Source organism: Arachis ipaensis, chromosome B6 (assembly GCF_059453495.1).
Source record: "Arachis ipaensis isolate K30076 ecotype BB chromosome B6, ASM5945349v1, whole genome shotgun sequence".
NCBI lineage: Eukaryota > Viridiplantae > Streptophyta > Magnoliopsida > Fabales > Fabaceae > Arachis > Arachis ipaensis.
Genome location: NC_142441.1, coordinates 139,556,052 through 139,627,415, shown reverse-complemented (window position 1 = coordinate 139,627,415; position 71,364 = coordinate 139,556,052). Strand labels below are relative to the sequence as shown.

Here is a 71,364-nt window from a genome sequence, read left to right as displayed (position 1 = left end):
GCATCCGAGAATTCGTCGACAAGATGATTTACCATACCCAATCTATCCACCAAATCAACAAACTCCTCTGTTCCTGTCGTTGTTCATAATATTTCTATTATTTTGCAACTTTACAAGCTCCCCAAGATCTTGGGAGCTTTGCCAATTTCAGAACCCCTACCAGTGAGAGGAAGAATTGAAAGGAAAATACTAATTTTAAAATACTTATTGAAAGGAAAATACTTATTGAATAAGGAAGTCGTTTAAAATGGGCACGAGAGCCCTCATACAGTGCTTAACTAATTTGAGGAAGAGCTAGAGCTCCTCTACTCTCTAAAGACTCCTCACTAGATAATAAAAGACACGTTCTTTCTTCCGTGTTCTCTATTTACTCTAATTCACTACTAATTAGTTCTAACTCACTCTCTTAACTAACCTTTCCATTTACTAATGCCACATTCTAGTAAGAATCAAATAAATTGTGATCCAATTCGATGCAATTCATCACAATATCAATACTTATAGCACAATGTATCATGTATTGAAATGGGGTTTGTATAATTTGTGAACCATGCATATTGGAGCTGTATCTTAGATTCATAGGATTCATGCTTCATCTTGCATTTGCACCATACACATTGCATATGGAATTCTGCATCATTCACCAAGTTTGGAGCCAGCGCTACCTTGTATGCAAGCCATTCGGACCTGTGGTAGAGAAGGCAACTACACAACCCTTCGCAGCCAATACACAAGTTGTGTTATTAGCACCACTCTTTTTGTACACCTTTGTGTAGACCTTCCTTTTTTAAGTATAAAGTGAATATGATGAAAAGAATCAAAAGCAATAAATGTGTACCATTTCCGAAAATGGAAAGTATACACTTTATGGTGTACCAAAAGGTTGTGCAAGTATCAATTCTAGAAGGAGAAAAGGAAGCAGGCAAACCATTTGTGGAATCAGTTTTGTGTAACTAATCAAAGTCAAAATGCTGAAAATATAGGAATTTTTTACTTGAATGTTGTTTTATTTGTAGTTTTATCGGACTTCAATTATACTAATATATAGCTGGTTTTTGTATAATCATTTAAATTAAGAATATTACTGTGTTACTTCCTATATTGATCATGATTCTAACAATTCACAATACAATCCAATTCACGGTTCAAACAATAAGCCCACAGATAAACAATTCATATCCAAATTTGATTTTATAACCTTGCTAATGGTAACTAAGTCATAAACTAATGGAATCCTAACATATACACTAGCCTATTGCTATTATTACAAATAACTATAATAACAATAATAACATTATCAGACCAAGCAATATTAGAAATTCAAATTGTTCAAAGAACAAACAGAATATGAAAGAAGTTCAAGTGTATATCATATAATTACTTCTTATCTAAACAAGAAGCTAACCAACTTAAAAGATATTAGAAAAGAGAGAGACAATAGCATACCATTTGGTGAGTAGATGCTAAGATGAATTGGAATGGGAGATATTTGCTTTGTCTTCCCTGTTACTCTATCAGTTTCATCCTGAATTTCCTGGCGGACCAAGGCTTCAAAAGCAAGATAGATGGTTTAAAAGGATTATCAACTTCCTTTACACTTTATGCAACGGGAAAATACAAATGCATACAAAATCCTTCAACCATCAAAACTAAACAAGTAGCTTCCGAATTATATCAATATCATTCTAAATTGCTAGTTAGGAGTCCGCTAAAACTTGACCTATAGCTCAAATAAAATAAAATAATGAACTTGAACATCTTGAAATTGAACCTTCATTACCAGAGACAATACAATTGGATAACTCTAATGTTATCAATTGTTTTCTCTAAAAGATGAAAAAAAGAGAAAGCAGCACCAGGCATGTAATAAGAACTAAAACAGGGGACATCCAAGAATTAGTCAAAGCAAGTTTGCTATTGTGAAGAGTGAGCAAAACCAACCATTCCCACATTTATGCACCAAAGGTGCAAAAGATGGTATCAAGCATTCAAGTTATTTTATGAGCAACCGGAATACAAAATGGCAAGTTGGTTAGAATCATACAAAAATCAGTGAATTTTCTTCTTGGCAGGTGAAGAAACTCAGCATACTCTTGTGAACCACCTTCCAACTTATGGAGTTGCAACACCAATGGCCGCCTTGTCACAATCCCTGCAATTCATTCATGCCACAAAAAAATATGAAACAAATCAGACTTAGTAAATTATCAACATAGACCAATCAATAAATTAACCACTAATCACGACAGAGAAAAGAAAATAAAATAAAAACCTAACACTAACCTGATCCTCTAGGCAGAAAGTCACGACCAACAATGCTCTCCAAAACTGAAGACTTCCCCGAACTCTGCAAAACCGAAAATAACATAAACAAGATAAAAAATTGTGTTTTTTTCTTTTTTTTTTTTTTGGATAATCGGTACCATAAAGGCATAAATATAACGAAAGAATCATTTTTCAGATATTCGAATTTTTCTCCACCACAAATTTCAAGAATTCAGACTTACAACGAGCTAGAAAATACAAAAGAAGAATACATGTATCCAAAATTTTCTCTACAAAACCATATACTTTCTCAAAAAAATTGGAGAGAGCAGAGAACGAACCTGGCCACCGACAACAGCAACAGAAGGAAGAGCTTCCCAGAGAGAAGAGAAGGTGTTGTTGTCATCGCCTCCATAGTCACCAAGAACAGTGCAAGCACGCTGGATTCTGTTAACGAGCCCAATCAAGCTCTCCATGGTGGTCATCTTGTTTTTCGCTTACCCTAAAACGACGACGTATAAGTATAACACGACGCAAGTAATGAAGAGACAGAGGAATATCACTGCGTTTGAGTTTGAGTGTAATTGAAACTTGGAAAGAGTGATAGAGCAGAGCAGTGAATATAGTGGGCAACGAAGCGTGGACCGCTTCTTTCTTTGTCTTTATCCTCATTTTAACGAAAGTGGAGTTTCTTTTCTTTTGAATTTTGAAATTTTCATGTGGGGGCCAATGGTGTCTGTGTTTGTGACTTTGTGTTATTCTGCCAATTGCTCAGTTCCGAACATGAACGTTACATTTTGGTTTTTTGGTCATGTGAACGTTACATTTTATTTTAGATATAAAAACTAGCACGCTCACCCATTTGGGTTTGGGCCAATTTTATATTACCCAGCCCGTTCCTTTTGTTGGGGATAGGGCTGACCCAGAAATAGCGTATTGACGGATTTTTGACTTATTCAACCTAGGTCCAGTTGCGTAAATAACTTAAATAAGTTCTTTTGAAAAAGGAGCTTAAAGTATAAGGACTTTTATTAATAGTAGCTTATAAATAAGTTATTTTGTGTTTGGATTTTTAACTATAGAAATACTTATTTTAAAGTTGTAGTGTTTGGATAAATAACTCAAAAAATACAATTTTTTTAACATAAGAGAATGGATATTAAAATAATGATAATAACAAATACTTTCCATTATTGAAGGTTAATTTTACATAATCAAATCACTAAAATTACAATCGATCAGGCAATTGATTCTTTATTTGTTATCTAATTAGTTCCATTTTTCTAGTACTTTCAGCATTCGATTCTTCCCACGTAATATCATTAGAAACTGGTTCTTCTACTTCACCTTCACCTTCACCCATAAAATCAAAATTTTCATAGAATTCTTCAAATTGTTCATCGCTTGTGCCATTCCGTCGAATAAAATTGTGTAAAGCCATACAAGCACCAATAATTCATTCCAATCAGCTTTAAATTTTCTTTCGGACTTGCCACTTTCATGAATTTGTTGGGGAAGAACATAAAAAAAAAGAAAATTATAAAACTAATTATAAAAATAATAGCAAGTTGTATAAAAATAAAATCACATATAAAAAAATTAAAATTAAATTCACATATAAAAAAATAAAATTAAAACTGAGATTTCATAGCATACAAAATATTCAATACAAATTTAATAATAAAAATAGAATGATAAAATGATAAAAAAAATACCTGGAAGAAATATATGCTGGTTCAGATGGAACAGAAGATGGTGGTGAAGGGTCAATACTTTCAGCAGATGAATCATTACGTGAAAATGGTGGTGGAAGGCCAACACTTCCAGTAGATGGAACATTGCGTGAGCATGATGGTGGAAGGCCAGTGCTTCTAGAAGATGGAACCTTGAGTGAAAATGGTGGTGGATGACCAGTATTTCCAGCAGAAACAGGAAACATTTTTCCACAGAATCAAGAACGAAAGTAAATTTTTTTGTTTTGAAATCAATTTTTTTTCACGGAAGTGATAAAATGACTTATCAAAAAGGAGAAAGTCATCTATTTTTACTTCTTCCAAAAGCTATAAATTAACTTTTCGGGAAGTTAAAAGCTCTTCTTAAAAATAGTGCCAAATACGCTTATCGTAACTTTTCATAATTCAAAAGTAAAAAAAAGTAACTTTTGTGCGTTCCCAAACGGGCTCCTAGTCTCTTCTTATAGTCCGTATTAAAATACACCTCATCCATATTTATGAGTAGTAAAAATTTATACTCTAATTTGCCTATGCATGTACTTGTTCTGCTCTTATTAGTTATTAAAATTTAACAAATGAAATAAAATTTTAAAATTTATATAATTATAATTATATATGATCTTGCCTGTGAAATAGGTCGGCCTCCACTACTTAGTGATGGCCGAGCTATAACCTTAGGGCCTAAGCGTCCAACACTCGATTCCGAGCTTTTCTTCTCGTCACAGCGTGAGCAAATAAGGAAGAGGGGAGGAGTGTACATGCAAAGGCACTCCAAAGTTTAAGTCAGTGTATTGTCTTATTTCAACTTCATCCAAAAGAAATGTTTTACCTCCCTTTATATGATGAATTCTTCATCTGTTACCTTCTCAGCCATAATCGTCGGTTCTCGAATTGATTTGTAACCGACTTTATTATGCCGTTTTGATGTCAGTTATGATAGGAGTATTAATCTGACCGAGTTAGGGCTCATGAAAGGCCGAGCTTATAACGGGCGACAGTTATAGTTCTTAGTGACAACGGCTATAATGCCGAGTTATAGCTCGTATTAAAGGTGGTCATATCATAGTCCCCAAGCTTGACCTGAGGAGGGTTTTTTAATGAAGCAGGTTGAGTTTTTGATGAGTTATAATTCGGTCAGATGGTTTATTAAGTGAGCCCCCAATTCAACGTATTTCATTAAAAAGGAATGGGGTTCGTTTGTATTGTATTTAGGAGAGAGAATTAGTGCGTGGGGTATTAAAGGCTTGTTATTTTTCCAAGGTAACTGCGTCGTTTGGTGTGATTTGAGTTGGCAGTTACTTTGTGATGTGGTTAAGTTCAAAGGTTTGGGTTGGTAACTTATCCATGACCCTTGGTTTTTGCAGCTTGGGAAACAGAATGAGTAAAAGAGGTATGCATGCCATTTCTTTCATTTTTGTTTTATCATCTGTATCTTCTACCTCTTTTCTTTTCTGTTCTGGTTCTTTCATGGGTTTAGAGAAGGAGAAAAAAGGGGAGATTGACTGGTCGTATGACTGGGTAAGTGATGATGTAAAGTGTCGGGTTTCTTTGTTTTGTTATGATGCTGCTGTGAAGCAGATAGATGTGAAGAAAATCGTGAGGGTTGGTTGTGGTGTTGAAGTCGAATTGTTGCCATGTAGTAGTGAGGATAGGGTTTATCATAGGAGGCAGGGGTTTGAGTTTTTTTACATGCATAGTTGTGTGTTAGAGGAGCTGCGAGTGAGACTGCCTTTCACTGTTTTTCAGTGTCAGATTCTGAAGTAACTTAAATGTGCTCCTTCACAGTTGCATCCTAATGGGTGGGAATTTCTTCGAAGTTTTGAGATATTGATGGAGTTTCTGGAGTTGGAGCCTTCTGTGGATTTATTCTTCTCTCTGTTTCAAGCTAAAGGAGTTTGAAAAGAGGGTGGGTTAATTTGAACAGTACTCCTGGGTTTGGAATTTTTAAACTATACAAATCATCCTTCAAGGATTTTAAAGAGATGTATCTTAAAGTGAGGAATGTGGAAAGAGATTTTCCGTTTTATATTGATGAGTTGCTGGCTGAGAGGTTTCCTTTATGGTGGTGTTCGGAACCGCAGAACATCCTCAGTGCCGAAGTTATTACTCCGAGGAATGTTTGTATTATTGAGTTCTTGGTAGAACAAATTGATCGGAAAGAGTTGATTTCGATGTTTGAATTGTTGAAGTGGGATGAGGATAGAAATTCTGTGGTAGAATATATGGGTGAGTTTTGTTTGTGGTCTCTGTTGTTTTTATTGTTTAGTTATTTGCTGATTTGCTTTTGTCTCTTTGGAATTTGCAGGAGGTAAGTACCCTGGCGTTTCGGCTGCGTCGTTGAGGTCTCGTTTTAAGAATAAGAACTTGGAAAAGGAGGTTTTCTCTTCAAATCGTGAGAAGGTGGTAGTGGCCGGAGAAGTTAGTCAGCCCCTTCAGGGTCGTCGGAAGGTGATTGTGAAAAAGAGGAAGTCGGATGTGGTGGATTTATCTGAGGAGTCTAGTGGGAAAGAACATGGTGTGTCTATAGAGGAAATTGAGGCCTTTGTTGTGAATCAAAAAAGGCTTCATGAGATGTTTGAGCAGAGTGGAGGTGTGTCTGTGTGGGGGAAGGAGTACCCCTACATGGCTGTTGCCGACCAATATTGTCAATCTTCCGCCGACATTTCTTTGGCAAATGAGGTTGGTGAGATGGCTATTGGCCAGTGCATGCAGGTAAGGTCTTGTTTTTATATTGGTAGTTTGGTTTTATTTACTTGTATGTTTTATGTATGTAGTTATCATGTTTTCGTAGGTGGTTGGTCTTAGTCTTGCTAGTTTAGGGCGTAGCCAAGAATTGAGGCATAAGAAGCTTGCGGGTGAGAAAGCGGAATGTGTTGTGTACAAAGAAGAGCTAATTAAGAGCAATGGTATTGCTGCTGGGTTACAAAGTCGGTTGACTGAAACTGAGAAGCAGTTGAAGGAAACAAAAGATAATTATGCTAAGGATGTAGAAGATTTGAAGAAAAAGGAAGCTGATCTGGCGAGCATGGAAACTCGGTTGATTGAGGTTACTGCTCGGCTGAAAGAGATGGAGAAAAAGAAAGGTGATAAAATTTTGGACTCTTTTGTTGAAGGTTTTGAGAGGGCATGCTTACAGGTGAAGTTCTTGGTTCCTGATGCTGATCTTTCTGAAATGGATCCTGCGAAGATTGTTCGTGACGGAAAGTTAGTTGAGGATGATGGGGAGGCCGAAGACGAGGCTGAGAATGTTTAGTATTTCTTCTGTTGTTTTGTAAAAACTCTATTTAATAGATCTTGTTTGAATATTTTTGGATATGTTGTTAGAACCTCTTTAAGGTTAAAAACTTGTGACAATTTCTGTTTTGTATGGATGCTGGTGGAATTGCTTTGTTTTGGTTATATATCATGGATTTGAATTGTTTTTTAGAAAAGCTTTTTGCTTGTTTGATTGAAATTTATGTGCAGGATATTCTTTCTATGTGTGTATGTTAGTGGCGCCGAGTTATTTCGGATTGACAACTGTTCGTCGTTGTAGACGAGTTTGTAGTTATGCTTTGAAATTGGAAAGCGAGAAAGTGATAGATGCGTATAGGGCATATATACTTGAAGATGAATTTGATATATGAATTTGGTGAACCTTTGAATACAAAGGTGCAAGTAGGCTAGCCTCGTTAAAACCTCTCCAAGCAAAACCCTCTAGGAACAAAATCTTGGTAGTAGGAAAAAGAGTACAAGCCTGTCCCTGACTTTTTAACTATAAAATTTCTTTAGGGAAGATACATTCCAAGTGTTGGGTAGGATTGTACCATTTATTGATTCTAGTTTATATGCTCCGTTGCCGAGGACTTGTGTAACTCGATATGGGCCCTCCCAGTTTGTGGCGAGCTTGCCATGTGATGGTGGTCGCCGTGCGACTTCTGTCTTTCGAACGACTAAGTCTCCTTTTTCGAATGTTCGGCTTCTGACCGATTTATTGTAGCGCCGAGATAATGTTTGTTGTGGCGCACGTTGTCTGAGCATGGCTATATCTCGAATTTCTTCGATGATGTCTAGCTCGGCTCGCCGAGCTTCTTCTTGGTTGCCGAGCTGTGTTCTAATTGAGCTTTGGGAGATTTCTAGTGGTATCATAGCTTCAGAGCCATATACGAGCCGGAATGGCGTCTCCTTGGTTGATGATTGGGGTGTTGTATTATATCCCCACAGGACTTCAGGTATAAGGTCGGCCCATAGCCCCTTTGCGTCGTCCAACTTTTTCTTAAGTGCGTGCAAGATCACTTTATTTGCTGCTTCTGCTAGCCTGTTTGTCTGAGGATGCTCAACGGAGGCAAAGTGCTGTTTGATCTTGAGGTTCTGCAAAAAAGTTTGAAATTTCTTATCGCTAAACTGGCGACCATTGTCAGTGATGATATGATGAGGAATGCCAAAACGGCAAATAATGTTTTTCCAAACAAAAGAGATCATTTGGTGGGATGTAATCTTAGCCAAAGGTTAGGCCTCGACCCATTTTGAGAAATAATCAATTGCTACTATGAGAAATTTTACCTGGCCCGGCGCCGTAGGGAATGGGCCGAGTATGTCTAATCCCCATGGTTGAAAGGCCATGTAACGTCGCTATGATGCATATCTTCGGCAGGAATATGGATGGTCGGGGCGTGCTTCTGGCAATTTGCACAGGTCCGAACTTTGTTCTGACTGTCCTGTTTTAGTGATGGCCAAAAGAAGCCGGCGCGGAGGATTTTGGAGGCTAAGCTCCGAGCTCCTGTGTGTGTTCCGCAGATCCCTTCATATGCTTCGGACAGTGCTATTTCGGCCTCGTCTTTGCCAAGGCATTTTAGTAATGGGCGAGTGTATCCTCGTCTGTATAGGGCTCCATTCAGTAATGTGAAAAAGGTTGCTTGTCTTCGAAACTTTTTTACATTATCGGTGTTATCTGGTACTCGGTGTGTTTGTAAGTAATCTATGAAATCTGTTCGCCAATCTCTTTCCTGTGTAACACTTAGCACCTGTGTCAGGTTAACACTTGGAGATGTTATAGTAAATTGGTGTAATCTAGAGATCTCTGACTGGGTACTGCCGAGCTTGGATAAAATATCGGCTCTTTGGTTTTGTTCTCTTGGTATGTGTTGTATTTCAAATTTTTTAAAATTGTGAAATTAAATTTTTTACTAACAGTAAATATTTAGATAGAAGAGGATCTCTTACTTGAAACAGGTCGTTTACCTGTTGAACAACCAACAGTGAGTCACAGTATACCTTGATAGTGGATATATGGAGGTCTATACAAAGTCGGAGTCCTGCGACCAGGGCTTCATACTCCGATTGATTATTGCTAGCTTTAAAAGACAAGTGTAAGGAATGTTCAAGGATGGAACCATCATCGGCCTCCAGTCGTATTCCAGCACCACACCCTTCTTTGTTGGATGAGCCATCTATGTACAAGGTCCATTGCTTTGTGTGGTCTTCTTCTGTGGGTATTGTAAGTTCTGCAATAAAGTCGTCCAGGAATTGTGATTTAATTGGCCCTCTTGACTGATATCTGATGTCGAACTCGGATAATTTGATCGACCATTTTATAAGTCTTCCTGCAATGTCGGGCTTGTGTAACACTTGTCGTAGTGGGTGATCTGTATTGACATTAATGACATGACTCTGGAAATAAGGCCGGAGCCTTCATGCTGAGAAGACTAATACTAAGGCCAACTTCTCTATCCTCGGATAATTAAGCTCGGCGTGATGGAGCATTTTGCTGACGAAGTATACTGGATGTTGAATTTTGTTTCTTTCTGTAACAAGAGCAGAGCTTATCGCCCAATCAGTAACTGATAAGTACAAAAATAAATCTTCTCCTTGAAGGGGTTTTTGTAAAATCGGCGGTTGTGAGAGAGTTGCTTTTAGTGTGTTAAAAGCTCTTTCACAATCGTCGGTCCATTGAAATCTATTTTTCCTTTTTATTGTTTGGAAAAAAGGAGTAGACTTTGAAGCTAAACAAGGTACAAATCTTGATAGTGCCGCAAGCCTTCCTGTGAGGTGTTATACTTCTTTTATTGTTTTCGGGCTTGTCATATCCACAACTGCTCGGCATTTGTCAGGGTTTGCCTCAATGCCCCTGTTTGTTAATAAAAACCCCAAGAACTTACCACCCTGCACTGCGAAAGCGCATTTTTCTGGGTTCAGACGCATGTTGTAGTGGCATATTTGGCCGAATATCTCTATTAAGTCGTCAATATGGTTGCTGCCGACCTTTGTCTTGGCGACCATATCATCTACATAAACCTCAATGTTTCTGCCAATTTGTTTGGTGAAAACTTTATCCATAAGACGCTGGTAAGTTGCTCCTGCATTCTTTAATCCAAAAGGCATAACCTTATAACAGTAGTTGCCGAAGTCAATAATAAAAGCTATTTTACATTGATCAGAGGGGTGCATAAGTATTTGGTTGTACCCGGAGTAGGCATCCATGAAACTTAAGGTAGCGTAACCGGAAGCGTTATCTACCAGAGAGTCTATGGATGGTAAAGGATAAGAATCCTTTGGACATCCTTTGTTTAAGTCGGTAAAATCAACGCACATGCGCCACTTACCGTTTTGTTTCCTTACCATGACCATATTGGCTAGCCAAGTGGTAAATCTGATCTCTTTGATGAATTCTGCATTGATAAGCTTTTGTGTTTCTTCCAATGACGCCTTTCTTTTTTCTTCGCCGAGTTTTCTTTTCTTTTGCTGCACAGGTTTTGCAGATGAGTTTATAGCTAATTTATGGATGATGATTTGTGGGTCTATGCCAGGCATATCGGAAGGCGTCCATGCGAATAAGTCGGCTTGCTCTTGTAGGAAGGCAATGATGGCTTGTAGCTCGCCTACACTGACTGACTTACCTACAAAGGTGAATTTGTTAGGGTCATTGTTAAAATATACTTTCTGTAAGTCATCAGATGGAGTAGGTCTTTCTTGGAAGTCGGCTCTTGGATCTAGGTCGGTTAATGCCGAACTATCGTTGTTTAGGTCGACATTGTTGACTTGTTGTTTCCAATTATTCTGGAACTTCATGCCGATGTTGTAACAGTGCCGAGCTTCTTTGTGATCTCCATGGATTGTGACAACATGATCGTCCTGCAAGGGGAACTTAACACACAGGTGAACAGTAGATACAATGGCGTCGAACTTGTTTAAAAAAGGACGGCCAACTATGAAGCACAGACACTTCTCTGAGTTATCGTGTCCGCGTGTCGGACACATTTCGGACACGACACTCATCGATACTTGTCCGACATGCGTGTCTGCTGTGTCCAACCGTGTCTTAATAAAAAAATAAAAAATTCTTCTCCGGACACGTCTGGACACACCTAAAAACCATCACGTGTCTGCGTGTCCAGTCTTATTCTTAACATATATTCTTAAAATAAATTTAGATATAGTATATATTATTATTTATTAAAACAAAAAATATTTTAAATACTTGATATAATTAAAATAAGACATTAAAAATAATTAAAAATTTTAATTTATGTTTTAATATCAATAAAATATCAAAATATTATTATAATTTATCTAAAAAATACTTTATATTTTATATATATGCGTGTCTCCGTGTCATGTAAGATTTTAAAATTCGCGTGTCGGTGTGTCCCGTGTCGTGTCGTGTCCCGTGTCCGTGCATCATAGACGGCCAATGATAAGATTATATGGACTGAAGTAGTCTACTACTAGATACTGAATATCACATATTTTTGAAAGAGGATGCTCACCCAGTGTGGTTTGTAACCACACTGACCCTATTATTGGAACTCGTTTGCCTGAGAGACTGACAAGATCTCCCCCTGTTGATTGGAGAATGTTGTTACTGAGCTTCATTTTTTGAAACGTTGAGTAGAACAGGACGTCGGCGCTGCTTCCAGGATCTAGAAGTACTTTCTTGACCAGTAGGTCGCCCAACTGAAGAGTAATAACCACGGGATCATCCAGGTTCTGTATGGTAGAATTGAAATCTGCTTGTGTAAATGTGACTTGTGGGAGTTGTGTTAGTGCTTCGGCTTCGCTTTGCGGACCTTCTAACAAACATATTACTCGGAATGATCTTTTTTCTCGCCGAGCTTGAGGAGCCTCCATTGGCGTATCCTCCTAAAATATAATTAATTACTCCTCAAGGCTTTTCATAATTGCTCGATGTTACCTTTTCTTTTCCCCGGTGTTGTTGTTCGGGTAATTCATTGGTTGTAGACGTCGTTGTACGTTTTTGGATGTGACCTCCAATATACTTGTCAAGGTGGCTTTGCCGAGCTAGTCTTTCCAGAAGGTCTTTGGCCACCACACAGTCATCAGTAGTGTGGCCGTGCTTTTGGTGGAATGCGCAATATTTAGATTTATTTGCGTTTTTAGTATCTTGGTAGGTACCAGCCTTTCTCAGTGGCTTGATCAATTTTGAATTCAGGATTTCCTTTATTATGTCCTCTCGCTTAGTGTTGAACTGCGTATAAGAATCAAACCGAGGGGTTAGTTTAAAACTTTGCTTACTGCTCGGCGACTTATGTTCATCTCTGTAGTTCGTTTTGTTTGACTTCCGAGCTTGTCTGAGTTTCTCGATATCGATTTGGCCTTTGGCTTTTTCGTGGAACTCAGCAAGAGTCTTTGGCTTGGCTACCGCAATGGTTTCTTGGAATTTTCCTGGTCGGAGTCCACTTTTGATTGCGTGGAGATGGACCTCGGGGTGAAGGTCTGGTATGCTTATGGCGATCTTCATAAAACGAGTCATGTAATCCTTCAGGCTCTCATTTTGTCCTTGCTTGATTGTATTAAGATAATCCGAGTCATGCAAATAAATTGTGGATCCGGCGAAATGCTCTTCAAATAGTTTGGCCAGTTGCTAAAGTCGTGAAATGGAACCTGCAGGCAAAGCACACAACCAATCAAGTGCAGGACCATCTAAATAATTCGGAAAACAACGGCACAAAACAGTATCTAATGCACCGTTAACGATCATTATTGATCGGAATTTTTCGAGAAACTTCTTCGGGTCTCCGATCCCATCATAGGGCATGAGGGTCAGCGGGAGAGTGAATCTTTTTGGTAGCTCGAAGTTCATCACTTCTGGCGTGAAGGGTCCTACGAGTCGTCAGACTCTTCATTTTCTTCTTCAGGCTGAGCTCCCTCAGCTCGGAGGGTCTTCGAGATGTGAGTGTGTTCGGAATGATGCTCATTATCCTCTAATTACCGGTGATGAGTGTCATTATTTTCTATCCGAGCATGGTTCAGTTCAGCGATTTGAGCAGCCATTATGTGATTTTCATCGGCCATTCGTTGGTTGGCTTGTTGTAGCTCGGTTACCATCCGCATAAGCTCGGAAATGGAAGGGGGTAGTACGTCAGCCATAGGTGTAAGTGAGGGTGATGGGACCAAAAGAAAGAATGGATTTCCTCGAGCCCCACAGTGGACGCCAATTGATCTTGTCTGTGAAATAGGTCGGCCTCCACAACTTGGTGATGGCAAAGCTATAACCTTAGGGCCTGAGCGTCCAACACTCGATTCCGAGCTTTTCTTCTCGTCACAGCGTGAGCAAATAAGGAAGAGGGGAGGAGTGTACCTGCAAAAGCACTCCAAAGTTTAAGTCAGTGTATTGTCTTATTTCAACTTCATCCAAAAAAATGTTTTACCTCCCTTTATATGATGAATTCTTCATCCGTTACCTTCTCGACCATAATCGTCGGTTCTCGAATTGATTTGTAACCGACTTTATTATGTCGTTTTGATGTCAGTTATGATAGGAGTATTAATCTGACCGAGTTATGCCTCATGAAAGGCCGAGCTTATAACGGGCGACAGTTATAGTTCTTAGTGACAACGGCTATAATGCCGAGTTATAACTCGTATTAAAGGTGGCCATATCAATATATATAATATAAATTAAACTAAAAATTTAAAAATAATATTATTAATAAATAAAAAGTTTAACATATACTCAAAATATGGTATCTAACCATAAATATTATACTTTTTAGATTATTATTAACTTGAGAACCGAAGTTTTTTATGTAAGTACCCACACTACAAGAAAACCAGCAGATAGCGGCGGTTATTTAGCAGCAGTTTTATAAAATCGCTGCTAAATAGATTTTGCCAGCGGTTCTTGTAGCGGTTTTAGGGGACGCTACCAAATGAGCTTATTTTGCAGCGATTTTACGGTAACCGCTGCAAGATGTACCCGTTTTGCAGCGGTTTTTGTGGCGGTTTTAGGGGACGCTGCTAAATAATCTCATTTTGCAGCGATTTTTCTGTAACCCCTGCTAAATGTCCAGTTGTTGAAAACATTGATACTCGTTTTGCAGCGATTTTTCCCAACCGCTGCAATATTTTTTAATACTTGAATTTTTTTTGTATAAACATTATTGCCTTCTTATAACTGTTCTAATCCTCATTATTTTTTTTAATGAAAAGATAAGGTTCAAATACTGCAACTTAATTAATGCATTAAATAGATTTTCAATCTTGTGTTACATAAAAAAGAATTCATTAGTTAAAAAAAAATTATACATGAATAACTAAAGTCGAATTTACGAATCATGTTTTCTCTTGTAGTATCAGCCATTTTGAGTTTGTATTTAACCATAACTGGTAACATAAAAATCAAGTAAACGTCCGAATTCACTAAGTCAAGACAAAGTTCAATGGAAAAAAAATCAGAATTACTAATGTAGACAAACAAGTTTTGAGTCAAAATTTATCATCAACATCGTATTGACCTGGCCAGAAATACTCTGTCAAAAAAGCACTGCAGTGACGTGATAACGGATCTGATAAGTCATCTCCAAACCATGGCATCTTGTTCAGATCGAAACCCCTTTTTGTAGCATGTACTGCATCTTCTCTGTGTTGGGTGTTTAAAGTTTCATTGTCTTCTTCTGGAACCCTATTAAGCTCAACATCCCTGGAGATGTCATATCCACCGGAGGAGATAGCATCTAAATCATCTTCTGAATTAGTGCCTGCTCCATCTAGAGTGTCAGCAACTATTTCGCCTGAATATTCCGCTGACACTGAATATATGAACATGCAACCAACAACATATAGCACTAGTTAAAAGATAATGATAACTTCCAAGTCATTCTAGTTATTAAGGAAAGAAATTTTCGGAAATATGGGAAGAGGACTTTCAAAATTAACAAATGCAAAATTAAATATTACCGTCTCCTTCTTCAGTAGTTTGGACAGATTTCTTGGAAAGAAGCTCTCTAATAGCACGTTCTATATACTTGAATTCCTCTTTTGAAGCAATCTCCAACTCAACACCATGCGAGTTATTAAAGCGCATCTGCACCATAATAAAATGTATAGTTGATGGTCTATTTTGTAAAACATATCGTGTTTCTGTAATTCACTTACTGTGCTAGAAATTTATTACCAACCTTTAATTCAGCAAGTATGTCTTCAGATGTCCTACCAGCTACAAATGTCACAAAAACATAGCCAAATTTCTCCTCGTACCTTGATCCACATTCATGAAGTTCCTACAAATTTTAGCATTAATGGAACAACTATCACTGGTTAAATGTCATAAGTATATAGCAACTTAAAATTCTTATTTTTCAAATAATGTTGAACGCAAGTGTTTAAGAGTACGGCTAATGAACATACCTGCACAGTTGCTTCGTTCGCCGTTTCCAAGTATTCATTAGAACAAGATCGACCTGATAAAGCCTCCAACCAAGACCTAACATTCAACTTACGGGACCATATGTCTCTGGCAACCGTAATTGCATGTTCCAATGAAGAGAATGGAGAGGCCATAGCCATTTTGTTAGCGAACGTTGTGCCTGCACAGCATGATGAGAAATCCTCCGTTTTCATTTCTCTTGTTACAACACCTTTTTATATTAACTATACTTGTCAATGATAACAATATTGTAATTCAAGATAATTTACTCGATGTCATAATTTTCTTTATTGGATGTTAAGAACAATAACAATGATGATGAGGAACTGATGGCATTCATGAAAATCAACTTGAAATGAAAACTTAATTCAAATACGAAAACACAGATAGTAATGTAACCAGCAAACTGCGCACATCATAAACACTGTTAAACTTATCTAACACACACATATACTATGAAAATGATGCACATGTTTTGCCTTATTTTCACTATGGCACATAATCTATGTTATCAGAACCATCTGCTACTGGGTCTTCTATATCATCATCTCTTGTCAACTGTAAATCACTGATGTCACCTGATGCTGACATGTTCAACCCGGGCTGAGGAGAAAAAGCAGCTTCAACATCCTCATTCTCTCCTCCCATGTCATACAAGTCTCGTGGTTTTACATGAACCACTACACTCCATTCTTGATCTACTTCATCACGTACATAGTACACGAGCTGAGCTTCTGATGCCAATATGTACAGTTCATCCTCTTCTCGATCACCGGTGTGAATTGGACGAGCGAAATTAATGCTGATAAGGCTCAGATGGTCTTCTTTGATTCCTCTGCTCGTAGTTGTATCAGCCCAAATACATTTGAACAAAACCACTGTGAAATGGCAGCTGTAGTTCAGTTCGATGATGTCCACAATTTTTCCATAATATGGAACACTACCAACAGCCACTCTGTTGTCACACATGCTGGCATAACTTCTTGTATTGGATGAGACATAAACTCCACTATTTTGTGTTTTCAGCCCATCTTCCTTTGTGATAGTCCTAAACTTGTACCCATTGACGTTGTATGACCCAAACCGTCTTGCCTGAAGCATGGCACCACATGCCAGCAACTTCATTTCTTTCGAATGTACGGTACTATCTATTGGAACCTAGCACCATAAATTAGAGTTTGTTCGTATTAAAAATTGAAATTTACAAGAAATAATTCTAGGACAGAAATAAGTTGGTCAGCTTAAATTTCAGCGAACCTCACGCTTGAACCGACTTGAAAATTCTGCATGCACAACACGGTCTATCTTAAAGTGCGACCTTGTTTGATCCCGTAACTTTCGCTTGGTTTCTGACCTAAATTTACTTCATGACATAACAAGAAATTATTCCAACGACTGAGTATTTGAAATTGGTTATAATCGTGCTTAATGATTACATGTGCATACTTACTCAATAAATGGAGCGACGGCCTCGCAATTGACTAGCACATGACGATGTGCCTGATCTCTTTCCATTGGGGTTAGTGCAAAATGTGATACAGCCCCCGAAGCTTTTCCAATTTCAGGGAACATAGTACATCCTGCATTGTTTGTTATCTCAACAGGTCGATCGTCAACTCACGCTGGACGGTTGATTCTAGTCTCAGTATTATCCAAATATCTGGAGCAGAATGTCAAAATCTCCTCGGATAAATAGCCCTCCACAATTGAGCCTTCAGCTTGTGCCCTGTTACGCACGTATTGCTTCAATCGTCCCAAGTACCTTTTACATGAATCCGACATAACGTTTAGTATACACGTAAGAAAATTGGAAAAAGGATTCTTAAATGAGTTTATTAGCACGCTAACCTTTCTATTGGATACATCCACCGATAATGTACCGGGCCACCAAGTTTTAGTTCATCAACGAGGTGCACCGTAAGGTGAACCATGACAGTGAAGAAGGATGGAGGAAATATCATTTCCATCTGACACAGAGTTTGCACAACATGATTCTGAAGGGAACCAAGCTGCATAGGATTTATAGCTTTTCCACAGAGTTCTTGGAAAAATGAGGACAGATTTGCAATCACATTCGATACCGGACTTGGCAATGCATTCTTCACCAATATTGGAAGTAATTGTTCCATTAGAATGTGGCAGTCGTGATTCTTCAACCCATACAACTTGCGCTGCCGGATGTCAACACAACGAGCAATATTACTCGAGTAACCATCTGGAAAGACCACGTTCTGTAGAGTCTTCAGAAATACATCCTTCTGTGGATTCGACATTGTGAAGATTGCTGAATGATATTTACCACCTTCGTCCGGCCACAATTCAGGCCTTATGCCCATGCTTTGTAAATCTTTGCGAGCTTTAAGATTATCTTTTGATTTGACGCTATCGTTTAAAATAGTGAAGACCACATTGTCACAAATGTTTTTCTCTATGTGCATCACGTCAAGGTTATGACGCAACATGTGATCCTTCCAGTACGGAAGATCAAAGAACACACTCCTCTTTTTCCAATACGAGTCATCTTGATCTGTATCTTCACTAATGCGTCTTCTTTTAGCTGTCAGAGTTGAGTTCTTCCCAAACGTTACATGCATGTTACACTGCTGTCTTAAGACATCTGTTCCAGAATACTTCTTCGGTGGATCCCTGCTTTCAGCTTGTCCGTCAAATCGACTACGGTCTAGTCTATACTTATGGCTCCGAAGCAAGAAGCGGCGATATCCCATGTAACACCATTTTCGACTGAATGTTAGTCGCTGAGGCTTAGCGTCCACATTACAGTTCGGACATGCTAACCCACTGTACGTGTTCCATCCAGATAAATTTTCCAACCCCGGAAAATCGCTAATAGTCCGCATTAGCGCCGCACGCATCTTGAAAGTGGTCCTCTTATTAGCATCATAAGTTTCAACACCATCCCACAATTGCTTCAACTCATCCACCAAGGGCTCCAAATATACATCTATGTCATTACCCGGCATTTTAGGACCGGGAATAATCATAGATAAGATAAAAGAAGTTTGTTTCATGCAAAGCCATGGAGGAAGATTGTACAGAATAAGAATCACTGGCCAAATGGAATACTTCGTACTCATATTGCTAAAAGGATTAAATCCGTCACTAGCTAAAGCTAAACGAACATTGCGCAGATCGTTGGAAAAATATGGATACTTTGCATCAAATTCTTTCCATGCTTCAGCGTCCCTTGGATGCCTCAAGTACCCATCATTATTGTCAGACTCTTTATGCCATACCATGTCAGTTGAAGTCTTGCTACACATGAATAACCGTTGCAGTCGTGGTATAAGAGGAAAGTAACGGAGAGTTTTTGCTGGGAGAGGCTTTCCGTTCTTCCTGACCGGTATTTTGATTTTCGTAACGGAACCCTTTCGCGTTTTTTGCTTCCATCGTGAAGTCCCACACTGTTTGCATTTGGTCGCGTCTTCATCATCACCCTAATACAACATGCAATCATTTGGGCATGCATCAACCTTTTTATATTCAACCCCAACTTTCGTATAGTTTTCTTCGCTTCATAGAAAGTGGATGGGAGTTTGGCTTGCTCGAATGCATCCCGCAATAAGTCCAAGATCATCGACATGGTCTTGTCACTCACCCCGCACATACACTTAATGTGATAAAGTTTCACCAAAAAAGACAACTTTGAGTATTTCGAGCAGCCGAGATATAATTCCTCTGCTCCATCCGCAAGAAGATCGTGAAAATTCTGTGCCTCGTGACTTCGACCATCGTACAAGTACGGCAACTCCAGATCATCGTCTTCTACAGGATCCCCTGTTGTGGTCTCCTCACCTCCAGGAGGCATTGTGAAGTTAAATGCCTCTTGCACCATTTGAAGATATGGATTTTCATCGGTTGTAACTTTCTCAAGTATCGGTGTGCAAGTAGATCTCTCATCAGCTGGTTTTTCACCATGACGCAACCACAAAGTATATCCAGGAGGAAAAGGCTTTATCAACAGGTGGTCGTATGCATCCTCTCTTGTTTGCATAAATTGAAACCCACATTGAGGGCATGGACATTTTATCATGTTATCCGACGATGCATTCACAAATGCAAAGTCTAGGAACTTATTAAGTCCTCGTTTATATTCTATGCTATCTCGTGGCTTAAGAATCCAGGTTTTGTCCATATCTATTGTACACCAAAAAACGTACATAATTACATGTATACAACGACGATGAAATGTACGCCAATTTAGATATATTTTGTAGTACATTTTGAACTTATTCAAAATATAAGAATGATATAATTTTAAACGATTTGGATAATATTGATTTGGTTTAAACTTTTTCACGTAATTTAATTTTATGCAAATGCTTGATTTGTAACGTGCTATTTTAAATTTAGTTTTCAAATTGTTTTGATCTAATAAAATATAATTTGAATTAAATAGAATTTATATTCTAGTTAAACTTTAATCTTTTACTTTAAAGTTGTCATTCGAATATTTGGCTCATATATTTAAATAATATTTTAAATTGCTAATACGTATATGTATATATATATTTATTTAAATTAGTCTCTCAAATTTTTATTAATAATAACATATTTTACTCAAGTTATGTAACATATAAATAGTTATTATTTAAATGTTTAAATTTTAAATAAATTTAATTTAAATTTTTACAATTTTAAACCTAATTATTTGGATAATATATAATTTCATATATTTGTTAATAATTTCATTTTGGTGACTTATGATGGATAAATATGTTTTAAAAGAAAAAAAATAAGCCTCATGAGAAATTGTAAGCCGACAACATCATTAGGGACAACTATTCGAAGGTCTGTCCATATCTACAACCAATTAAGGTACTCAACTTTAATTTTAACTAAGTTCAAAAGTACTCCCTAGTTTGTAGTATTATTTTAGCATCTTTTTAATATTTTAAGCATAAAACAAATAAAAGAATAAATTACTGAAATAAAAATGACACACTATTACCACACCACTCTGTGTTGACATACATAGTATAATTCGGTGCGTGCATAACTCGATGGTCTCTTTTAAAAATTTGATTAATAGAACTATTTTTGTTAAATACATTTTTAGAATATTTTAATAAAAGCTGATTACTAGTTTGTTCTTGGAAAAAAGTTTCTATAAATTTTTTCAATGATATCGTATGTAATTTTTTCTCCTTTATGTATTATATTAATTAGTTATATTAATCTTTTATTACAATACATTTTTTATTTACTTTACACAGTATTTATTTTACCTTATTTGACTTATCTTAAATCTTCTCATTATTTTATTTTTTACTTGACAATTTATTTTTATTTTTCATATATAACTTTTTTATAATTCGTGACATGCATGTTCCCCTTTAATTTAAGTAACTATTATAGTTTATATTTTACCGTAGATTTTTTGTAGTGTTGTGTATTTATTTTTAATGTTTTAGTTATATTTAAATATAATTATAAAAATATTATTTCATTTTTTTCAATCCTACCGCATTTAGTAGATAAATTACGAAATATTCATATATTGTTACTTTGAATGTGTTTGAAGATTTTTATAATATTAAATATAATAATAATTTGTGTTTAAACTCTTTTAATAAATTTTTAATTATTTTTTATTAATTATCCTGTACATTGTACATGAACATGAACATACCATAGTTTGGTACTAATATTAGGGTGATAGAAATTGATGTAAACAAACCATTAATTTTTTTTTGAGATAAATAATTAGAACACACATCGAAAATAGTATTATGACAAAAAAAAAAGGGAAGTAATAACTCTAAAATACTCCAAATAATACAAATAGAACACATAAATAATTACGCACCTTATGTTTATAGGTCAATGATACCAAAAAAATAGTCTGAAATGTATATCAAAAAGATGAAAAATAGTTAGTAAATATAAAATAATTTCCAAAAAATTTATGAAATTCATCAAAATTTTTTCAAACAATTTTATCACAAAAATAAATTTAAAATGATTATATTATACAATAATAATATAAGATAATTAGGTGAACCGACTGAACCGGTCAGGTTTATCAAAAAACCGGTTCTCAAAAAAATAGAAAACCCCACCCCTAATACACCGGACCCTCTCTTCCGTATGTCTCATCACTCTCACATAGTAAACTAAATCCCTAGTTTGCTTAACCTAGGGGAGAACAGCCACCGCCAACATTAGCCCTGAGGCAACGCCCTACTAGCCACTGTCAGCTCCCCCAGCCGCCGCCATTCTTCTCTTCCTCACTGTATCTGATCGTCGCGGGCCAGTCACCGTCGCGGGCACGCACCGTCGCGGGCATTCACCGTCGCTGCTCACTCACCGTCGCTGCCGGGTAAGTTCTGGGTTTATACTTTCTAGCATTGTTTTCAACTATTCACTTTTGGTTCTGGCCTTGTGTTCTGCAGACTTCGTTTCTTATGTTCTTCTTGTTTTTTTTAATTTTTTAATTTTTTAATTTTGTTTTTTTATATGATTAATCAAATGTGAATATGTTTGTTTTAGCTTGAATTTGAGAAGGAATTTCATGTATTTTGAATTTGAGAATTCTGCTTTCTTCATTTTTTTAGTAAAAGTGTAACAGATAATTTGGGATAGAGAAAAGGAATCATATAACTCGTGCTTTTTGAATGTGTGATAATTACAAAAACAGCGTCCACAAGTACATACAGAGAGGGATATAGATGAGGTGCTAGAATAGTGTGAGAGAATAGACAATTGTGAAAAGATCTGAGGATGGGGTACTATATAGGGTGAATTATTATTGTTGTTTGGCTATTTGGATTATGGCATCAGATTCATGAATGTGAATGGTGTTTCTAGTTTAGGTTTCTGTTCACATGGGAAGTGGCCTAATCAGGTGGAATTGAAGTAAAACTAACACAAGGGTATTTTTGGTTTGTTGTGATTCTATTTTTAGTTTTTTTTTTTTACTTTTAAAATTATACAGCTTAATCCCCAATTAATCTGATCCTTCGTGTATAGCAATGTAACTAATAATTGTAGTAATAATAATAACAACAATAATGAAGAAACTTATTAATCTCATGAGAATGTTAAAGCTGCTCCTATTGCTATTAATTAGAGAGTGACTAGCTATTATTTATGATTTTCGGTTAGATGAAAATGCCTTTCAAAATTAAAATTGGAACACATCCGCACAAGTTGATTATGTTACCGTTCTAACTTTGAAATTTTGAACGATTATGTGGTTTTAATTTTTTCTTGAGAGATTATTTCATTGTTTTCTTTCTATGGGGATGCTGTTTTTTTATGCAGCAACTCTCCGTTAGTAGGTGGATACATAATTGGTTTTCTATTTTATTTGTTTTAGTCTGGTAAAATAGAGAAGGATAGTGCATGTTGGGTTTCTTGTAGTTGAATTCTGTGAGTTTTGTTGTAGAGAATTGTTGATGTCATAAAGTATGTATTTTGATAATACATGTCTTTTTGAGGTGGTTAATTATTATATGTTGTCTTTTGATTTGAACTACTTGTAGCGAGCCTTCCACTATGAGGACGATAAAAGAGGGTGGATAAAGCGGGAAATTTTACAAAGAATAGGAAACTGCTGGAGGAATTCAAGAAATCATTTGTTCCATAAGGTTTATGACGAAGAACTAACTTTTGAGGAAAATATCAAGCGTAAGCCAGTAGGAATAGAGGCAAATCACTGGAAAAAGTTTCTTCAATATCGATTGGACGATGACACGCAGGTAACAAATATGTAGTTGAAATTTCAATGTATGCGATTTTAAATATGCTGAATTTATTGTGATAGTGAAAAAACTACTACCCAAAAGGTCATCACTTTATCATTTTTTTTTGTTTCCTGAAGTTGTACGCTCAAGGCTGATTTATAGAATCATTAACAGTGTCGTAATTTATTCCGATAACATTTATTTTTTTTCGTTTTGTGTGCAGGAGAAGTGTAGAAAAAATACCGTTAATCGTTCAAAGCAACAATACACACATACCGGAGGTTCTAAAATGATGGCAAGAAAGAGACACGAAGAAGTAATTAATTTAACTTCAGTTCAACAATATTGACGTGTTTCTGGTAATACAGTATTGTGTTTAATACAAATGTGTGTTGATGATTGTTATAGGAGCAACGACTGGAAATGCCTATTGGGAGAGGAGAGGGATGGACCATGAGTCATAAAAAAAAGAATGGAAAGTATATGAATGAAGAAGCGCGTTTGGTTGGGGTAAATCATGTTCATTACTTTTTCAAATTTCCTTTTGCAATTACTATCATTGAATTTAGATTAGTGTAAATCCGGACCTCACATGTTTGCAGGAAGCAATTGAATTTGTTGAGAGCCAAGACCCCTCTAGCAAGGAATTTTCACAGAATGATTCCCTTGCACAAGTGCTTGGAAAGGAGCACCCAAGAAGAGTTCGTGGACTCGGTATTGGTACATGTCCGAATCGGTGTTTTCGTAACATTCCAGAGCAGTCGGACTACGGTGTACAGATTGAGGAGTATCAAATGGAGATTGTGAAACTCAAGGCAGAAGCAGCAGAACTCAAGGCAGAGGCAGCAGAACTCAAGGCAGCAGTAGCAGAGAAAAAGGCAAAGAGACAAAGAATGGAGGCAGAGGCAGCAGAGGAAAAGGCAAAGAGACAGATAATAGAGACAGAGGCAGCTGAAGGGAAGGCAAAAATATAGACAATGGGAGATTTGTTGACATACATAATCCAGCAACAAGGAGGTAATTTGCCACCTGAAATAGCTGCGGGTTTGGATTCTTTGAGAAGTGCACCAACCTCATCCCATGCAAGATGATGTGTGGACACTAATGATTTGACTTATCAGTGTTGGAATCTTTATACTCTTTTATTATTTACTTTCGTAATGACTTTTGAGATATTTATTTGTAATTTTTTATTTTGTTGACTTTATTTGTAGTTTACAGTAATGGATGCAAATTATCGTTATAATGATTCACCTTTGCATTTATTAATTATGTTTTGTTTCGTGTGTTGTTTTTGGATTGGTTGTTGGTTATTTTAATAAATTAATGCAGTTGAGTGGATGAACATATAAAAAACAAAAGAGTTGTCATTTTCTATTATAAATTCTGGTATTTTTTTTAAAAAAAGTGTTACTCGACATTTGGCAGCGGTTTTAATTCCGCTGCTATATTCATAACAGGATTAGTAAACGTATGGGATTTTGCAGCGGTTGACAACCGCTTCAATCTCCCTTAAATCATATTTTGACGATTTAGCAGCGGATGAAACCGCTGTAAAATAATTCCGCTGCAAAATACCATTTAATAGCGGTTGTTCCAGCGGTTACTAATAACCGCTGCTAAGGGTTTAGCCGCATACTATCTTTCAGCGAATTTATCAACCGCTGCTATTCGTTTGGCAGCAGTAAAAAACCGCTGCTAATCCTATACATAACCGCTGCTATCTGCCGGATGTGGTGTAGTGCCACCACAAATCCATTGCCGATTGTAAGACCGTCCTCCTTCTCCCACGAGCTAACTTGGCTAGTCTAGCATGGATCCGGGTTAGTTCTTCCTCAATAAGAATAAAATTTTTCAAATATGAATAATATATATATCATCTTCTGTTGTGTATATATATAATTATATATCGCTCTTCCTAGTTCTGTCATGGACTCATGATTAAGCAGATATGTCATGGCGTATATGTTTCAATTAGTTCCGTTTTTCTTATCCATATTTTTGTTTCTTTTCCTCTATATAGCTCTTACTAGATAAAGGGAAATAGAGAAGTAGCTCCCTTCATTATATTTATACCTAACTATATATACCTAGCTAAGTTTTTGGTTAATTCTAACGCCTGATTAGTCTGAAACCTGTTCACGCGATTGGCGTTGCTTTCGATATCTTAGTGGATGGTTGTGTTGAGGTGACATAAATACACGTAGCTGGTACTGGCAGTGGTTGTTAATTATGAAATTAGGTTTCATTAAGTGAAGTTCAATATAATAATAGTCCAATTATCTCTATAATGTTTCCAATTTTCAAATGCCGGTTGGTGTGGCCCTCTACTGCGATTTGGCTCATTCTCTTGGGAATGTTTTCCACTGATTTGCGGTGTTCACCTAAAATCGACCTAACAATTGCATGCTTTTTTTGTTTGTTTGTCTGTTTTGAAGAAACTGATTTTCATTTCTTTCTTCTTTTTCGTTCACCTAGTGAATTACAGATTTTGTCCTTAAGCCAAAAATTTGCGCTGAAATAAACGTCTTCTATGGTATGAAAAATGCTTTTGCACGCTACTTAGAACACACAATAAGTAATTATAAACGAAAAGGATCTTATTATTATTAAATATTCATTTGGTATGTGTATTTTTGTTATGGTATATTGTATTAAACCTTACTAATTAAGCAAAATTTCAAGAGAGAAATGTATTTTCGATATTAAGAATGCTATATATGCATATTAAAAATAATCATCCAGCAAGCAGTTATTATATAATTATATATAAATATATGTATAATTTAATTTATTTTTAAGGTATATTTTATATTTTAATGTCTAATTTTAACATAAACATGACACGGTCTATTTGACATTTAATTAGATTTTTTAAGTATTTAGTCTGAGATAGTATTTTGATTAGCAGCACAAAAAGCTAAGCAAAAATTACAACCGTGTGAAGTTTGATAAATGAAAAACTAACGTGTTCATCCAAATTATCGTTTAAGAATATAAATTATAAAGTTTGTTTATTGATGTTAATCATGTTATCTTGAATTCGAGAGCCATCTATATCCCTTAAGCTTTAGGGAAAATTAATTAATACCAAAGACCTAAGAGATATAAATCAAGAAAAAGAACCATTAATTTTTAAATTATTAAAAAGGACTAAACTCAAATTTAATTATGAAAAATGAATGTGTGAAATAATAATATATATAAACACACTATTAGACAAATTATTTTTAGCAGTTCTTTATTTATTTATTTTTTAATGAAAAAAAATAATCACTAATATATTTACTGACAATTAGACATTAATTATTTTATACTTTGTTTTTAAAAATATCTAGTAGCAATTATACAATTGCAATAAAAATATTTTTACTTGATGCAAAAAATATATAATTATCATTATAACATATAGTAATAAGATTTAGCTAATATTTGTTCTTCAGAGGCGGGTTGTTCTCAACTGCTGGTATGTGAAATTAGAGTAACAACGACGGCGATTCTAATTGACTGCTCTCCTAAAATAGCTGCTAAAATTAGATTTTGCTGTAGTGTCAATAGTAAACAATTTTAAATATTTTTATTTAATAAATACAAAATAAATGCATTAAAAATTTAATTTTTTTTATATTTTTAATAAAAAGTTTTTTATTTTGTAGTCTTAACATATATCCTTAAAGCATATGATAGATAAACTCTAATAATAATAGCAAATAAATAATTACCATAAAAATATAAATTAAATAAAATATATAATGACTATTAGATTAATGCCACTAAAAATTTGTGATTAAAAATATTTTTTGTTGTAGTGACCAATACAAATATACCGACGACTGATTTTTATTTTCATCAACATCAAGTATTTTCAATATTCATAACATACACCTTAATTTTATTCAACTATATACATTTACCATACTTATTCCTATATTCCATGATGGTGGTTGTTGATGAATTAGGAAACTTGTCAAGCATCGATTCATTGAAACACTTATCTCCAATAATTTTTGTTGAGTTGTAATGTATATTATTAATACGGCGTTTTTTTTGAATGCATGCATGCTTTCTCTCTCTAATATAAATGCTATATGCTGAATATCGTATCCAATAATCCCCAACTAACTACTGCCTAATATTCTTCAATAATCTTTCCATATATAAACGGAGATTTGGCAAATAAAACATTAAAAGATATAGAAAAAACTAGAATATCAAATTATTTGTACTATATCTGTTAGAAATATATATATATTCAAATTTTGTTGTAAAAAAGATTTATATAGACTATAAGAACTTAAACAATATTTGAAAAACAAAAATCTTTAAATTAAGATGAATAAATTAAATAACTAAGTTCGAATTAATGGGCCTAACAGTGGAGTGTAGAGTGGTTTAGTTGGCGGGGAAAGAAAACCTAATGCATCAAATTGGTTGAATTAGGAAGAAACTGAGTCGTGTAATTTCAAATATAGCTTCTACATCAACTTGAATAAATCAAAGATAGTGACACGCACATTAAGGACAGAAAGGGACAACCATATATACACACAAATACATGTGATAAATCCAAAAAGTAGATGATTCTTTTTCAATTTTGCGAATTTTCCTCTGCTGGTCTTATTAATGTTGTTTTACGTTCTTCACGGAACACCTGCTACTTTATTGGTTCACATTAACGTTAAAGTTCTAGGAACAAGTTGAATTTCTCAAGAGAAGAAAAAAAAAAGACAATTTGAATTTCTCAAGCGAAGAGGAAAAAAAGGAAAAGAAAAGAAAAGAAAAGGAGGAAGTGTGTTAAGTAAAGTATCCTCGATTCACATTGAAGGTATCTATGTAGATATGGAAAATGTGAGACATATATGACATAGCTAGGTAGGTAAATAAAAGAAAAGAAAAGAAGTAAGTATACTATTATTTTCTTATCTAAAAAATTTAAAACGATAGTTTATCCAAAAATAAAAAATATGTACCTCTGAAATATATTTAATGTGTATATAAGAATAATTATAACTATTTATTTTTATTTATATATTAAATTAGATACAATATTAAAAATAGATAATTATAATTATTTTTAAAAATATTATGTACATACTAAAAATTAATTATTATATATTTATATATAAATATATGTATTATTTAATTAATTTTTAATGTGTACTTTGTAATTTAATATATATTTTATACGAATAATTAATTTTTTTATGTATAAAATAGTATGATTAATTATTTTTAAAATATATACTGAAATAAATCATGTTTGATAAAAAAATTTGTCACTAATCAGTAATTATATGTATTATATAGAGATTTATATTTAGTATTCATACAAAAGTTTGAATATGTTGCAGTTATCCATTACTCAAGATGATTATAACTCGATTTTTATTTTACATAAATAATTATAATTCAATATTAATTATTCTTTGTTTTGAATTTGTAACCAATGAGTTTAATAATCATTTTTACCGACTTCACAATTCAAATATTCTTCACATATAAGTCATTTTTTTATACAAGTCTATATAAAGGTCTGTTTGGAAAATTTCAAAAGTTACTTTTTTTTTTTTACTTATAAAAAGTTACATTAATAGTGTTTGGTACAATTTTTTAGATAAACTTTTAACTTTTTAAAAAGTTATTTAAGAACTTTTGAAGAAGTTAAAAAATGTGACTTCTTCTATTTTTAAAAGTTATTTTATCACTCATATTTAATGCACAACTTTAAAACAAAGACTTCTATAATAATTTTTCAAACACAAAATAACTTATTTAAAAGTTATTATTAATAAAAGTTCTTATATTTTAAACTCCTTTTTCAAAAGAACTTATTTAAAAAATTTAGCCAAACTCACCCTAAGTCTCTTTAATCTAATTCACCTCACGCATCACTATATAACTAACTTTTCAATCAACGCACAAATATATAACTGTTTTTTTCGAAAGGATTTCGTTTTTGTTTTCGAATTTTATCAACGTTTTTTATCTACGTTCTCTTCTATTTCTGTGATCTCTGTGTTTCTCTTCATTCGTTCTCTGCGTTATCTTTTTTCGTTTTTTGCAATTTCCTTCATTCTCTACGTTTTTAAAATCAAGCTCTGAAATCAGTTTTAAACAGTTATCCCGTTGTTGAAGATAATGAATTATTCAAGTTTAAATTGTCAATTGAACTAGACGAAGTGGATTATTGTTTTGAATCCAATCAAGTGGTTGAGGTGTGGTTCGATTCTAGTTAATATTTTCGTTATTAGTTTATGATTTTGTAGGTGAATAATGTTGTTTCTGTTTGTGAAAATTGATGTTCATTGTTAATAGTTTGAATTAAATGTAATATAGGAGTTCTGTATTAAAGAAAATAATTTTGTGTATTTACAGCAAATTTTGGTGTAAAACTAAGATATTTATATGTATTGTTTAAGAATTTTCGGTGTATGTATACTGATAAGTTCTGCATAATTCAAAATTCTTCTTCTCCCTCCTCTTCATCTTCTGCTACTTCTTTTTTATCATCATCATCATCTTTTTTTTCTTATTCCTTTTTTTTTTAATTTTACTTTCTCAAGTTTCTTCTTGTTTTACTCTCTTAACAAGAATAAAAACAAAAAAGAAGAAGAAACACATAATGTTACAAAATTACTTGAAAGAGAATGAACCTACATTCATTTAACTAAAAGAAAGAAAGAAATAAGAAAAAAAAATGCAGCATTAAAAAATATATTTTTGTATATATGCAGTAAATTTTGGTGTAAAACTAAGATATTTATATGTATTGTTTAAGAATTTTCGGTGTTTTTGTATTGATAAGTTCTGAATAATTCAAAACTCTTCCTCTTCATCCTCCTCATCTTCTGCTACTTCTTCTTCTTCTTTTTCATCATCATCACCATCTTTTTCTTCTTTTTTTCTTATATATTCATCTTTTCCTTTTTGTTTTACCTTCTCAAGTTTCTTCTTGTTTTACTCTCTTAACAAGAATAAAAACAAAAAAAAAATTAAACAAAAAAGAAGAAGAAACACATAATGCTGCAAAATTACTTGGAAGAGGATGAACTTACATTCATTCAACTAAAAGAAAGAAAGAAATAAGGAAAAACAAAGAAGAAGAAAAAAATGCAGCATTAAAGAAAATATTTGTGTGTATTTGTAGTAAATTTCGGTGTAAAACATGGTTCTGAAAATCGAACCGGACTGGCTGGTTCAACCGAAATAACCAGAAACCGGTTCGGATAAGCCTAAAAATTGCCTAGCAAAAAACCGGTCGAATCGGCGATTAACCGGTAAATCGGTAGAACCGTCCAGTTTTTTAGAGGATTTTCGGTTCAGAAATGCGTCCTCTAAACGTCGCCGTTTTGTATAAAAATTAAAAAAAAAGAAAAAGGGCAAGTGCTGAAGTGAAATCCTAAATCCCAATTCTCAATTGAAGCGACAGCCACTCATCTCTCCTCTCTTCTCTGAGAAATGAGAAGCTGAGAACCATTGCAGCCACCAGCCCACCACCACCAGTCGAGCAGCCCACCGCCACCGCGTCCCGCAGCCATAGCAGCGATGGGTTTGACCATCGCAGCCTCCACCGCGTCCCGCAACCGCCGTTCGTGTGCGTCGTCCATTGGTGGTTGGTCGCTCCTCCTTCTCCTTCGTCGCAGGTATCCCTCTTCTCTGCCGTGCTCGCCGCAATTTCTCCAGCCCCCTCTACTCTGCCGTGGTCGCCTCCCTCTACTCTTCCGTGCTCACTGAAGATTCTGGTAGGTGAGTCATCTCCTCTTTGCTATGTTCTTGCTGTGTTGTGTATTGAAAAGTCGTTCTTGCTGTGTTATGGTATGGAATGGTGTGCTGTTGCAATTCTCTTTGCTGTGTTTTTGGCTGTTACTGTGTTCTTGTTATGGTGTTAATAATTATTCTTTTTACTGTGTTATTGATTAATTGTTAATAATTTATATTACACAATAATCTGTATTTTTTTGTTAATAATCTTGCTGTGTTGTTCTTGGTGTTGTATTTAAACTGCTGCTGGTGTTGTCGTTATTAACAATTTAGACATAAGTGTCATGTTATTTACATGGTTTTGATTTTTATGCTTGTGCTTGTGCATTTTTAGTCTTGTTTCAAAGACTAATGTATGGAAGAATACATAATGAGTCATACGATATTAATGGAGGAGTTGGTGTTGTAATTAGGAATGAGATGGGAATCATAATGGAGGCATCAGCAACCCAAGCAATACCTTATCCCCTTGAAGCACATGAAGCAGAAGCATATGCAGCATTTTGGGGGTTGAATTTTGTAAAAGACTGTTATTTTTCAAAGGTGATTCTTGAAAGTGACAATATAGAAGTAATGGGTGCCCTCAAATAGAGGTGTTTTAATTCTTGTTTTGGAACTTTTATTACTGATGCCATTTCACGAATTTTTTATTTTTAATATTGGAGTGGTAGTGGTGTTTTTTTAAAATGTGGATTGTTGGGGTGTTATACTCAAGTGTGGGATCGTTTAATTAGAGAAGCAGAAATCGGACCGTCCGATTTATTAGAGGTGCAGAAATCGGACCGTCTGATTTGTAGAGGTGCAGAAATCGGACCGTCCGATTTGTGGGAGGTGCAGAAATCGGACCGTCCGATTTGTAGGGGTGCAGAAATCGGACCGTCCGATTTGTGGGAGGTACACAAATCGGACCGTCCGATTTGTGGTAAAAAAAAATTTTAAGGTACAGAAATCGGACCCTCCGATTTCTGTACTTCCACAGTTTTGAAAAACACCAAAAATTACAATGTTAAGGTATATCACCACTTCTACTTCCATAACAAAAAAAATTAGCCCCATTTCACTTATTAGAAATTTTAGATTTGTGGAATTTAGTCATGTTAAGAGGGAAGGGAATAGAGTAGCTCATGAATTAGCAACCTTAGCTCTTACCACTCCAAATTGCATGTGGATTGGAAGATGCCCCAAGCCATGTTCAGAACTTGGCTATGTTAGATGTCTTTCCTTTATCCTGAATGAAATTTTCTCTGTTTCAAAAAATATATGGAAGAATACTATATGTATATGCTACATATTTATGCTTAGGTGCTGACTCTCCATAGCTTTCTTCTTGAAGTTTTGCTCTTTATTATGTGAAATTTTAAATTTTATTAAGTTAGAAATTATTAAATTTATATATTTATAATAATTTATTATTTAAAATTATTTTTAGATTTTTTAATAATTTTATTTAATATTTAATTAAACCGGTTGAACTCCGGTCGAACCATTGAACCAGTGACCTCACCGGTTCTTTGACCGGTCCGATTATCGCAACCTTGGTGTAAAACAAAGATATTTATGTGTATTATTTAAGAATTTCGGTATTTTTGTACTGACATAATTCAAAACTCTTCATCTTCCTCCTCCCCATCTTCTACTATTTCTTCTTCTTCTTTTTTACCGTCATCATCATGTTCTTCTTTTTTTTTTATTCATCTTTTTCTTCTTGTTTTATTTTCTCAAATTTATTCTTATTTTACTCTCTTAACAAAAAAAAAAAAAACAAACAAACAAAGAAAAAGAAGAAACGCATAATGCTGCAAAATTACTTGAAAAATGATGAACTTACATTCATTCAACTAAAAAAAAGAAAGAAAGAAGAAAAAAAAGAAGAAAAAATACAGCATTAAAGAAAACATTTTTGTGTATTTGCAGCAAATTTTGGTGTAAAACGAAGATATTTATGTGTATTGTTTAAGAATTTTTGGTATTTTTGTATTGATAAGTTTTGCATAATTCAAAATTCTTCCTTTTCCTCCTCCTCATCAACCTCTGCTTCTTCTTTGTATTCTTATTTCATTTTCTCATAATTCTTTTCGAATTCAGCTTCGAAACTTCTATCATTTTTTGCGACGATTTTAAGAGATTTTTGAGAGATTTTGATCCTTATTTAAATTTTGAGTGTTACAGTTTTGATTGAGGGAGAAGAATCGTTTGTTATAATGATTTTTACGTTATTCAAGAATTGAAAAAGTGTGTATTTATACGCAATCTAAATTGAGGGTTGTTTTGTTGAGTTTGAGCCAACTTATATAAACTTATATATAAAAGAAGTTTGTATGTGTAGTAGGCCTCCTTAACTATTATAATATTAATGGCACCTAATCAAATAAAGATATTAAAAATATCTTCTTATGAAGATCCTTGTGTTAAAAGTGTGTTTTATTTATTTAGCCACATTTTAAAATAAATAACATTTTTACAATATATCAAAATCAAACCTTACAATTTATTATGTAATGGCAAAAAAAAGCATCTTCGTACGAATACAAAAATAAAATCTTCATAATAGTATCAACTAATATTAATACCATTCATAATCACATGCTTATGAAAAGCACCTTTTATATTTCAATAAAAAAAGTGACATGATAAATTTGATAAGTTTCAATTAATGTCTAACATTTTTCTGTCTTATAAACTTTTATAAACTATTTTCGACTAAACTAAAACTCATACGCTTTTTATTTTTATTATGGAGAAGGGATTGTGGGAGGATGAGGGTATGAAAATCGTGTGAGCTTTACAAACTTGTGGGATCAGTTAAGAACAAATCGGACGGTCCAAAATTCTCATACCAAATCGGACTCTATGAGTTGTTTAAACTCGTTCAAAAAAATTTATAATAATCAATTCGGACTTTTCAAATTACTTTTTTTATTACTAAAAAAAAAAACAACACGGACGGTCCGATTTGCACCTTCTAAAATTTAAATTTTTTCTCCTTGCAAATCGGACCGTCCGATTTGCCATTTACATTTTGCCGTCCGATTTGCCATTTACATTTTGCTTCACAAACAATTCGCACAGTCCGAATTGTTCACAATAAAAATCACAAAAAACTGCCCTACATTAAGGTGTAGCACCCTCATATCCCATAACAAAGCACTACACACTCATATGTTCTATAATAAAAAAAATCAGTCAAAACTCATACATTACGCAAAGAGCTAAATTAATGTTAAATTTAAAGACTCGTGTGTAAAAATATTTGTAATTTGTATGTAATTTAATATCATTATTCAAAAAAAAAAAAAAAACAACAACAACAATGTCAAAATCTTGTAAAGTTGGTATTTTTTTAAATATTGACTTGTATATGTTTTTTAGTATCTTTATCTAATAGATTTTTTTTTACTTTATCATATAATATCAATTATTGAAAAATAGGTTCTTATTTATTTATTGGTGCGGATGTTTCTTATAAACAAATTATACGGATTTTGAGAGATAAATTATTTGTTTGCTGATATTTTTAAATAGATAGTGTTCTATAGTATAAAAAATATATTGAAATGTATAATACAAACAAAATATGATAGTATAAAATTATAAATAAAATTTATTAATTATAATATATTGAAATATATACCTAATAAACAGATTTTGTGTATATATTTTAAAATATTTTGAAAAATAGAGATTATGAAATAGAATAATAATAGCAAGAAAGAGTTATTAAAAATATTTAAGTAGACTAAATAAAAAAAAATATTTTGACACCAAAAAAGTGGTAAAAAAATTGATTATTCTACTAATAAATTTATTATTTTCCACGAAACATATTTAATAGAAAATTATTTTATTAAAAATATATGAAATAGCATATATGAATGTATACAAATACACCGAAATTGTTAATAACGATTTAATTTAAAATAATATTTATAATTTTATTAAATCAAAATAACATTCCATAATTTAATATTACACACTCAAATCATAATTTATCTGTGTATTATAACATTTTCGCCATCATATTAAAAAAAAATCACACAAACATAATATATTGGTATATTTAAACATATTTCTAGTAGGTAGGCTCGAACTTCCAACTTCTGGATAGCTGCATTCATTTCAACGGGGATAAGCTAAACGCGTTGAAAAATATTCCCAACCACCACGATGAGAAAACAACAACGCCGTCATAATCAATATACCAAAAAGGGCCTCTTTTGTTATATATCTTTCAACTCCATAGCTCCCTCCAAAAAACCATAGCCATGCAGCTCAATCACCTCTGCATTGTTCTTCCACCAAATTCCGGTGAAATGGATCAACCTGATCAGAAGCCTTTTCAACTACCAAAGAAACAAGTCAAGGCTCCTCATCATCATAGAGGTTGTGGGAGGCAAGTAGTTTCTTTGCTCCAAGATTCTTTGAGAAAGTTATACGGCTTAAAAGGGTGGACAATTTGCAAGCATGGAGTGAAGAAAGAGAAGTGTTCCGGCGGCGGCGCGTTTCACGACATGGACGGGGTGCAAGTTTCAGCCAAGATAGGGAGGGACAACCCCAGGATTTTCAGCTATGCAGAGCTCTTCATAGGGTCCAAAGGTTTCAGCGAAGAGCAAGTTCTTGGAAGTGGAGGGTTCGGAAAAGTTTTCAAGGCGGTTTTGCCGAGTGACGGAACTATTGTAGCCGTTAAATGCTGCTTGGCGGGGAAAGGGAAGCAATTTGAGAAGAGTTTTGAAGCAGAGTTAACGGCGGTTGCGGATCTTCGCCACAAGAATCTTGTGAGGCTTAGAGGATGGTGTGTTCATGAAGATCAGTTGCATCTTGTATATGACTACATGCCTAACAGCAGCCTTGACCGTATACTCTTCCGGAAGCTGGAGAATTCGAAGACTGAGCTTCTTGATTGGGAACACAGAGTGAAAATTGTGAAAGGTTTGGCGGCGGCATTGCATTATCTCCATGAACAATTGGAAACTCAAATCATTCATAGGGATGTGAAGACCAGCAACGTGATGCTTGATTCGCATTTCAATGCCAAACTAGGTGACTTTGGCATGGCAAGGTGGCTAGAACATGAGCTTGAGTTCAAGCCGAGAAAAATATCAACAAGAATTGACAATTTCCGTTTGGGAGACACGTCGAGAATCGGAGGAACGATTGGGTATCTTCCCCCTGAAAGCTTGCAGAAAGCAGGCAATGCTACTTCGAAATCCGATGTCTTCAGCTTCGGAATAGTTCTTCTAGAAGTGGTTTCTGGAAGGAGAGCCATAGACCTCGCTTATCCAGATGATGAAATTATTTTGCTTGATTGGATCAGAAGACTCTCCGATGTAGGGAAGCTTCTGGAAGCAGGGGATACACGGCTTCCAGATGGTTCCTACAAGCTTTCAGAGATGCAGCATCTCATTCACATTGCTCTTCTCTGCACTCTCCAAGAACCGCAGCTGCGTCCCAGCATGAAATGGACTGTGGAAGCACTTTCCGACGTGTCATGCAAGTTGCCAGCCCTCCCTTCGTTTCAATCTCACCCTCTATACATCTCTTTGTCATCCGCATCGGAGACTAGTCATAGCAGCGCAAGCGGCAACAGCTTTGCTACCGAGAATAACTATCACACAGCTGCAGGGGAAACCGTATACATAACCGCTGAAAACAGAAACAGTGAGATCATGTCTTCAAGGAGCACCAATCAACAGCGGCGATTTCCTGTGCTGGAGACGCCAAGGGAAATATCATTCAAGGAAATCGTTTCAGCTACAGACAATTTTTCAGATTCAAGGAGGGTGGCAGAGCTAGACTTTGGAACTGCTTATCATGGAATCCTACATGACAATTGCCATGTTTTGGTGAAACGCCTCGGGATGAAAACTTGCCCTGCGTTGCGTGACAGATTCTCCAACGAACTCCGGAATCTAGCAAGGCTGCGCCATAGGAATTTGGTGCAGCTTCGAGGATGGTGCACCGAGCAAGGCGAGATGCTTGTTGTGTATGACTACTCAGCTAGAAGAATTCTGAGTCAAATGCTTCTCCGTCATAACAATCATAGATCCGGAGATTCTTCTGTCCTTCAGTGGCATCACAGGTATTACATATCGAAAACGCTTGCTTGTGCAGTTCTGTATCTACATGAGGAATGGGATGAGCAAGTCATTCATAGAAACATTACCTCTTCAGCTATCATTCTTGAGCAAGATATGAATCCCAGACTTGGTTGTTTTGCTCTTGCTGAGTTTTTGACAAGGAATGAACACGGCCACCATGTAATCACAGACACTAGCAAATCGGCTCGCGGCATTTTTGGCTACATGTCACCAGAATACGTGGAATCCGGCGAAGCAACGCCCGCAGCTGATGTTTACAGTTTTGGAGTTGTGGTTCTTGAAGTTGTAAGTGGACAGATGGCAGTAGATTTTAGGCAGCCGGAGGTTCTGTTGGTGAAGAAAGTTCATGAATTCGAGATGCGAAAAAGGCCATTGAAGGAATTAGCAGACAAAAGACTCAATGGAGAGTACAATGAGAAAGAACTGCTGAGATTGATAAGACTGGGAATCGCATGCACCCGCTGTGACCCACAATTAAGGCCAAGCATGAGGCAAATTGTAAGCATCCTTGATGGCAAGGACAGCTTACTCGTCGAACTGAACAAAGAGAGCAGGGAAGATTGGAGAGAAAGAAATGCAATTTCTTTGTCACTCATTAGGAGAATCCAAGCTCTAGGAATACAGTAAGAAGTTACAGAACATAATGGAGTAACCAACATGGAAACTAAATTTTGTAAAACTACACTTTCTTCTTTGTCTCTCCATCTTTTATCTATTCTGTAAGTTTATTGTCTATGAAGGTTGTATATATAACAGAAAGTTTGATGTATCAGTGTTACTCTGTAATGAAGCAGGACTCAGACTATATATATCTATCTATACACATCCTTTTTCTTTTTCTTTTTCTTTTTTTTTCTTGATTCATTGCCACAATCAAATTCTGTATCTATCCAACACACTTTTAAGAAAATGAAAAACTTTACACTCAAACATTCAGCATGATAGAAATTAAAGCAATCCTCTTAGAAGTATATCTGTTCTTACACAATACATCATGCATCTATTCATCTGCATCAATTCCAACCCATTTGATGAAACCGAAGAGGAACTCCCTGATAGTGACTTGTCCATTATTGTCCCAGTCCATTTCTTCTGCAAGGATGAGAAGACAACCAAAAAGGGATGTCAAAGCAGGTAATAACAATAACAATAACAATGGCAAAAAGAACACGAAACGACGAAGAAGGAGCATAGAAGGAAACATTACTGAATCGTTTTTCGGTGATGTGTGATGGAGATTTCTCCAAAGGGTAAGTGTCATTTAGTGTCTTCACCATATCCTTCTTGTTAATCTTCCCATCGGCATTCTTATCGAAAAACAGAAAGACTTCAATCATAGTATTAAATACTTCTCCAAGGTTTGCTAACTCTGCCTTTGATGACTGAGACAGAAACAATGAAATCGTCATACATCAGTTTCAAGATCAAGAAAACATAGTAAGTTTCTGACAATTACACTATCAAAGGATGGTTGTTCTTGTAGGAGATGGATGAGGCAAACAAGAACAATAAATTCGTTAAATTGTATGCCTTTGCTTCCATCAATATCACAATAACGGAAAAGGGTCTCAAACTCCTCCTCTTGAAGATGAAATTGCTGATGTTCTAAGAACCTTTTGAGTTCATTGGGGTCTATATATCCATTTGAGTCCTCATCTGTGAACCAACATAAACTATGTTAGTTTTGTATTGCGTTGCTGACAGGTGCGACTTATAAAGAAAAGAGAGTTAGAAAGTTGTTGGAATTTACCATACTGTTCAAACATTCCTCTTAATGTTTTCAGTTTCTCCCTAAACATAGGGAACAGCATAACTACGCTATCAATAGATTTCAATTTGGATTTTCCAAATTTGTTTTTCCTCATTTCAATTATTTTCCTTTCAAGCTTTCTATCCAGGCTGTTCCCCTTGCTTGGCTTTCTTCCACAACAGCATATGGCTCCCATTTTTCTTTGGGTGAAAACTTTTAAGAAAAAGGAAGGGGAAAAAACACATTAGACTGACACTTTTTGGAGTAAGGAACAAAGAAGTTTAAGTGAATTCAGCAAAAGATTATAGGCCGGATCATGTTTCTGAATCAAGATTAATCATCAACATCACTAATACACACAATAAATTGTTCCACTTTTAAGATTTAACAAAAATTTTAGCAAAGGATCAAACTAAGTAATTTCAACCATTGGAAAGTTGGAATGAATGAGTGATAACTTAGTGATGAAACATTAAACTCTTGAGTCATGAGGAAAGAGCTAGTTATGCTCCCTTCTTCAATGACATTCTTGTGCAATCAAATTCCCTTTAGTAAAAGATATCATCATCATTTATTTTCCTTCTTTTACTTAAGAAGTTTCTATAATAGAACAAATACATGAAAAAATATCTATAAAATAATCAGTGATTCATGTTTTTCATTCTTGCAAGTTTCTTTTTTTTGTGTGATTTTGGTCCAAAGATTCCTCAAAGCCAAACTAAGTGAAAGTAGTCCCCACTATCATTCCAATTCCCAAGTAAAAAACAACTTCACAAATATGGTTCAAAGCATCAGTAGTTATCTCCAAATTTAAAAATGGTATGACAGTAGGGACCAATTTACTAAGTTACTTCTTAAAATTCTTTTTGCACCAAAACCACGAGAAACATTTTCCACGGACCAAAATCATGAACCTAACTTTACAAATATAAAAAATTTATCTAACCCTGAAAGAACTAATAAGCACCCTATCATTGATTTTCTCTTATAATTGACCAACGCTAGGAAAAGCTGAAAAAAAAAATACTAATAAGAAAAAGAATCAAGTAAACTGTAACTTAACATGCAGAAGTCACATAAAATACATTTACTTTTTGTGAGTTGTACTGAATTCCAAATCCAACATGGGATGTAAATAACAATGAAGAGAACGAATTTAACAAGCAACACAAAATATAAAATAATAAAAAAAAAAAAAAAAAAACTTCTTACAGATTTGGTGGTGGTTTCCTGAAAAGAACAAGTTTTGGAAGAGGCAAAGGAGTCCTAAGTAGGCTATGCTATTCTGTGTTGCGTAGTGTATGCATTTCGTGGGAAAAGTAAGGAGCTGAAGAATTATATAAAGAAAAGGGAAAGCTTAGTGGATTCCAAAAGAGAGATGCCATCATTACTTTGAGTGTGAGTTCTTTGAATCCCTCTCCCTTCAAGTTTCTAGAGGCGTAATTAACGAATATGTCCTTTACAGTTTAAACTCAAATTTTGTATTCACGTTCCTTTTAAAGAATTATTAGAACACCAGTGTGGTTACTAGTAGCGGATTGTTTCCTTTAATAAAATATATATTAACCATAAGTATATTAATTGATTCATTTGTTAGTTTCTATCTAGCCAACTAACTACATTGTGCAACGACAAATTTTATTATTCTAGACGGATTCATAAGTCCTATTTTTAAAAATTATTAGGGGTTTAATAGTTTCTATTTTTAAAAATCATTTCTTCATGATCCTCACACTTGTGACTTGAGTACTTGACACATTATTCGGTTACTATCTCGTAACCGGTTAGAAGAGATAATTTGACCAATAACTTTGATGAATGAAGACTAATGTAGTATTTTAGAATGATTGGTAAAGGCATTTTAGTAAATTCTTCCCTCGCAGAAATTTCATGGGTGCCTCTACTCCCATCCTTGTCTCTACTCACAGTCACAGGGACTCTCTAACTCTCTCGATCACCTTGGACCTTTGCCTTTGCACTTCGTCGCTACCACTCTGCCATCATCAATCCATAGCGACTGTCGACTCCGCTTCTAGCACTCTTAGCTTCTTTCTCTATCTCTCTCCCCTTTTTTCTTTCTCTTCTTTTTTTTTCTTCTAATGATTACGTAAATGTCAGATACAAGATTTATGAATTTATGATTTTGGAAGAATGATAGTAGAAGAAAAACGTTATGTAGCTTGGTGCTGGTGCTGTTTGAGAAAGTAAAGACAAACTGACTTTTAAAGTTTCCCTGTTTTTGTATCTTAACTTTTACCAAACAAGATGAAGACAATTTCTTGTGTGTCTCTCTAATTTTCTATCTTTGTACTTCGGTCTTGGTGTTTTATCCCGAAATCAGAGCCTAAGACACCATGTCCAAGCTGTCCCACCTAAGACAAGGCATGAATATAATAATAAAATATAGGTAGTCTCTGCCTATTTGGTATGTTTAAGGAGCTTCATGTAATATGATGCAGATGAATGTGTCGTTATATTTTCATGGACACTCGAATGATACGTGTATTGAGAAAGTAAACCCACTTGGCAGACACTATAACCAACAGCCTAAAATTTCTGCTGCTTGATTGAACCTGTTATATAATTGCATTGATGTCACAAATAATATTTGACAGAAATACCATATGCAAAATTCTCTTCACCAACCCTGATGGAGAAAACGTTTTCAGCAAATTTGAGCATCCTATAAACACTAGGCATAAATAATTTTTCCCTCTATTCCAACAGGATATTATGAGCATCTCTATCCTCTAAATAAAGTTCTCTAACTTCCTTGATTTCAAAGGTTCCGGCGGCCGGAAAGTCTCCAACCGCAAATTTGAGCTTGTCCGGATCTCACTTAAAACTGTATCGCCTTTCTCCATTTGTATGGCCTCCAAGGTGCTTCCAAGAACATCAGCTGCGAGTCCCGCTTCTAAGAGACTGCCAGGTTCCTCTCCACCGGCATGTATTAACTGCCCAATCTCATTCAAAGAGACTACATGCTCTGTTATAGCTTTGGCAAACATGCGGCCAAGAAACTCCGGTGCTTTTGGAGCATCGTTAACCGCATCTTCCAAAGTACTAAGAACAGATTCAAACCTAGACAACATTAAAAAGGATTAATAAGTAAAATTCTTTCCAAGCCAACGGATTTTCTCTACCATTAGTCACACATCAAATAAAACTAACCCTTTGATGAGCTGGGCTGGACTCAAGGTACCATCCTGAGACTTCACAAGGTTGACTAGTAGCTGAGCCAGAAGATCTCTCTCTGTGTTCTTTCTCTCGAAAGAGTCTGTGACCCAAATCGAGACCATGGAAGGATGGAAGCTTGGATTGTTCAAATCTTTAACACACAAAACAACTTCCTTCTCATCCCTAGCACTGAATTGAACAAAAAACTGTTAGATATTTGTGTGACAAAATGACTGAACAATTCTCACAGGAAACACAACTTTAGCCAAAAAAGTTTGTGTGACATATAGTGCAGGTAGTTTTGCCACCCGTAATAATTATTACATGCATAAAATGAATCTACACCATAAACATCTATCCATCAGTTATAGGAACTAGCATCACTATATCTATATATGTTATAATAAAGCAAGAAAATTAAAAATTATTCTAGCAGCAGCCTCTTCATAGCAGAAAAAATATGGTTGTGCTCATTCACATAGAGGCCTGTGTTTTAAAAATAGGTTTTCAACCCTTTGTTTTATATATACATAGCAATGATTAGCCTGAGGCTTTCGGTTCAATTTTTCACTAAATATCAAGATTAAGCAAACCAGACTAGACTTCAAGCCGGTTAAGGTATTGGTTTAGAGGTTTAATGATTCAACCAGTTTAATTGGGATTCAATCTCAATTCACACACTTACTCGCTTTATGATTTGATCAAATTTAACCCAGCTCTCCTATCTCTAAAACCATGCATTGATCTTCCCTAAGATTTAGGTAATGATACACCCAATACTCTTGTATTTTATAAATATAACACTTAACACTCTTGTCAGCATAACACTAACCTCATCAAAAGGAAGGCTTAGAAGATGACAATATCACCAAGACATTCACGATGGATTTCATGAATCGGTATAATTTCTCCTAAACTATATATTTATGCATCTATATACACTCATACAAAGATTCATTTTATACTATAGGATAAATTAAAATTATTGAAGAATTTAAGTCATTAAAAAATTTGAATTGATTATATAAGCAACAACATTTTTTGGACATGAAATCTTATAACATTAGCATAATCACTTAAAAAAAGTGAGAGGAACGCAATGACCCAAATATAACAGAAGAAACAGGAACCCAGAAAGCCTAGCTAATTAACATGATATAAATTACTAAAAGAATGGTAACAATTTTGACAGCCAAAACACTCCTTAATGCATGCTGAGGAGGAATCTTATCCAATACTACTCACCAACTTTTACATTTATTAAGTATAAATAAAAATGTTAAAAATACAAATGACATACTTTGTCCACATTTACTAACATTAGAACCTAAAGTTCAATTTCTGCACTAGCTTTATTCAAGAATCAACAATTTTCATTCTGTGCAAATAATATCATGTTCTTTAACCCCCCCCCCCCTCCCCCCCAAAAAAAAAATCCCAAAAAAACCACAAAAATAAATCTAAAAAAAATCAGGTTGTAACACATTCAGAATGAGATCACAATGAAATGACACGAACAATTTAATACAAATCATCAATTTTCTTTTAATAATCTAAATCATTAAATGGGAAATGGGATATATACTTTGTCTAACTAGTATGAAGTAGAATCTTTACGTGAGAACCAAAAAAAATCCCAAGAAACTAGACATGTCAGCATACTGATGTTCATATTTCTTAGAAGTATTGTAACTTGTAAAATATTAAGCATGCTATTCAGAGTAAAAATAAAAAATAAAAATACAATTGCCTGCAAGCTGAAAAGTGAAAAGGAAGTGGAATGAAAAACCAGAAAGAGAAAGCAGTACCTATAATATTCTCTTATTGCAGCCATTGACATGTCTCGTAATCGTTCTTCTGGCCAAATCCTTTCTGAAGAAGGATTCTGGGAGACCACTGTCCCTTGCAATTGAGAGGAAGGTGAAGTTAGAACAGGTCTGTCAAAATTCCTATCTGCATTTCTCATGTCACTGTTACCATAAGTCATATTTCTCTCTTTAGCACTGGGTTGATCATAAGCGGTCGGAGCACCAAATCTATCTGGAATATATCTTGGAGCATGGTCCTCCCTAGAACTGTATGCTGAGCCCTCTGGCAAATTACTATAACCATTAAGACTTCCTGAACTTGAAACTGCAGTTGAGCCTCTTATGGACATTCCTCTAGCAAGACCCCCTTGGGGTCCCAAGGTAATTGAATCATCACCAAGTCTTTGACTCAGTGGAACTGATAGGATTCTTGCCTCATGCCTATCATCCATACGAACATCCTGTGGACCATATCCGCGAATTTGAGTAGGCAACCCTCGTACTCCACCCATTTGGGCAACAGGTGAAGGTAACATAGATGCCCCTCTTGGACCAAAATCCATGGGGTTTCTTCTTACTGGATTATTGCCCAGACCACGACCCAGCCTACCAGCTTGGGCCTGCCGCTCTTGGGTAGCATCCCTATGTACCTCCTCAATCTTCTTTGGACCTTCAACTTTCCTCCGTTGTTGCCATTTGTTCTTTCTTAAATCAATGGAATCTTTCAACATGAACCTCACCCTTGAAGATAAATTCATGTTGTTTGATAATGATTTCATCCGATCAAAATACACATCTATATGCTCCTTGGCTTTGGGATGGTCAATCATCTCCCCAATTGTACTCATGAGCTTGCACAAAGCTTCAATATCTTCTTCATCCGGATCCTGATGCTGACCCAATAACTTCCTGATGCACTCATGCATAATCCTCTCTGTCAACATTCTCTTCTTATACAGTTCTCCTATCAATCTGATATTACCCAGCATGCGTCTTCTTGCTTTGGTTCTTTTCTCCTCCCTTTCTTCATTAGACAGCTTGATCTCACCTTCATCAGCCTTGTCAGCCTCTTCCTGTTCTCTTTCACCCCTCTCAAATTCTTCCTGGCACTTGTTTAATAATAACCTCTTAAAAGTTATCTTCTCATTGTCTTCACTAAAATCAGGCAAATCAGCTGCCAGATGTGAACAGAAATTGGCATACATTTCACAGAAGGTAGGTTCCATCAAAGCCTTCTCAAATATTTGTGAGATGACACCAGTGAGAGTTACTGCATTGTCAATGTTAACTGCTTTTACCTGCTCAAAAAGCTTCTCAAAATTCTGAGGAGTTAACTTATTCAATATAGCTTTCAATTGCCTCTGCTTGGCCTCTTCCACATCTGTCACTTTACCGACCTCATACTTCTTATCAGCTTTGTGCATCATCTGCAAAGGACTTTGAGGAGAAGGAATCAAACCCCTTTGCTGGAAGCTAGAAGCACGCTGCCACCTGTCACTGTCAGAGCTGTTTCTTGGCATTCCTCCCAGATTTCCCATGGATTGCATTGGCCCAGAAAGAATCCCTCCAGCTCCAGCATATGGCAGAGGTGAGCGAGGATTCCTTAAGACACCAAAATTGCCTCCTTGAACTGGACGAAATCCTGCATTACCTCCAATACCATCCAAACGCATACCTGAATGAAAAGCATTGGAAACTTTGCTCCACTTGTCTTCCTCAGTAATAGCACCTCCACGCCGATCTATCCTAGACATCCCACCAGTCCTATCTATAATCCTTCCAGGAGAAGGATGTGGATCACGTGAACTACTAACATTGGCACCCATCAAAGACTCAGCTATGTCAGCTGTGATTTCAAATCCTTCAGGAAGATTTGTGCACTGCTCTGCAAACTTCAAAAGGAAATCTCGAGAGTACCTTTTCACTGTAACTATACAACTGTCAGTAACCTGTTCAGTTTGATCTGAAACTTCAAGTTTTGGTGTAGACATGTCAGCAGCATCCTCCCAATCATCAAGCTCAGCTTTATGCTCACTCGTTATACAATCTCGCTGAGCAGCACCAGTAGAAAACTGCTCTAAACTTTCAGAAGTAGAAACACTGTCCTCTTTCTCTGCACTTACAACAGCATCCTTCTTTTCCTCAGGTCCCTTGTACGCATTATAAAGATCAGAGGTTGATCCAGCAGCATCGGCCTTTTGAAGAATCTCTCTTCTTTTCTTTTTCCCCTTAGTAGTTTTAACCTTATTTTGCTCCAAAATTGGTCTATCCTTAGTACCTGGCGCTGGAAGAGAAACCAAACTTTCAGCAATCTCTAAACTATCTTTCAAATGTTTTGAAGTTGTTTCGGGAACATCAGCAGAGTGCTGGTCTAATGTGCCAGAACTTGCGGAAACAGCTCCACTACTGACTGCAATATCATCTCTACTCAATGAGACATCTTTAGGAGAACCCAATGCACTACAGGTAGACATGACTAAACTATCACTTGTCCTTTCACATTCTGGAACACTAGATTCATCATGTTCTTGTTTGGAACCTTGAATAGATGATATTTCAGTTTTTTCACCCATTTCTGAAACTTTATCCTTTGACAGTTTATCCTCTTGCAAAAATTCATCTAGCTCATCATTGTTATTCAAACTATAGCCAGTTTGAGCGACAGGCCCTTCAGCTGAAACACAAACAGAAAGTTCTGTAGTGCCATTGCTTTTCACTTCAGCATGAGACATACTAACAGAGGGAGTTAATAGCGTGTCTTCATCCGCAGCTGTTGCTGCTGCTATATCTTCACTGGTCACTGCGGCAGAATGGTTTGTTTTAGTTCCTACAGTTTCAGATATGACCGAAGATCTCTCAACAGCTTGGGAAGGGACATCAGCTACAGTAGGAGATTGTACGGCAACCTAGGGGGAAAAAAATCAATACTAGAAAGCAAACTAATACAGAAATAGCTAATGATGACTTGAGAACAAAATTCTTCACTTACCTGATGTTGTAATTGGCCTTTCTTCTGTACCTTCTGATTATCTTTCAAAGAATTTGACCTACTGAGAAATTCCTTCCCCTTTTCTTCATCATTAGACACAACTGAAACAGACTCAGCACTCACAGCAGAGGAAGACTTCAAAGGAGCAGTTGTAACCTCGGTAGATGCAGAAGATTGTTTTGGCAGTGAGTTCAAAACTGAAGAATCACTGGATAACTTAGACTGTTCCAAAGAAACTTCAGAGCAAATTTCAGAACCTTTCTGTGGCAAAGAGGAGTTAGCATCACCAGATGCTACTGAAGATCTAGCAGAGTGACTCCTTCGGGCACCAGAAATATTGGAATTGGCAACTGAGGAGTCCACAAGACCAGTCCCACTACTATCTTTAATAGACATAGATGTTGCTCCTGATGATGGTGAGATAACATTAAGCACATTGTGGGAAAATTCCGGAGCAGGTGGTTCAGTAATGGCAGGGATATGAGTGCCAACTTTATTAACAGGTATCGAATTATGAGATGATGAATTCATGAAACCAACATTTTGCTGACCATGGCTCACTGCATAACTAAACCTTGGTGGTTGAGAATTTGGAGTTATCTGACTACTTGTTAATGGAAGAGAACTAGGAGGTGGATAAAAGCCAGAACTTGCACTGTAGGAATTGGGTTGATAGTAAGTAATAGGATGAGAAACTGTAAATGGCTGGGCAGGTTGAGACTGAGAAGGCACACTAGAATGAGATTTAGCACCAGATGACCCACCATCTGAATATGTGTCTGCCCTTTTATCAAGCCTAAGCTCCTCATGGGTCTCAGGATGAGTTATCTTGACAGGAGTAGTTTTACGAGGAGCGAATTTTCCTCCTTGCTGTGGGGAATATTGTGGGCCAATGCTTATACCCATGCTACCTAACTGATGGGGCAATTGAGGGCTCAGTTGAGGAGTAAAACTCATGTTTTGGCTCTGATGCATGAGTCCTTGATGCATCTGGTGTGGTTGAAGGCCTGGAACAAAGACCTGTTGCTGCACTTGTGGAGCATTTCCAATTGGCAAAGGCATTGGTAACGGCATCTGTAGAGGTGCTGTTGGCATACCCTGAGATTGAATCTGAGGATTGGGACTGCCAAACTGTACAGATGCCTGTGGCTGATGATATGGCATTGCCATTGAAATTCCACTTAAAGGAACAACTGAAGGTTTCTGCATCTGGCTTCCTGGAGGCAATGATGACAACTGCATATCTTTTTTTGCCCTAGTCCCAGCATTAGATTGATCATTATTAACTATATCCTTCCTCACTGAGTGCTGCTTTGGAACAGGAGGTGCCGGTGCTGGTGCTGGTGCCGGTGCTGGTGCTGGTGCTGGTGCTGGAGGTTTAAAAGAATCATGGCGAGCCTGTAAGTTACAGAATTAGACCCGCCACAGTAAAAATAATACTTGAATTATCATGAGAAAAGTAATGCCCATAATCTCAACCTCAACTAGATGGAGTATAAAATTACAGATGCACACCTTTTACTGATTTCATTTCTGAAAATAACAATTTCTAACCAAGGAAGTCAACAATTAGGTTCTCTTACCTTATGAAGGATTAGCAGCGGTCGTAAATTATATTGTAGTACAGATAACAGGGAAATGAAGAGAAGATAATAATAAGTTGCATACCTGATCACGCTTCTGCTCATCTAAATTGGGTGGAGCTGAGCTTGTGCGAGCAGGAATCTGCATATTAAAATAGAATATCATCAACTCAGCCTGAAATTCCAGGCTTTACGAAATACACATAAAGTTTGGATTACATTAAGAAATTAGCAAATAAGAAACTTACTGCCATTCCGTTAATAAAACCAGGACTAATAGATCCAAATTGGAAAGGGAAAGCCTTGGATGCATCTCCTGAGATGGAAAACAATATTCAAAATCGCTCTCAGAAGTCAAAAATAACATTTCACAACATGTTATATTTCTATCAGCCCAAACTACAATTCTGAAATATTAAGACATTCTATATATGAAGTATGAAACAACAAGGATAATAGCATACCCTTAGCAGGGGTTGTCGGAGGAGCTGAATCAGAACTCAAGGTGGGAGGTTGAGAAGTAGGAGCTTTTGGAATAGCTCTGGTGCTTCTCTGAGCATTTGACTCGGGTGACTTGACAGTTGCATTGGTAACTGGTGCATCAGATCCTCCTTTTATTCAACATGGATGAATGATGTCCATAAAGACAATCACATTTACTAAACACTCAGTCATGTAACATAACTAGGAGGCTATTATAAAATGTAATGCAAACAAATTCTACTGTATAACATAAGAGCATAATATCTACAGAAAATTTATTTTGTAAAATATGGAGAATATTGCTAAAACTTACCATGAAATTGAGGCTGTAGATGGCTACCATTTGGTATGGTCCGGTTTGCATTAATACTATTAGACTCGGTTGAACTTGCTACGGTAGGGTTTACCCTAGATTGCCCACCTTGTGCATTATTAGACTTCTTGTTAAAACTAACACAAGTAGCAGTCATAAAAAATTATCAGCATATCATTATTTAAGAAAAAAATTAAAAAGAAAGAAAAAGGAAAATAACATCTCTTGTAATTCTTTTTTATCAAAAGAAGAATTTTTTGAAGATGAAAGAAGACATAATCCTAATGAAAACAAAAAACAGATGGAAAAGCAAAACTTTCACATCACACGGAGAATTCCCTCTAGAATGATTATTTGTTCTGCAAAAAGTAGAAATCAAGCTCCCAACTTTATCCACAAATCTGCATGACACTCCAATTAAGTACAGCAACCAATTAACAATGTCATGTACTACAGCCTGCCACTAAGATTTGTCTACCTTATATTTCTTAAAAACCAGCAATGTAATGATCTGGAAGTTTATCCGAGATTCTAGGGCACTCCCAAAGATACCAAACAAAGCTTTTCTTATTGAAAAATCATCCACCAACAGAGCAAAAACGCATGTTTAACTGATTTTAAGCTCACACCACACATAACAAACCTAGTTTCCCAACCTACATCAATTCGTCAATAAATAGCAAAGAATAAAATTGATAAAAAAAATCTCTCTGCTCACTATCATCATAACCCAAAACCCCAAAAAACACAAATTTACGAACCCTAACTCACCTGCGGCTCGAGGATAGTGACGGAGAAGGTGCGGCACCGCCACCGCTGCCGCCCCTGCCGTATGCACCGCCGGAGGAGCCTCGCTGCTGATTGAAGCTGGCGGATCGCCCGGATTTTCGGTACACAGCGTCACTCTTGTCGGATTTTGATTGATTGAAGGACATATATCCCAACCCTTAATTCCTCCAAAAAATAGTTAAAAAAAAAAAGAAAAACAAAATAAAAAAAAATAAAAAAGAGGAAAAGAAAGGGGGGATTTTCCTTCCTCAACTTTTCCTGCAACCAAAGAAGCAGATCCACATCATCATCATCATCACCGAAAACAATCGCACATGAAACTCAACCTAGTTAATCACCATCATCAACCCATATGCCGAATTCCAAGAAACGATAATGGATTGGAAGAGAACAAAAAAAAAGAATTAGTTGGAATAAGAGAGTGAAGAACCTGAAGAGTGTGTTCAGTGCGTGTAAACTAGGGCTTTTTTATGGGGTGGTTATTGTGCAATTTGAAATAGTGAGATGAACGCAAGGGGTGGAAAGAAGGGGAAATCACTGGGGAAAGAGAGAGAAATCGAAGCCCAATGGGATGTGGGATGAAGCTCGTGAGATGGTAGGAGAGAGAAAACGTGTAGGAAGAGGAAGCATGGTAAAAAATAAATAAGCAAGTAAATAACTCTTTTAAAGGAAGCTCAACTTAAGACTGAGTTTTTATTCATTTTAAAATATTAAAATTTTTATAAAAAAAAATAGAGTCTATAAAACAGCAGAAATTTAGACCACAAAAGTAATCGGCTATATTTATAAGTGTTTTGTTTTTTAAACAAATTAATCCATCGTTCAAATAATCAAATTTTAAACATTTTTTATTAGAGTCAAAATTTTTTATTATAAAATAATCAATTTTATTATAAATATAAAAAATTTATTATTATTAAATATTAATATAATATTAATTGTATAAAATATTTTATATAATTATTCAATTATATTTTTTTATATGATTAAAAAATAAATATATTATTCGTGAGTTTTTTACCCATGCATGCAACAAAAAAAAGAAACGGTACATAAGTAGCACATGTAGTGTATAAACATTAATCAAGTTCTAAAATTGATATGCCGTGATTGTGCCTCATAAGCTATGGTTTCATTTTACGCGAAAGACAAAGTTCAAGAAAAGAACAATTGTTTTCAAAATTGATCTTGAGAAAATTTATAATAGAGTTGATTGGTGTTTTTTAGAATATTTGTTGAAGAATTTTAAATTTCTAACTACAACTGTCAGATTTATTATGCGTTGTGTATATTCTTTTTTTTTTGTCCATTTTATGAAATGAAGAAAAGATTCAAAATTTTAAGTTTTTAAAAAGTCTGAAATAAGAAAATTTAACGTTGCTATACCTTTTTGTTATTTGTATGGAAATACTTGCTTGCATTATTTTTCACCTTGTCTCTAGTGGTTATTGGATTTCAGCGGCGGTTTCTAAAAGAGAGCCTAGAGTTTGTCATCTTATGTGTTGTTGACGATTTGTTTCTCTTTTGTAAGGCCATCAAGAGTCAAGTTGAAATAGTCATGGAAGCTTTGGACATCTTTACAAAAGTGTATGTGCTTAAGGTGAATTTATCCAAGTCGAAAGCTCAATGTTCTAAAAATATTTCTCAGAGAATGAAGGATATTTTATTTGGTGTTTCCAGCATTTACTTCACTCAACACTTGAGAAGATATTTGGGGTGAATATTGATCATGATAGAGCTGCGCGAAAGACAGTTCAAAAAATGATTGAAAAAATTCGTGCTAGATTGGCTAGTTGAAAATGGCATATGCTAAACAAGGTCAGGATATTGTGTTTGGTAAAATCGGTTCTATCTTCAATTCCAGTCTATTAAATGCAAACTTCCCTTTTTCCCTTCTTATGCTCATGACAAGATTGATTCTATGATGCATCAATTCTTGTGAAAAAGTAATGCGAATGGTAGAAGTCTTCCTTTAGTAAAGTGGGAGAAAGTTATGGCTCCCAAGAATCTAGGAAAGCTTGGAGTTAGAGATTCGCAGTATGTTAATGTAGCGCTTATTGGTAAATTAATTTGGCAAATGTTGAAGGATAAGGAGCGGTTGTGAATGCAACTTCTTTCTCATAGATATTTGAAGCAAAACAAAGATCAAGGATCGGCTAAATATGGTTCTTTTGTGTGAAAAAGCATCTCCAAAGTTTATATGACCATCAAAGAGGGTCCTGGGTGGCATATAGAAAATTCACTTTAGTCCTTGTGGTATGATCCCTGGAGTCCTTTAGATATTCTTGCATATTATCTCCCATTTGTTCATGTTTCTGATTTATTGCTCAAGCTGGATGATGTTTACTATAATGGGACTTGAAATTTTGGAAATTTGTCCACCCCAATTTTTGAGGATATTAAATTGTTTTTGCGGGCTATTCCTCCTACTAAAAGGAGCGTGAATAAATCGAGTTGGATTTGGAAATCGGCTGCTTTGAAGAGATATACTATCAAAAGCAGGTACAATTGGCTTGTGCATATAAAATTTCAATGTAGAGATGATGGGAATTAGAAGTGGCTTTAGAAGCTTTTTATTCCGGAAAAGGTCAAATTTCTCTTTTGGCTTGCACTTCATGATGTCATTCCCACTAATGCCTTCCGCCATAAAAGGGGTTTAATGGTGAGTGACCTTTGTAATAAATGTGGTAATAATCCTGAATCCGTGTTACATTGTCTTTGGAATTGTTCCACTGCTCGTGATGTATGTTATTCTTTAGATCCTTCTATTGTTGATCGTGCTAATGCTTATGATATCCGATCCTGAATTACTAGCGTTATTAATGGTAAAGAGGAAGTAGTGGCTGCTGGAATTTGGTGGATTTGGTGGAACAGATATAATGATTTCTTCAACCCAAATGAGCCATGACCTAGGAGAAAAATTTCTTGCTTTGCGAGAGCGTTGACGAATGAGTTGAAAATGGCGAAGAAGGATAGAATTTTTTAGGATTATGCAGTTCAAAATTTTTGGTGGCATCCACCTCCCCAAAATCTTCTTAAGGTCAACTATGATGCTAGTGTTCTCTTGGACTCTCTTGTAGTAGAATTTGGGTGCGTTATCCGTGATCATTATGGCACATGGATGCTAGTAGTTTGGGACGTCTGCCATTTGATTCAGTTTTCAGGAATAAGCTATTGGCAATCTAAAATGGTCTTATGATTGCGTGGGAAGTTAGTTGTGATTCTCTGATTTGTGAAAATTATTCTATGGAGGTGTATCTTGTGTTGAACAATATTATTAACTATGTTGCAGGTGATAATATGGATACTAAATGCACGGGCTTACATTTAAATTTGACATGGTAAATCAAAAATAATATTTTATAATCATAAATTTCTCGAGTTTAGTATAACACTATCATCATCATTATATAATAAACGTAGTGAATATGCTGTTTTATCTTTATTCAAAGTAAAATGCAAATGGAACAGTTTGAACTTTGAAGTCTATAATATTATTGAACCATAAGAAATGAGACATGAAAAAATAAGAACATATATAACTGTAATAGTAGCATGTCAATTTTACACTAAATTTTATATCAAAAGGCTAATAAAAATTTATCGATAACCTAGTATCTTACTAATCTCATTGGAAAAACAATTGTCATATGATGTTGTGCTCTCTGTTGCATATTTCATCTCAAGTCTGAAAGTAGAATTATAGATAAATTAGTTATATCTACATTAAATATTTGTACAAAAGTGTAAATCATAATATGTTATTAAAATGAAAATAATATTTTTCTTACCTAAATATTATTAAAAACTTCTTTGAATATGATATTTGTTGTTGATGACTTTAGATTGCTATCTTCGTCCAGAATTAGAATGTAACACCCTAATATTCAAATCCTTATGCTCGAGTCATAAGTCAATGATATTACGGTGGTACGACTCTCAGGTGGATTTTTAATAAATAAATATAGGTAATTTCGAAAGGAGCATTAATCGAGAAGCCTGAAAAGAGTAGAAATAAAATCGCGAAGACGTATCTCTCACGTTTCGACAACAAAAGATAAACCGTGAATCCGAAAACGATATACAGACAAGGCGTAAAGGAGATTAAGAGATAGATAACAGATAGATATATATAACATAAGTAAATAGCTACTAGTCGCGACCCGCGAAGTTTAGGTCAGCTAGAGTACATTATGAAATTAGTTGACAACAGTATATCCTAATCTCTCCCGAAGGAAACATGAGAGCCTCTATAGGCAAATTCAAAGAGTTCAATATATAATATAAACTTTCCAAAACAAAGGTGGAGAGATTCTAATCAAAACACAAAGTAGAGGAAATAAAGATCTTCGCCGTCTCTCAGACGACCCACAACTCACTTCTGAGCACCTGGACCTGTATCTGAAAAACAAGAGATATATACGGAATGAGAACCCCGGGCCCATGGGTTCCCAGTACGGTAAAAGTGCCAAATAAATTCAATGTACTGCAACAAAAACTCACTAAGCATCCTAAACTTCTTCACCAATTATTCATCCTAGGTTCTCGCTAATCCATGAATAGGCAACTGTCATAAGGGAGTGCTAAATTTAATTCATGTTTCACATGTTTTCCAACTCGCTGACTCTTCCACGAATCAGACTCAGAATCATAAGCAAAACCATCACCAGTTGTTCTGCCTCAGTAGTTCTATATCAATACATCATCATGCAATTGCATCATCAATTCATCCCATTAAGAACAGCCCTCACACCCACCGACACCAGCATGAAGGGCCTCTCAGTTGTACAAACACAAGCAATACAGGCAAGTAATACACAAACATGATACAAGTAGAACAAGTAGCATATAGTCAGGTAACATGGCATATATGATGTAGAAATCCAAGACAAATGGCAAACCCAAACAATTCAAACATATGCAAATGATGAATGCCTGCCCTATGGCTGATGATATCATCTGTCGGTTATATAGCCAACCCGACATGTCCTGGTAGCTAACCATTGGACAGAAACACCCCTTGCGGAGCAAGTAGGTTTGAGCTACAACCCCCTTGCTACTGCCCGCTCAACCCAGAGCCAGTGAAATAATCACTACTGCGGCTACTACCCAGGCGGGTGTCTAAAAGCTCAACCTGGAGCGAGTGGATTCACCACTACTGCCGCTACTACCCAGGCGTCGCAATCTCTGACCTGGAGCAAGTGGGACGAACCGCAACCCTTGCTACTACCCAGGTATCTCAAGCATTGGCCCGGAGCAAGTGGGACGAACCACAACCCTTGCTACTGCCCAGGCATCTCAAACATATATTCATTCAATCTCAATTCATATTATCAACATTCATTGTTACCAAATCTCAAACATTAACTTGGAGCAAGTGGGACGAACCACAACCCTTGCTACTACCCAAGTATCACAAATAAACATTTATTCATAATCACCCTTCATTATTATCAATCCTCAGACAATGACCCGGAGCAAGCGAGACGAACCACGACCCTTGCTACTACCCAGGTATCACAAATACACATTTATTCAAAACCCCACGATTAAACTCGTTTATCATAATCCTCCTTTCCCGTCTCATACCCGGAGCAAGTGGACAACGCCACTGCCTACTACCCGGGGTCGCACATCACATTTCAATATTTTTTTCATTATTATCCATTTAACATATTCATTCATTAATCATATATGCATTTATACTCAGCCATAAACAATAATGGCTTTGCCGTAACCCGGCAATAACTCAGCCATCCGGCTCATGGTCCAATCAAGAACGGGTCATTTATCAATAAATATAGCCCTCCGGCTCATGGCATATACGGTACTTCCACCGTCATCCTCCATATCTCATATAATCATCTTTGATCATCATTGATCATAACTTTTCCCCTTGCTTCACTCGCAAGTTACCACATCCCCTAGCTCATTGCTAGGCATATCAGAATGATTTAATACATGAGAGGTGAGATCGGAGGCTTAGAAGTATGAGATTTGGCTTTTAAAACTCAAAAATCAACTTTGGCATGAAAACAGGGCCACGCGTACGCGCACTAGACGCGCACGCGTGGATGGCCACAAAACTCATCGACGCGCAAGCATCATACGCGCGGACGCGCGGGTTGAAAAATAGCCAAACGACGCGCAAGCGTCAGCCACGCGTACGCGTGGGTGCTCTTGCGTCCCAGGCACAAAACTGGCACAACTCTGGCACAACTCTCGGGAAAATAGCTGGGCATTTGGTGCAGCGCATCGACGCGCCCGCGCACACCACGCGCACGCGTGGATAGTGCCTTCTTGAAGAACGACGCGTACGCACCAAGTGCGCCTACGCGTGGAGGGTCATTCTGCTAAAAATTTTCTAAGTTAAAAGCTGCAGAATTTACAGATTCAACCCTCAATCTTCCGACGGACATAACTTTCTCATTTTAAATCATTTTTCACCCGTTCTTCAAACGGCATGGACATCCCGGATCCAATTTCATTTCTAAATAGATTTGGCACAAAACAGAGATCCGTAGTCCAAGTTATGTCCCGTCAAAGTATGCCCAAAAACCATATTTTCATACAAAACCACTAGGTGCCATTTTCAAAACAAGCCATTTTCAACTCTTTTCAAAATCAACCAAAACATGCCAATTTCAACCTTTTTTGAAATCAATCAAAATGTACCAAAATCCACATCAAGCCATCCTCAACTCACACATTGACACTTTACCAAAAATTCCCAAAACCACATCTAACCATTTTAACACTTCTCAATCAAATGGCTAAAGGACAAACACAATATCATGTCATACATCCTTCCTCATCCCAATTTCCAATAATACCATTTCCAATCAACCATCATTATACGTAATCAATATCATACTCACTATCACGTGATTTCACCCACAAATCAACCTTAATCATTCCCCAAGCATATATCACAACATACATATCTCTAATGCATCATCATACCATCAAGGCATCAATAATCATAATCACATATATGATCACATAATATATCTCAACCGAACCAAACATACCTCGTCTACATAATTTCACCCAAAATTACCAAATTCCACACTTCAACTTCTCAAACCTTATTATTCAATAACCAACCTAATCATTCATATATTCATTATCTGAAATTCATCCAATCACTTGTGCCATCATACAATGCACACATCGACTTACCTTTCTTACCTCTTTCCGGCCTCTGGCCCAAAATTCACGGCCTTCGGCCCAATTTTCACAATTTAAATGCATAAACCACAAATCAATACTCATTACCCAGTACATCAAATTCTCAATACACCAAGCATACAAGGTCACACAATTCTCAACCCAATCATTAATTCACATTACATATCAACTATGCATATTAGCACCAACCATTTACACAATCCAAACTTAATCCTAGGGGCATCTAGCCTAGGAATTCTCATCACAACACACGGTACTTAAATGAAACTTAAACCGTACCTCTTGTAGCCAAATCAATTGAGCCTCTTCTTTGGAATTCTTCACCAACCTTAGCTCCAAGCCTTACCAAAGCTCCTCAAGCAATACCAATCTCCCAATTGTGCACCAACATCACCAAATACACTAACATAACCAATGTCACATACATACATCAACCTAGGGCTCATAAAAATGATAAATCACAAGGGTTTGAGCACTTCTTACCTCAGCCCATATGAAGTAGGGATAGAACCCACTTAGAATCCATATTGGAGTATCCCTAAACACCCAAAATCACAAGATTTCAACACTAACTACCCAAAAACGTGTAACAGTGGGGAATTTCGAAAACTGGACAGAGATAAATGAAATACTTACCACCAAACTTAGATAGAATTGTAGAGGATGAGAAGAGCAATGTGTGGCCGCAAACGGCTCGTCAATCGGAGCTCCGTAGCTCAAGTTATGGTGGTTTGAAGATCAAAGAGAGTTAGGTTTTCTCTCTTCTCTTCTCTCTTCTCAAATCAGCGCCCCAACCCTTCTTTTTAGGGTAAAATGAGCTGAAATACTCACAACTAATGTTTATATATGTTGGGTCTTGGGCCCACTTAGGCCCGGTTCACTTATTTTTGCCCATTGGCCCAATTTTGGGCCAAAACCTTTAAGATTAGCACTCTAAATCGCACTTTAAATATTTCTACCTTCCCTAATTATAATTCCTCATTTCTTAATCTTATTTACCCATAATCAATTTCCTCAGTTGTAGTACCAGACAGATCTCAGCAGGTACTGCCGGTCAAAATTCCACTGCGCACTTTTACGCAGAAAACTATATTTTCCGACTCGGAAAAATTCACTGAATCCAAATATCATATTTAAATTATCAAATTCCAATTGCCAAATCTTCCAACCATATTCGCTCCTATTTAACTTATTATTTACTAAATTTCAGTTAGACCGGGTATTACATAGAACCTTGAGGTTACTGCGACTCTTAACTCTTGACAAAGCAACATAAAGTTGTCCATGAGTGAACACTGATTTTGGCAAGTAAAGCCCTACATGTGATAATGATTGACCTTGACTCTTGTTAATGGTCATTGCAAAGCATACTGTTAATAGAAATTGTCTCCGTTGGAACTTAAATGGCAATCCTGAATCTGAAGGAATCAAGTTCATTCTTGGAATGTACACTTTGTCTCCAATATTTCTACCGGTCACTACCGTCTGCCAAGTTCGTTAACTATTAACCTTGTCCTGTTGCATAAACCTGAAGTCTGATCTATGTTTTGTAGTAGCATTATAGCGACTCCTGGCTTCAAAGTCAACTTGTGATTGGGTAGTCCTGAACATTTGATGTCATTTAGGAACTCTGGTGTGAACCACTCTTGTTGTACATCTTCATTCTCATCAGCTTGACATGTTGTGTCAGAACTTAGATACTCCTTTTCCATCCCTGGAAAGATTGTCAAGACGAAATTGTTTACCTTCTCGACATTCTCAAGCGTGGGTGCAAGAATTGCTCTACTCTGAAAATACATGTAATCTGACATATTTTGCAACAAATTTGGATATATAAAGTCTACCAAATGAGAGAGGGGGTCATCAGTAGTTGTAATCAACAGACCATTTGGAATTTTAACTTCTAACTCATCACCAACAACAGAACCAATATTTCTGTTTCCAAAATCAAGTATCCAATTAGCAAATCTCTTTATTTCACATTCATGTTGATCTGAAGAAGACATTAGAAGCCTCATGTTCGTATGCAGTTTCAGAATCTTACAAAACGACCACAGATGGGATGAGTTAATAGCTAATGACAATATATCATGTCTACTCCCTTTCGGAATCACTGGAAGTATCTGTCTGAAATCACCTCATAGAACAACAACTTTACCACCAAATAGTTGATGTGTCTTATGTTGATCGGTAACTGACATAAGATCCCTGAGTGTCCAATCAAGTGCTTCAAAGCACATTTTATTGAGCATTGGAGCTTCATCCTAAATTATTAAGTTACTTTGGATGAGCAGCTCAGCCTACAAACTACCATGCTTGATGTTGCAATTAGATTCATCAGTAATTGTAATGGGTATTGAAAACCTAGAATGAGTCATTCTGCCAATAGGTAGGAGTAAAGACGCAATTCCACTGGATGCGACATTTAAAACAATCTTCCTCTAAATCGAATAGCAGAAGAAAGTCCATTACAAATAAATGTCTTATCACACCCACCATGCCCATAAACGAAGTAAAAACTATCAGAGTCTGTAATAACAGCATTGAGTGTCTCATCAAATAATGACTTTAGCTCATGAGTTATCTTTTGTTCCGTATATAAGTTTGTATGAGTCAACTCATTTGTGTCATATGCTAACTCCTCCTCTATTAGCTTATTCTGAAAAATGCGAACATCAGACATCTCAGGATATGACATTGATTGATAGTCTCCTAAACATCTCGCGTTGCTGTTGAGTATCTTCTCAATCTCAATAAGGCAGAGGTTTTCCAATTCGTCATCAGTCATATTTAGTCCTAGCAAAAGCACATGATGGTTTTATGAAATATTTAATAAGTAATTCCAAAATAAAACCATTAATATTATTAATAAAAATAAAAGTAATAAGAGAATACATTTTTTTATATAAAGAAAAGACATAGTAAAATACCTTAATTTTTCAATGCTTTTCTCCTCTCATATAGTATTCCATCTAATAATGTCCACTTTGCATTCCAAACACGTTCTGGTTTGCTAATGCTATTAGATATTAGTAGCATCGCAAATAGTTTTCTCAATTGATGACCAGATGCAAGTTCAACTACCTCATTAATAACTGTAATAAATTTCCTATCATCACACAGTAGTCCCATGAAATAGCAAGCATATTGGAAGCTAGAATATGTAATTCCATTAACTGTCCTAATAGTAATAGATTCATATATTGTGCAACTTCTCTGAATAGCTAACAAAATTCTCATATAGTATATATCACCTGTACCCGATGGAACATAGTTTAACCTCCCGATAGAATACCCTCTTTTGCGTGGATGCCATTCCCTTGCTTCTCTATCATAAACAAATTGATTTGGAAATTCAGCATACGTCAAAGCTTGACTTGCTTCAAATTTTTTGTTGGCCTCCATCCATGCTAAGAATGTCGTATGTTTTCCTTTCTCTTCTTTCACAATTTCCTCAAGATCGTCATCATATTTAAAGATGATATTTTGCTCTCTAGGCAAATGAAAGGTTAATCTCATCACTGAAGGCCACCTCTGATGAATATCATAAGTCAAAGTTCTCCAGATAGCCTCACATGCAGACAAATACCTGCAATCATAAAATTGTTTAATCTCATCAATAACCTGAGCATCCTCTCCACTGGAAGCTTCCTTTGAAACTCCAATTGCTACCCTATCTAGACCTTTATTCACGTACTTGAACAAATATTTTATAGCATTTGACTTGTTGCAGTACTCTACATTAACATGCGGTTGATAAGACATCAACAAATATGCATTTTATGGAACCACATTCCTATTATCCATGTGGACTCCCTTCTTCTCAGTAACGATTCCTATCTCCTGCGTCTCGTATTCTATATGATGGGTATCCACTATCATCGATAACTGTGGTGCTACTGAATGTTTTGGGATAATATTTGGTGCAGTACCCATCTTTCATGCAGGGAGATTTTGAGAAAGCTCTACCACATGTTCCATGAATCATATATGTAGATACAACTCTAAACAATTTTGGGTGCCAAACAGGATCTGACAACTCTGAAGATATTAACCGGTCAATTTGAGTTGTCGTTGTTATTTTATGGTCTCCACTCAATCATAAAAGAATGTGAACATGTGGTAGACTTCTTTTTTGGAATTCCACCGAATACATCCCTTATTATGTGCTTTGATAAATTAAGGGTGATAATAAAAAATGAACAATATGTTAAATAAAAAAAAATATTTTGCCATTTATTTTATAACAATCTAAAGCAACATGTCTCTAAAAATAAGGTTGGATGATGAGTAATACCTGCATCTAGCACTCCAAATAGAATTTCTTACTTAAGATTCGAGATTATCATGTCAAGCTTAATTTTGAACACTTTACACAATATATTTGGCCGGTCTTCAACCTTTAAGTTTATTGGATTGTTAACTCTACCAATCTCTTGCCAACTCGAGCTACATATCATTATGATGAAAAGGTTTGAATATCATATTCCTTACAAATTGTCATATCATCTTGATAATTATTAAACATATATCTCATGCCACCAGTGAAGGACGCGGGTAGGATGACACGTTTACCTGCTTTGGAAGCACGAGTCTCACCCCTAACAATTGCATCTTGAATCCCTTATATATATACATCACTCCTCACCTTGTTTTGGTTGTTTTGATAGTAGGCCAGCCTTTGTGTTTCAATCATGAAAAAGCAATAAACCAAGAACTGCTGAAATAGTCTTCCACCATTAACAATAGTTGTATACTCGACCATTCTCTCTTGTATTCTAAATGTTATGAACTCCCTTAAACTCACACGCTGTCTCTTTCTATTTTAATTAGCCCTATGAGATTCTCGCAAAGGAATGTCTTCTTGATAGCCATCTTTACCGTAGGAAAACATCATAGGATACTGAAGAGGAATAAATGCGGTGTGTGTCTCATGAATCCTTTGTAGATATCCGGACTTTAATTAAACTATAATACCACGCCCTGCATCTCCAGAATCAAAATCTTCTACTATTAGAGCTGCGACCTCGTTAGAATATGGTAAATTATAGACTCTCGCGTCCTTTGATCTTTTCCGATGCAACCACAGCCTTATATTTGTGATATCTTCTTGACGATTCTGGAAGTATGTGCACATTGGTATGTTGGTTTAAATTAACCACAGTCTTATATTAGTCTTGAAGTTACCCACATTTAGTCCAACACCAAAATATCTTATTTGGTAAGATATTCTTTCTCTTAGCAAATTCACAAATCGAGACACAAGAGCTTCTTAACTGAGGCGTGTATTTTTTCTCTTTATAATTGATAAACAAAAATCAAAGAACAATTAAATGGGGATAAACAAACAAATTTAAAATATGAATAATATAAATTTAATATTATTTAAAAAATTGGTAGGAAACTCATGTCTTCATCGAGCCAAACCATCTCAATTGAGTATGACAATGGAGAATTTCCATAACTTGGTAGTGTCATTGAAAAAAGTAGAGAAATTTTAGATTTTAGATATATGTAAAGGAATGGATTGATTTACTTTGAATTGTTGTGCTATACATGTCTCATAACTTATACTTTTATAGTTAACTCATAGTTAGAATTCTCTAAATTTGATTGACTTTAATTTGAATTTGAATTAAATTTGCAGACACTACAAGAAATATCGTTAAAATCGATGGCCAAATCGACGGCCAAGCTGTCAATAATATTAAAAATCGATGGTAAAATTGACGGCAAAAGTGGTCGCTATTAAACTGGTCGATTTTTCAAAATTCAAATAAAATCGACGGCTTTTATAGCTGTCGATAATAATCTAATAAAATCGACAGCAATTCCATATATAATATGAGTTTGAGAATTTTGCTTCCTTCATAAAATCGACCACATTGCCGTCGATTTAATTATTTAGATACCAACACATGCTTAATAAAATTGACAACACTTTTGTTGATATTTATTTAATAAAATCGACAAAAAACCGTCGATTTAATTACTTAGATACTGACAAATTCTATGTCTGTATTTTGTTTTTTGTCTATTTTAAATTTAAAAAGCGACAACCCTGCTGTCGATTTTAATAGCTATAATTTTTTTTATTTGAAAAATAGTAGACAATTAATACAAATAAATTTTTAAATATAGAAATAAAATGTATACAAAATATTAGATAAATAAACTTCTAAATATAAAAATAAAATTTATACTAAATATTAGATAATGAGTTTACAAACTTATCAAAATAATAAATAATCCTCTAACATAAAGACTCTAGACAAGATAAATAACTAAACTTAGAGTTATATTCGTTTAAATTCAATCTACTAATAATACAAAATATTCAAAGCAAAGTAAATAACCCTATTCATACTCATCTAAATAATCATCTGAGTCATCAAGATCGTCAGAATCATCGTCCCTTTGAGAACTCTGTGGTTGTCCTGGTTGCTGCAGAATAGGTGGGAGTTTTCTACCTGGGACTGTGCTTTTCTGGGAGCTTGGAAAAGTAAAAGAAGGAGGTGGGAGAACACGTGATCCATAACTACTAGGACCCATGGCCCTCACATACTCAGTCAAGCTGCTCAATTAATGACTAAACTTATCCATCTGTGAGTTACTGGTGTTGAGATCCTCACGCAAGGATTCAACAGTCTGTTGCCACTCTCTTTTCTCCCTCTGGTTGCGATCTTCAAGCTCTCTATATTTAGCGGCATGTTGTTCAACTTCCCTATTGAGTATTGCGATTTGTTCTCTAAGATCCAAAACATTAGTGCTGGTGGTCGTGGTTGGACCATCAACTTGAGGTCGCACCATGGAAGAGTCCCTTACCTCACCCATGCCATATACCCTACCTCTTCGTTTTTCACCCACTGTCTCAATCCATATGTTTTCATCAGAGACAGGCGGTGGATCAGTTAAACCAGCCTCTATAGCAGCTAACGCTCTTGCTCAGCCTGAAACATACGCTCTTAAAATATATCCTACAATGAGGAGAAATGATTGATAAACTACTAGAAGTATTAATAATGCAAAAATTAAGGGGATATGTGAAAAAAATAAGTCCAATATTACAATGAAGGTAAGTTACCTTTGTCTTTCGAGAGTGTTCATCAATCCATTGAGTCCTATCCTTTTTGCGAGTGTGAGTGTGCTCAAAAAACTCATCCATACATAATGGTCTTCTAAGTGAATGATTCTACATAATGTAACCAAAGTATCAACAAATATGGGTGTACAATTGATATGTACTGAACTAAACCATTGCACTTAGATAGAGCAGCTCATAAAAGCATGCTCATAAAAGAGAACTCATAAAAGAGAACTCATAAAAGCATAGTTTGGCAGAGGCAGAGGCAAAACAATATTAATTAAAGAGAAACAAAATCAACAATATCATCATCATCAAAGGCAAAGGCAGCAACAACAACATAATAATAATCTTCCAGGGCAACTATTTGATGTTAACTTCTCAGAAAAGAGAAAGGTTCCTAATGCATTAGATCCTCTTCACAATCGTTGATGACTTCAAGCCTTCATTTTCTTTGCATATTGTTATTCATGTTTGAGTTTTGAGGTTACAAAACCAATTAAAATAGCAAATTATATTTTATAGAGTTCAGAGGTTCATTCTCTGTTAAATTGTGGAAGCTAAGGAAGGTTAGTACTTCATTTTATTTTATTGTTTTTTACAGGAACCCATAAAAGCATGCTCAAAGAAGTTCATGAAAATCATGACTATATCGTAATTGATGATGATGATGATCAAAGGCACTCTAAACCACTCTTAATGAAAAAGAAAACCAACACAGAAGGTAACTGAAATCTAACTTCAATTGTTTTTATTTTATATTTTTTATTTCATTATTTAGCTCATATTTTGAAACAAAGATGAAGAAATCCAAAAGTCAAAGCTTCGGTTTAGATCAAAAGAATAACAGTATAAACTAATATCAAATCAACTCTATAAATAATAGTATAAATTATGATGGCAACTGATAGTATAAAGTAAAAAAGAGGGTTCTATAAGCAACTTACCAAGCGTAACCTCGCTTCTGGAAAGGTGGTGCCTTCTGCAGTATGAAGGGAGGTACCTCGAGTCGATTTCCTGGCAGCTGTATTTCTCGCCTGTAATTATCTAAAGGCATCAGTGTCCCAACGTCTCATCAATTCACCAAGAACTTCTGGTGGGATCCAATATGGACGGGCACCTTTTTTGCGAATGGCATGGAGCATACCTCGCAAGCACTTGGCAGCTCTAAACCTCCAAGCTTGATAGATATCATCCTCTTCCGTGTCAAGAATGTCAAAGCATTTCTATTTAAAAAAAATATCTTGTTATTATATAACATACTATGATACATATTTACCCTCTACTATATCCACTTTGTCCACCATATCTTTTCTAATCTTAATTTATCTAAAAATATTAGGTAGTAGTAGTCTGAATTACTAAAAAATCTTGCAAGTCAAGTAACCAAGAGATACCAAAAAGTAAGACTCAAATTCTTCTTGGGTAGTAGCTATAATAATTGGTGTTTCTAAAGTTTATATAGTATGATCATTACCCTTATAAATCAATATATATTGCGTCCATGATGCAAGGACATACATGTTAACTAAAGCAGCCAGCAAGTATATATATAAATCAGATGGTATAGTATATAATATGGCATTGAAATTCTAAACAACAAGATCCGAGAAAAAAATGTATCAGCAACAAATTAGCCCTTTATCACGTTGAAATTAAACAGATTATGACATGTACTTTAGTAATTAATTAATGAGATTAGCATGTGCAGTGAAAACATGCAGGTCCTTAAAAACTCAGCCATATAATTTTTCGAGTTAAATACTTTAATATAGTAATTAAAATTTACCCTCCACTCTATCCACCATATTTTTCGAGTATCATCATCTGCCTCATCAAAACTCAGCCAAGGCTTGTTGTAGTTTTCCTTAAAAACCTGAGAAATACGCTTCAAACCAGGCTTAGGTGGGTGCCAACTACATCAAAAACAAAAAAAATGATAAGGATAGATTACTTAGTAAAAACGAGACATGAAATTCATAAAATTTAAAGCAAATAACAAACCATTTGGCACCATCATATCTAAGCGTGGGAGCACTTGTGCTGGAGTGACCAGTGGCGGTGGATATTCCTTGACCATGAGTATCTTGGGTACCATTAGATGTGGTTTGTCTTTCCCCACAAGATCCTGCTCGACTGGGCGCTACAATAGCTGGATCATTCTTGCACACCATGTGAGGCAGTGTTGGAAGGTTCATTGGCTTGTTGTGTGCATGATCTTGGCACACCCAGAGTAGGCATCATGTGTATCTGAGGCTCCTGACGAGAGGGGGTAGTCGTAGCAATAGGTGGCGGTCTCCCATTGGTCGGAGCAGTCGTGCCTGATGATGACCCAACAAGAGTGTATGGATCCGCATGCAAGTCAAGGGGGTGACCGGTAGAAAGCCTAGGCCTCCCTTTTTGGCCTCGGCCTCGGCCACGGCCACGGCCGTGATCTCCGCCTCTACCAACCATATCCTATACTGTATTCCAGCTTTCCAAATTTTTTGATGTGGTGGATGCTTCTCAATACTGTATTAAAAGGAAAAACAGAAAATTAAAAAAAAGCATTAGATGCCAAGCACTTTTTTCTAACACATACAGTTTCTACTACAAGATAGAGATGCCTGTGAACACTCAAAAAAAGGCTCAATTAGATGCAGAAAACAAAAGGATAAAAGAATGTGGACAGTTTATATGAATGAGTAAACATGAACTGTACTCTTTGTAGCTTCATATGGACCATCAAGATGATATACATAATATATATGGATGATTCTGCCTGGATTTATTCATGTTAAACAAACAAACCAGGACCACAAATCTTCATAAGAAAATAATAACATCAAACAAGGAAATACAACACATTGATAAAAGAAAGAAATAACAGCAGAATCAATACATGATTATGTGATGACCAATTCAATCCCAAAGCTGCAATGACCACCAAAACCACAAACCAGCATCATCTTATGACTTAAATAGAGGGAGAAAATAAAAACCTAATTCCTCAGAAACCAAATTATATCAGTGTCATCTTCCACACGCACACACTAAATATTTATTTAATTAGTGTCCAAGATAGTTTCTTAAAGGTGTTTAATTTGAATTACAAGTAATCGATACAAGAAATTACAAAATATGAATTACAACTAAAACCTCAATCCGAGAATTCTGAACTTCCATCATCATCATCAATGTAAGCATCATCGTCATCATAGATCTCAATGTCATCGTCCTGTTCATTATTTACAATAGGAACCTGGAGGTCAGCTAATTGAAGTTGTATCATATCAACATCTCCTGATGTAGATGCTAATGATGGTGGAAACTCGGTTTCTAAAATGATCCTAGCTTGTGGAGGTTCATCATTCTGATATACCTCGGTTTCAGACTCATTTTGTGTCTCTTCCATTATTTTTCCCGGTTTACATATAATCACAACCTTCCAATTAGACTTACAGCCTTGTGGATATGGCATGTAATACACGTGTCTAGCTTTTTGTGCAAGGATGAATAGATCGTAACTCCCATATCTCCTAGTAGGTAATACTTCAGTTATTTTGTAGTCTTTGTGTCTATGCAATCCCCGAGACCTGGTAGGGTTATGCCACTCACAGTAAAACAAGGTGACTCTCAAACTAACAAGACTTGGATATTCATCAACAATCAAAATCTCTTTAAGAGTACCATACCAGTTAGATGCATCATTCTCTCCATTGCCTTTATGTATTATCTGTCTTCTTTCCACATGCATGCTCATGAGTATAAAATCTATACCCGTTGACCTTGAACATACCAACACTCGTTGCCCTAATTTTTGGACCGAATGCTAAACTCAATAGATGAGGACAAGTTATGCCATTACTGGGATTTTTTACCTGATTTTGTCAAACAAAATATAGTATTTAGAAAAACAATATTTACTTTGACATATTTTAGTACAGTCAACAAAATGTAATAACTTATATGTTCATGGAACCATGATGGAAAGTTGGACAAAGAATTATTGCTTCCATGGATTTGCTCGTATTGACTTCTAAATTTATTGACTTCAGGACAATTCAACAAGATATGTAAGTGAGCGGCTTTCATTTTCATACTAGTCAATCACCTGTCTTTGTTGGCTCTCCCAGGAACACCCGGTTGATCAAAAATAAAAAGGGTAGGCTCAGATGAACTTTCACCACCGTCATCATTCCGATTTGGCCTTGTTCTCTTAGACATTACAGGTGGCTCAAAGTAATAAGAACAATAAATTGATGTCTCTCTAGCCAGGTATGCTTGACAAATTGAACCCTCTACTCTAGCCCGATTCTTCACCGATCTCTTATACGTGCCTATTTCACACTCAAATGGATACATCCACCTATACTGAGCTGATCCACAAACACGTGCCTCATATGCCAAGTGAATTGGTAGATGCTCCATTACGTCAAAAAAAGCAATAGGAAAAATTCTTTCTAACTTGCACAAAATAACAGGAATATTAGCTTCCATTTATGCAAGATCGCTAACCCAAAGAGTAGATGAACAAAGGTCCCTAAAATATTGACTTATTTTGGTCAACGATTTCAACACGTGGTCCGGCAACTCTTTGAAGGCTAACGGAAGCAAACACTCCATAAATACATGACAATCATGAGTTTTCATCCCAAACAATTTTTCTCCCCTGACATCGACACACCTTTGTAAATTTGAAACATATCCATCTGGCATTTTCAACTCTTGTACCCATTTACAAATATTTTTTTGTTGTTGGAGTGTCAAGACATAGTGCCCTTAGGCTTTGCCCAATGACTTTCACGTACTTGCACCAAATTCAAATCTGGTCACCTACAAAGTATAGCCATGTCTAACCTTGCCTTTTCATTGTCTTTTGTTCTTTCAGTATCCATAACAGTATTCATTATGTTATCAAAAACATTCTTCTCAATATGCATTAGATCCAAACAATGACGAGCCAAATGATCTTTCCAATATGGGAGATCCCAAAATATACTCCTTTTGGTCCAATTGTGTTCCACCCCATATCCGCTCAATCGCACTTGTCATCTTCTGTCAACTATTTTAGGATATTGTCTAACTCTTTTCCAGATCTGTTCACCGCTAAGCCTAATAGGAGGTTCTTCATCTTCCTCAACATTCTTCTTAAAACTAACTTTATTACGCCTATAAGGATGACCTTCAAGTAAATATCTCCTATGACAGTCAAACAACGAATTCTTTCTGCCATAATCTAACCAAAAGGCCTTGGTATCCTCCATGCATATTGGACACGCTAATCTTCCCCCCGTGCTCCAACCAGACAACATTCTATAAGCAAAAAAATCGTTAATGGACCACATTAATGTGGCCTTTAACTGAAAATTCCTCTTGCTATGAATGTCGTATGTTAGGACGCCTTCATCCCACAACTCTTTAAGTTCATCTATCAATGGTGAAGATAAACATCAATTTTTGCTTTGGGATTTTCTTTTCCAAGTATGATGCACGTTAGGAACAAGAAATGATCTTTCATACACATATGAGGTGGAAGGTTATAAGGGGTGACTATAACAGGCCAACAAGAGTACGGTGTGCTAAAATGAACATTAGGAGAAAACCCATCAGAACAAAGTCCAAGTCTAACATTACGCGGTTCGCTTGAAAAATGAGGATGCTTGGTATCAAAATGTTTCCATGCTTCACCATGAGAAGGATGTGTCATCACGTCGTCGTTTCTGCGATTTTGGTGATGCCACAACATATGAGGGGCAGTACTCATTGATGCATACAACCTTTGTAGCCTTGGAATCAATGGCAAATAATGCATTCTTTTATATGGAACCTTTTTATTTTTACCTTTTCTAGGCTTAAATATATACTCCCCATAAAATTTACATTGTCTAAGATCTTTGTCCTCTTTGTAATATATCATACAACCATTGACACAACAATCTATCTTAACCTCCTTAAACCCAAGTTGGGAAACAATTTTCTTAGCTTCATAATAATTAGCAGGAATTTCATTTAGAGTTGTTTGCATTTCTCTAAACAAAGTTGTCCACTGGTCAAAAGACAATTGTGATTTTATACTTAGCATCCTACTAGCAAGTGACAATCGTGAATGGATACAATTTTCCCACAAGGGTTTACTAATTGAATCTAAGAGGTTATAAAATCTCTTAGCATCTCGATTTGGTTCCTCCACTGCTGGTTGCATGTACATGTGAAACTTAGGTTGCAAAGCATCAACAACCATCTCATGATAACGATCAAAATTTTCTTCCCATATAATACCACCTAATGCAGAGCTGCTTTCAATGTCTTCATCTATCATAATCTGATTCTCTGTGGTTATCTCCTCTCCATGCTCTGTCCAAACCCAATAATTAGGTTTAAACCCATGAGTATATAGATCAATCTTAATGTCGATCAGCTGTTTAAATCTCCCACATTGACATTTGGCACATGGACACCTAACTAAAACTCCTTTGAGAAATTCATGAGTTCTAGTACACACTTCCACAAATTCATTTACCCCTTTAACAAACCTGGGCTTAAGACCTCGCCTTTGGTCATACATTCTATCATACATCCAACTTCGGTTCTGATTTTTCATTATTAATGATTTTAATTTCCTACATATCAAATGGATAATATTCAATTTTTAAATTTTTTTTATTCAACGAGAAACCACAACAAATAAAAGTCTTATCATAAATATAATTTATACTTTCACCATGAATAGTTTACCCAAACAAGCATAGATAAGTAAGTATAGATAAGCATGCATAATAATTTAATACAGATAATAAAGACAAAGATAAATTAAAACTCAATAGTTTAACAAAGATAAATAAATAAAAAAGTAGAAGGTTAAACCTTGAATAGCTTCTCTGGGAGTGTTAAACTCTACCAATACCTGAGATAGTGTAAATGGATGCCACTACAACTTTGATAATACTTGTGACTATGTCAACCCTACCAAAAAATATATATAGGCACATCAACACTAAAAACAATACATAA

General features: G+C 35.7%; 9 protein-coding genes and 1 pseudogene across 10 annotated transcripts in view; 1 reads left to right on the top strand and 9 right to left on the bottom strand.

The window, feature by feature from the left end:
• Positions 1 to 2,973, bottom strand: part of LOC148562944 (phragmoplastin DRP1E-like) — a 7,698-nt gene extending 4,725 nt beyond the window's left edge. Inside the window, exons 1-4 of the mRNA XM_088489898.1 lie at positions 2,607 to 2,973; positions 2,284 to 2,347; positions 2,045 to 2,152; positions 1,447 to 1,548 (exon numbers count right to left, since the gene is read on the bottom strand). Of these exons, the coding sequence (XP_088346024.1) occupies positions 1,447 to 1,548; positions 2,045 to 2,152; positions 2,284 to 2,347; positions 2,607 to 2,750 (418 nt within the window). The 5' untranslated portion in view covers positions 2,751 to 2,973. The remainder of the gene's footprint in view (positions 1 to 1,446; positions 1,549 to 2,044; positions 2,153 to 2,283; positions 2,348 to 2,606) is intronic.
• Positions 2,974 to 11,654: 8,681 nt separating this feature from the next.
• On the bottom strand, positions 11,655 to 12,104 carry LOC148562943 (uncharacterized). The gene has a single exon (XM_088491078.1). It carries the CDS (start codon positions 12,102 to 12,104, stop codon positions 11,655 to 11,657), a length of 450 nt encoding a protein of 149 aa, XP_088347204.1.
• A 4,027-nt stretch (positions 12,105 to 16,131) lies between these two features.
• Positions 16,132 to 19,795, bottom strand: LOC148562942 (uncharacterized). Its single transcript, XM_088491077.1, has 5 exons — positions 19,002 to 19,795; positions 17,491 to 18,915; positions 17,264 to 17,404; positions 16,900 to 16,996; positions 16,132 to 16,800 (listed from the first exon to the last, which is right to left on the bottom strand). Exons 1-5 carry the CDS (start codon positions 19,793 to 19,795, stop codon positions 16,132 to 16,134), a joined length of 3,126 nt encoding a protein of 1,041 aa, XP_088347203.1.
• Positions 19,796 to 35,371: 15,576 nt separating this feature from the next.
• LOC107605326 (receptor like protein kinase S.2) lies at positions 35,372 to 38,038 on the top strand. The gene has a single exon (XM_016307177.3). The coding sequence runs from the start codon at positions 35,372 to 35,374 to the stop codon at positions 37,829 to 37,831; it is 2,460 nt and encodes an 819-aa protein (XP_016162663.1). The 3' UTR covers positions 37,832 to 38,038.
• On the bottom strand, positions 38,033 to 40,298 carry LOC107605327 (putative calcium-binding protein CML22). Its single transcript, XM_016307178.3, has 5 exons — positions 40,167 to 40,298; positions 38,955 to 39,167; positions 38,661 to 38,860; positions 38,412 to 38,586; positions 38,033 to 38,296 (listed from the first exon to the last, which is right to left on the bottom strand). Exons 2-5 carry the CDS (start codon positions 39,148 to 39,150, stop codon positions 38,205 to 38,207), a joined length of 663 nt encoding a protein of 220 aa, XP_016162664.1. The 5' UTR covers positions 39,151 to 39,167; positions 40,167 to 40,298; the 3' UTR covers positions 38,033 to 38,204.
• A 1,219-nt stretch (positions 40,299 to 41,517) lies between these two features.
• Positions 41,518 to 50,729, bottom strand: LOC107605328 (eukaryotic translation initiation factor 4G). 2 transcript variants are annotated; one of them, XM_088489621.1, is made up of 10 exons: positions 50,527 to 50,729; positions 50,079 to 50,354; positions 49,308 to 49,444; positions 48,976 to 49,122; positions 48,760 to 48,827; positions 48,597 to 48,653; positions 46,929 to 48,326; positions 43,940 to 46,845; positions 42,126 to 42,320; positions 41,518 to 42,035 (listed from the first exon to the last, which is right to left on the bottom strand). In XM_088489621.1, the coding sequence occupies exons 2-10, from the start codon at positions 50,240 to 50,242 to the stop codon at positions 41,705 to 41,707; spliced, it is 5,403 nt and encodes a 1,800-aa protein (XP_088345747.1). In that variant the 5' UTR covers positions 50,243 to 50,354; positions 50,527 to 50,729; the 3' UTR covers positions 41,518 to 41,704. The 2 variants fall into 2 exon arrangements, with proteins under 2 accessions (XP_088345747.1, XP_088345748.1); XM_088489622.1 differs by having other exon boundaries at positions 48,976 to 49,104.
• Positions 50,730 to 58,765: 8,036 nt separating this feature from the next.
• On the bottom strand, positions 58,766 to 59,305 carry LOC148562941 (uncharacterized). The gene has a single exon (XM_088491075.1). The coding sequence runs from the start codon at positions 59,303 to 59,305 to the stop codon at positions 58,766 to 58,768; it is 540 nt and encodes a 179-aa protein (XP_088347201.1).
• A 407-nt stretch (positions 59,306 to 59,712) lies between these two features.
• LOC148562940 (uncharacterized) lies at positions 59,713 to 60,075 on the bottom strand. Its single transcript, XM_088491074.1, has one exon. It carries the CDS (start codon positions 60,073 to 60,075, stop codon positions 59,713 to 59,715), a length of 363 nt encoding a protein of 120 aa, XP_088347200.1.
• A 143-nt stretch (positions 60,076 to 60,218) lies between these two features.
• Positions 60,219 to 61,275, bottom strand: LOC148562939 (uncharacterized). The gene is made up of 2 exons (XM_088491073.1): positions 61,119 to 61,275; positions 60,219 to 61,024 (listed from the first exon to the last, which is right to left on the bottom strand). Exons 1-2 carry the CDS (start codon positions 61,273 to 61,275, stop codon positions 60,219 to 60,221), a joined length of 963 nt encoding a protein of 320 aa, XP_088347199.1.
• Positions 61,276 to 69,116: 7,841 nt separating this feature from the next.
• On the bottom strand, positions 69,117 to 70,954 carry LOC148562938 (uncharacterized; annotated as a pseudogene).
• Positions 70,955 to 71,364: the final 410 nt, after the last annotated feature.

Coding starts and splice junctions, on each gene's coding strand:
- LOC148562943 (XM_088491078.1), bottom strand. CDS start 12,104: ATGGAGGCTCCTCAAGCTCGGCGAGAAAAAAGATCATTCCGAGTAATA.
- LOC148562942 (XM_088491077.1), bottom strand. CDS start 19,795: ATGGACAAAACCTGGATTCTTAAGCCACGAGATAGCATAGAATATAAA. Junction 18,916..19,001: donor TTACGAAAATCAAAATACCG/GTCAGGAAGAAC, acceptor ATTCATGTGTAG/CAAGACTTCAACTGACATGG. Junction 17,405..17,490: donor TGGATGTATCCAATAGAAAG/GTTAGCGTGCTA, acceptor TTCATGTAAAAG/GTACTTGGGACGATTGAAGC.
- LOC107605326 (XM_016307177.3), top strand. CDS start 35,372: ATGCAGCTCAATCACCTCTGCATTGTTCTTCCACCAAATTCCGGTGAA.
- LOC107605327 (XM_016307178.3), bottom strand. CDS start 39,150: ATGGGAGCCATATGCTGTTGTGGAAGAAAGCCAAGCAAGGGGAACAGC. Junction 38,861..38,954: donor AGGAATGTTTGAACAGTATG/GTAAATTCCAAC, acceptor GTTGGTTCACAG/ATGAGGACTCAAATGGATAT. Junction 38,297..38,411: donor CATCACCGAAAAACGATTCA/GTAATGTTTCCT, acceptor TCATCCTTGCAG/AAGAAATGGACTGGGACAAT.
- LOC107605328 (XM_088489621.1), bottom strand. CDS start 50,242: ATGTCCTTCAATCAATCAAAATCCGACAAGAGTGACGCTGTGTACCGA. Junction 49,123..49,307: donor TCTACAGCCTCAATTTCATG/GTAAGTTTTAGC, acceptor GTTGAATAAAAG/GAGGATCTGATGCACCAGTT. Junction 42,036..42,125: donor CCAGCCCAGCTCATCAAAGG/GTTAGTTTTATT, acceptor AATGTTGTCTAG/GTTTGAATCTGTTCTTAGTA.
- LOC148562941 (XM_088491075.1), bottom strand. CDS start 59,305: ATGAGGCTTCTAATGTCTTCTTCAGATCAACATGAATGTGAAATAAAG.
- LOC148562940 (XM_088491074.1), bottom strand. CDS start 60,075: ATGACTGATGACGAATTGGAAAACCTCTGCCTTATTGAGATTGAGAAG.
- LOC148562939 (XM_088491073.1), bottom strand. CDS start 61,275: ATGATTCATGGAACATGTGGTAGAGCTTTCTCAAAATCTCCCTGCATG. Junction 61,025..61,118: donor AGACGCAGGAGATAGGAATC/GTTACTGAGAAG, acceptor ATGTTAATGTAG/AGTACTGCAACAAGTCAAAT.